The 72,089-nt window shown below is 39.1% G+C and overlaps 1 pseudogene; it reads left to right on the forward strand.

The window, feature by feature from the left end:
* Nucleotides 1-36,896: 36,896 nt before the first annotated feature.
* Nucleotides 36,897-38,213, forward strand: Eef1g-ps9 (eukaryotic translation elongation factor 1 gamma, pseudogene 9; annotated as a pseudogene).
* The last annotated feature ends 33,876 nt before the right edge of the window (nt 38,214-72,089 follow it).

Here is a 72,089-nt window from a genome sequence, read left to right on the forward strand (position 1 = left end):
TGTATTTCTTTTTTAATTAATTATTATTAATTATTTTTAAATTAATTACATCTCAAATAATATTCTACTTCCCATTTACCTCCTCCACCGGCCCCCTATCCCATGATATCCCACTTCCCAGTTAAACCTCCAGCAGCCCCCTCCCATCCCTCAATCGCCCTCCCCCCTTTGCCGTATGAGAGTGCTCCCCTATCCACCCACACTTTCCTACCCTACTGCTCCAGCATCCCCCTACACTCGGGTATTAAGCCTCCCAGGGCCAAGTGCCTCTCTGCTGTCAGGCAAGGCCGTCCTCTGTGACATATACAGCTGGAGCCATGGATCCCTCCAGGTACACTCCTTGGTTGGTGGTTCTGACTCTGGGAGAATTGGGTGGCCAGGCCAGCCTATATTCTTCTAATGTGGTTGCGATCTCCTTCTGCCCTTCCAGACCTTCTGCCAGTTCCCTGACAAAGTTCCCTGAGATCCATCTGATGGATGGATCTAAGCATCCACATCTGCATTGGTCAGTTGCTGGCCAAACTTCCTCAGGACCTCATACTGGGTTCCTGTCAGCAAGCACCTGTTGACCATGGCAAAAGTGTTGAGTTTGGTGTCTGCAGACATGATGCATCCCTGGGTGGAGCAGTCCCTGGTCGGCCCTTCCTTCAGTCCTTGTTTCATTTTTGTCCCTGTTCTTCCTTTGTACAGGAACATTTCTGGTTTAAAAACTTTGAGAAGTGTGGGTATCCCCATCCCTCAACCAGAGGCCGTGCCTATCTGCTGGAGGAGGTCTGTACAGTATCTACCCTCTTCTCTACAGATTTCTGCTAAAGTCATCCTAGTTGGGTCCTGGGAGCCTCACATTTCCCTGGTGTCTGGGACCCTCTGGTGGCTATTCCCAGTGCCTCATCCCTCTACACCTATTTTTGTTCAATTTCCTGACCCTCTGAACCTCTCCTACATCTCCAGATCTTGATGCTGCCACCTTTATTTCCTCCCCTTCTTTTCCCCTCCCTAGTCCCCCTTTCCCTCCACCTCCCACAATCATCCTGTTCCCCCCTTCAGCGCAGGACTGAAGCATCCACCCTCTGGTCTTCCTTCTCTATATTCTCTGTGGGTCGTACTGTGGGCATTGTGGGATTTGGGGTTAATATCCACTTATTAGTGAGTGCATGCCTTGTGTGTTCTTTTGTGTCTGGGTTACCTCAGTCAGGATGATATTTTCTAGTTCCATCCATTTGCCTGAGAATTTCGTGAAGTCATTAAAACTAATTTATTTCAGTTGAATTTTCCCTTTAATATGTTTTGGAGAGAACAAAGTATGCTTCTCAACTCCTTCTGGCAGAATGTCAAAAATGCTTCCTATCATAAATGAATCAAAAGAACAGTTTTAACATTGCTGTACAAGTGATAGTGGCAAATGAAATGTACACATTTTCCTCTGGATTTCATCCCTGCCTGAAGCTTCAGATTTACACAGCATATAGGAATTGAGAGTGGAAGCAAGTGCGTTCGAGGTGACTTAATTGTTTCTCCTGTGCAATGGGTTCATCTGCTGCTACAGGATGTTACCAACTGCAGTTCTGCTGCCGGGCTTTGCGTGAACTAGATTAGCTGCCAAAAAATAAAGCATTTATTTTGGCCTCTGGTCCATTTGTTGTCTTAAAATAGCATATTTAGCATTTTTCCATGATAAGAGGTCATTCTTTGCTGTTTACTGTTGTAGCTATTCTTCTGAATTAAAAAAAAAAAAAGAATAACGTTGGATAGGTAAACGTGAAAAAGTCTTCATTAGCCACCTGGCTAAGAAAAGGTCAACTCTACCAAGAATTCATACTGTTTTACTTAACAGTATCCCAGAAAATAAGAATAAAGGCTGAATTTTCACTTGAGAAGAGGGGATCTCAGTTAAGGGAATGCTCCCGTCCGAAACTTCTGTTTTGTTTTGTTTAATGATTGATGTGGGAGAGCCCAGCCCTTCCTGAGCAGTTCCAGCCCTGGGTAGGTGGTCAGGAGTTATATCAGAAAGCAGGCTGAGCAAGCCGCCCATAACCAGGGAGCAGCAGTCATGTGTGGTCATGATGTTTATTAAAGAAACCAAACCAAAATAAAGAAAAACAAGAACAACAGCACAACCCAAATTTAGCAGCTTTAGGAGCCAAATGGTTCTGTTTCTCAGAAAGAAAATATCAGCTAGCATAATGTCAGCTACGACTACAACATTGTTTTAGGTTCATTATGCTGGCCATTTTGTGGTGACCAAGTTTCTCCAAAACTTATCTTCATATAAATTACTTTGAAAAGTATATAACATTCAGGCCAATGATGATTAAGAGCTCAACTGAACACAGAAAAATTTTTCAAGAACTTTTCCTTTCTACATCTTGCTCTTTCTTCACTGTGGAGTGATGGGAAATCTAGCATCCTTCCACACAGGCAAAACCTAGTTATTTGTCCATTCTTCTCTTTATTAATTTATCAAATAGTTTTCATCTCTCCAGGAAACCTATAGGCAGTGGAAATAAAGTAGCAAACAATGATGGGAACGGAATTTTTGAATTTGACAATCAAAGCAGGACGAATATGAGTAAGCACATGGTTGCCATCCACAGCTGAGTGGAACTCAAGGAGGGAAGACCTCCTTTACCTGATGTATCAGAATAGAACAGTCCTCTGGAAGAAATGACATTTTGAGTGACAAGAACCAGAGAAGTAGACATTGCATTAAGTAGAGAAAACACAGGGAGCAAAACCTAGATGATATAGAGCAGGCAACTGATTCTCATGGAACCTAAATATCTCCCCACTACATGGTGTTCAAGACCTGTGGAAATGTAGGGCCTGCTAAAGACAGCATATTACAGGAGGAAGTTAAAGGGAGTTTTAAAAAGTTATTTCAGTTTCAATGATATGCTAAAATGACAATGATGCGATGGTTGGGGAAAATCTCATACGTGCATCATAAATGTGTTCAGACATATTTTCTCAGTAGTCACACAGAATCTCTAGTCGATGTTTCTGATTGGCTATTAAAATGGTATTTCAAGACTCTTTATGTCCCCAAGACTTAAAATGCAAGCCTATGTGACACAGCAAATGAGTAAAAACATTCATGACATCAACACACTCAAAGCTTTAAGGAACAGTAGTGATTCTGGCAAAACAAGTCACACATGTCCATCTCAGAGTCATACTAGTTTCAATTCAAAAATGCAATATTGAAATGTAACAGCATTACACCATAGGAAGAACAACAGTATCAACCAATCAGACCCCACCAGAGCTCCCAGGGACTAAACCACAAACGAGTATACATGGTGGGACCCATGACTCCAGCCACTTATGTAGCAGAGGATGGCATTGATCAGCATCATTAGGAGGAAAAGCTCTTGATCCTGTGAAGGCTCGTTTTCCCAATGTAGGGGAATGCCAGGGCGTTGAGGTGGGAGTGGGTGGGTGTGAGAGAGAGCATCCTCATAGAAGCAGGGGGAGGTGGGAGGAGGTATGGGAGAGGGGAAAAAGGGGATAACATTTGAAATGTAAATATATAAAACATCCAAGAAAAATAAAATTAAAAAATAAATAAATAAAAAGAATAATTCCCCCAAAAGAATGACTTCTCCAATAATAGTGTGTTCTGTCCATTATATTTTAGAAATGTATAGATATTTCATGTACATGTAGAATGAAATGTTCTTAAAATACAATCATTAATATCTACTGCTAAAAAAATTCAAATGAAACTATCTGGATTTTGAGTTGGTCACCTAGAAATATAAGACATATTATTTCAAGTCATATTAAAGCCCACAGATATTTTTTGCAACTTACATGTAGCAGAGGATGGCCTTGTTGTGCACCAATGGAAGGAAAAGCCCTTGGTCCTGCCAAGGTTGGACCCCAATGTAAGGGAATGTGGGGGTGGGTAACGGGGTGGATGGGGAGGGGAACACCCTTGTAGAAGAAAGGGAGGGGAAGGGGATAGGGGCCTATGGACAGGAAACTGGGAAAGGGAATAACATTTGAAATGTAAATAAAGAAATATCCAATAAAAAAAGGTATTCTTGTCAAATAATAACAACGACAAAAACAACAAAAAGAACTGTAACAGCATTGGGCTTACAATGTGGTATTCTATTTAGACTCATCTGTAAATCCCAACCAAAGAAACAAAACACCCCGTTACCCTCCCCCACATTCCCTTACATTGGGGGTCCAACCTTGGCAGGACCAAGGGCTTCTCCTTCCATTGGTTCCCAACAAGGCCATCCTCTGCTACAAACAAATGAAAAAGACAGAAGCTGTGTTCTCCAGTCGTTCAATTATGATCTCTTACCCTTTAGAAAATCCGTCGACAAAGAAAACAGCAACAATATTTCCATTTGCCCAGGAAAATAAAAACTGGACAGATTTTCTTTCTTCAAAACTCTTCAACATAATAATCGAAATGGTTCGATCAAAGTCCAGATGCCTAGTGAAATTCATGGTAAAACATAGACACTGATACCCTTATTGTATATATTTATACATGTGCCTGCTCCTGAAGAAACTCAAATGATCAGGGGTAATGATAAAAAAAAAATCATCGGAGGAGGCTGATAGTGAAACGAGGAAGTAATTACTCTCTGATCATCTAATATATGTAATGCTGCACTTAGGGTGATTTATTAGTTGCTTGAAATCCAAAAGCTTTTTATAATGCTTTCATAAAAACCAACATTAAAATTTCATTTTTGTTGTAATTTTGAGTGTTAACATGGTATTTCTCGAGTACTTTATGACTTATAAAAACTTTGTTGTTCAGTAGGATGTGGTCAAAGTGAGCTAGAATAGAGGGCAGATGTTCCGGGGTGTACTACAGTTCCAGTAATGAAACTCATATATGTAAACTAAACGCAGTCCTGAAACTTATGGGACCCGGTCGCCTCCTCAACTGGTAAGTGTGTCTCCTTGACCAAGTCCTCAAAGGATCTGTCTGAGCTTTCAGTTTTTACCCGAAGTAAAAGAAATTGATGAAGTTTCGTTTGCATAAAGGAAAAATATTTTAAAGTTAAAAATAAAAGAAATCGGGGGCAGTCTGTTCTTTCAGTATCATCCCGGGGCTGTTTGAGAATTATAGCTATTAGTTATGTGGTTACGTTAAGTATAAAGTATTGGAAATATATAACAAGCAACTGTGGGGACCTGGAAAATCTCTTTGGCTCTGTTTTGATAGATGGACTGCTTAGTAATATAATTCTTTCTCATAATGTTTGCAAGCATGCATTGAATTTGACTAACTTTTCAGGCCGACACATCAGTTTTCCTCAGTAAGAAACATGAAACTCTGGTAAAGAAAAAAATATATATATTTCAATAAAACTCAAGGAAAACCACCAAGGGCCTTTGTTTTTTTATAAACAATATACACAGCTGTAGCAGTGTTGGCAAAGACATGTGCCAGAGAATTACATAGTTGCTACTACAAACTGTTCTGCTCTCCCTTTATCCAGCAACAGCTGGTAAAATGGTATTTAAGGACGGTTTGATTTAATCTAATGAGAAACTAGGCTACATTGCATGATACTGTCTGCGAAAATAATTGTATAAACATTGATTTTTTATGTTGCTATAATAGTTACATTTTCAATAAATAGGAATTTATATGCATACTTATTTGGCAGCATTCCTCTCTGCACGAAAGCTAGAGATTGGTCTCTCTCTCACACACACACGCAGATACCCAAACATTCAAACAAAAAAAAAACACATCAATTAACATGGAAAGTATACAGATCCTACAGTTATGCCTATAGGTAGCTATAGCTGTCAACATGAGTAATGGAGGGAAACTTTCCTAACCCCCAACATTGTCCCACAGTAGACAGTAACGAGTCATAACCTGTCAAATGTTTAGGAATAACAACTGCCGATGTGGTATAGTGGTACCCAGGTCAGTCATAGATGGAATAGAATATATATGGGACACAAGATAACACAGCAGGAGTCTAAAGGCTTCACAAATGGAAGAGGGGAGGGGTTACACTTATGTCTCTGAAATAAAACAATCGTTTCCGGAGGGAGGCGTGATACTCATGAAGTACCTTGCATTCATAAAAGTTACAGGAGTCAGGAAGCTCATACGGCTTGCATTAGTCACATAGCTTCCCAAGGTTTGCCCCATACGAAGCTTCACAGGAAGAGGAATTGTTCCGGTGGAGCTGCCTACACACGGGGTAAGAAGCTTCAGAGTTGCGACTTTTGTGAGCTTATCCCCTGGATTTGGACAAGCTTCGCAGCGATCTAGCTGCCTTTGAGTCATTCATGTTAATGTAAAGAACTCCAATAAACTCCAATGGACATATATGTATACATACATACATATACATATATGAAACAAAAATCTTACTGCGTTTGTTGTCAGATTAATATTCTAGCTATAATTCCAATTTAGACTGTACGGCCATTTTAGAAGAGTTTTAAACAGTTCACTCTGCCAACTTTGAGTACAAAAAGCAGAACAGTGCTTTTGAGCGTGGAGATAGCGTACAGTCAGTAGCACCAGAGTGAATGAACAGAAGGTCTTTCTTGATCCCTTCTACTTCTTGCCTGGGAACTGCAGCCAACTTCTCCGAAAGAATGGGCGTTATGACACTGCTAATGGAATAGATTTTTTTTTTCATACATCTTCTCAATTCCAAATTCTGAAAGTTGTAGAACAGCACCAACAAATTATCCACTGGACATGTTGTGGAAATTTTTTGAAACCACAGATATACTATAGAGAATTAGATTCAGCGTTGTTAATTATCACACACAGGTCAAATGGTTTCTACAAACAACCATTCTTTAAATAGTATCCAAAATACATCTTCGAGGAAACTATGCATTAACTTGTAAAGTGTTTCATGCTTATACAACTATTTCACAGAGCCTTTAATCTTGTATTTCAGTTTTGAATGCAGTTTTTATGATAAGATACAATACACAAATAGGAACAAGTTTATAAGCCCTATGTAAGATGTTAGGAAGTGTATTCCATTATTTTGAATAATTTCTAACAAAGAGAAAGTATACAAGTTACTGTCATGACTTTGCTGAAAGAAATGTTCAAATCTTTATATGGGAACCAGAAATTTATGATTCGTTGGACTTTTCGTCTTCCTGTCTGAAAGAAATTCAGGGATGGAAATGGAGAAGAGCCTGAGGAAAAGAAGGTCCAGTGACAGGCCCAAAGGGGGTCCAGCTCAAGGAGAGGCCCCAAGGCCTGACACTATTATTGAGACTATGGAACGTTCACAAAAAGTGACCTATCATGACTGCCCTCCAAAAGACCCAACAAGCAGCTGAAAGAATCAGATGCAGATATGTGCACCAAACCAATGATCAGAAGCTGCTGACCCCTGTGGTTGAATTAGGGAACAGTTGGAGGAAGCTGATGAGGAGGGCAACCCTGTAGGAGGACCAGCAGTCTCAACTAACCTGGACACCCCCAAGATCTCTCAGTCACTGAAACACCAAACAAGCAGCACACAGCAGCTGATATGTGGCCCCCAGCACATATACAGCAGAGGACTGCTGGGTCTGGGTTCAGTCAGAGAAGATGCACCTCATGAGACTGGAGGACCCAGGACTAGAGAGGTCTAGTGGGGTGGGGAGTTGGGGTCGGGACATCCTAGTGGAGATGGGGGGGGAGGTATGGTATGTGGAACAGTCAGAAGGTGGACCAGGAGGAGGATAAAATCTGGTATGTAAAAAAAATTAAATAATTAAAAGAAAGAAATAAAATATCAAAAAATACACAAGATTAGCAGCTGTTGTAATATACCTTAGTAGAAATGTCAATGATCTTGAAAACGGAACAGAAATTATCCAAACTCAGTCTGAGAGATGGGAGAAAGACTGTAAATAAAAACCGAACCCAGATGCCCTTCAACAGAGGAATGGATACAGAAAATGTGGTACATCTACACAATGGAATATTACTCAGCTATCAAAAACAACGAGTTTATGAAATTCGTAGGCAAATGGTTGGAACTGGAAAACATCATCCTGAGTGAGCTAACCCAATCACAGAAAGACATACATGGTATGCACTCATTGATAAGTGGCTATTAGCCCAAATGCTTGAATTACCCTAGATGCCTAGAACAAATGAAACTCAAGACGGATGATCAAAATGTGAATGCTTCACTCCTTCTTTAAAAGGGGAACAAGAATATCCTTGGCAGGGAAGAGAGAGGCAAAGATTAAAACAGAGACAGAAGGAACACCCATTCAGAGCCTGCCCCACATGTGGCCCATACATATACAGCCACCCAATTAGACAAGATGGATGAAGCAAAGAAGTGCAGACCGACAGGAGCCGGATGTAGATAGCTCCTGAGAGACACAGCCAGAATACAGCAAATACAGAGGCGAATGCCAGCAGCAAACCACTGAACTGAGAATAGGACCCCCGTTGAAGGAATCAGAGAAAGAACTGGAAGAGCTTGAAGGGGCTCGAGACCCCAAAAGTACAACAATGTCAAGCAACCAGAGCTTCCAGGGACTAAGCCACTACCTAAAGACTATATATGGACTGACCCTGGACTCTGACCCCATAGGTAGCAATGAATATCCTAGTAAGAGCACCAGTGGAAGGAGAAGCCCTGGGTCCTGCTAAGACTGAACCCCCAGTGAACTAGACTGGTGGGGGGAGGGCGGCAATGGGGGGAGGGTCGGGAGGGGAACACCCATAAGGAAGGGGAGGGGGGAGGGGGATGTTTGCCCGGATACCGGGAAAGGGAATAACACTCGAAATGTATATAAGAAATACTCAAGTTAATAAAAAAAAAAAAAAAGAATAGCTCTTCAGTCACTTGTGACGTCATACTAATCATGCAGTGTCTGTGTAACTGAAACCAATAAGGAAGGACAAGGAATATTAAAATGTTAAAGTCCATTTTCTCCCCCAAATTATTATTCCCAAGCAGTATAAATACAAATAAAACTATACAAGTCAGATCCTAAATAAAAGAAAGATTAAAATACCAAGACAGAAAAGTTACGTACCATAGAGGAAAAAGAAGTCATCATATGGAGAGGTACTTATACAAGATTATCCCTGGCTCATCCATCATTTGAAATTATGACCCAGAAAATGATGGAACAGTGCCTTTAAACTCAGAAAGAAGAAGGTCCAGGAGTTGAACTCTCCATGTGAAAGAGTAGAATTCTACATGTAAAAACGAATTCATTCCAACTTCACAGTCAATGGTTCATTTAACCCAACTCTTACTGAGCTGTAGATTACAGCCCTTTGCCAAACCACTGTCTCCCAAAATACTATATTACAGTTCATGACAGTAGCGAAAATTACAATTAAGAAGGATCAACAAAAATAATTTTATGGTTGGGGCTCACCACTGCAGGAGGAACTACATTAAAGGGTTGTAGCATCATGAAGGTTGAGAACCACTAATCAAACCACTGTAAAATCAATATGTAGTCCAACATTCAAATGTGTTCCTAAAGAAAACTGGTCTGTAGTCTTTCAGACCACAAAGACCAGAAAAGGATAAGAGCATGTAACTGTTACGTGTGACAAGGTAGCCTGGATTGGATTCTGCAGCAAAGAGAAAGTGGAGAAAAGTTGGATTAAATGCAAACAAGAGTTCTGTTACAATTATTAGATTTTTGCATAATATCATAGCTTTGACAACGGCGTCACAAAAGTATAAGATGTTTGCAGAGTAGAAAATAGAATAAAGGGTATATACAGGAGCTCCCAATATTGTCTTCCTAACTTTTCTGTGAGTCTAAATTTTTCCAAAATACAAATTTTGTATCAATAGATGGTGGTGTCCCGGAGAAATGGCTCATCGTGACAAACGTGTACTGCCACAGCGGAGGACACAAGGTTGGTTTCCAGCTCTCCGACAGGCAGTTCACAACTTCCTGCAACTTTAGTTCAAGGGTCTGTGAAGCCACTGGCCTGCAAGGGTACCTGTACCTATGAACGCACACACAAATAACTTTAAAAATTAAAAATATTTTAAATGGGTACTTTATATATAAGCTGTTTATCAATAAATTTGGTTCTTCAATACTGAGGACATGAACAACCCATACACCATAATCCATCACTAAAAAGATATTTTGAAGGAAGAAAAAGATGAAGCATGAGGAAAAGACCAAACATGGCTACTTAAGTTTGATCTGTGGAAACTTGAAAAAAAAGATGAAACAGAAATAATGTAATAAATCCCTATTATTTTAATGAAAGGGGGGTCTGAAATATATATATTCCTATGTAAATGTTTATAAAAATTTCAGGGTTCCCTTTAGGTTCTGGGAAATTTTCACCCCAAAGACTGTGTCTATAGAAATGCTTCTGGAAACCCAAAACACATGCAGATATCCTGACTCGGAGAAAACTATCACTGTAACTCCTGAATTCACAGAACGGGCTACCACTGAATGTCGCTTGTGCTGATGAGTTCGTTTTCCCGGAATTGATAATTCATGCATGGATTAAAGCAATTTGCAAGATTGAACATATATATACACCCAGGAGGGAAAATCCTCAGTGTGAAGCAATCAAAAAAAAAAACTGCATGTGCCAACCCTGTTCAGTCATGATCTATAAAAAATAATGATGACTACTGTTTTATTCACGTGTAGCCTTAATTTCCACACCTTCACAACAAAATAGCACGTCAGAATCGTCCCTCACTTTAGGGAGAAAAAGTTAAAAGTGGGAAAATCAGCAAAGAACACTGTGAAGAGTGCGTCCTATTTACCAATGATCTCTTTGCCACGAAGAACTGAGTCAGGATTAAATCCCCCAGGTTGATTGCCTTTTCTCACGGAGCCTAAGATTAAAGTTGACCTTTTCCAGAAAACTTCATCAGAAGCCCCTGGCAGAGTTAATCACTCTCATTTGTATCCCCAAAATATGCTGTGCACAGTTTTATTAATTAACTTTTACCATTTTTATGCCTAAGTCTTTTTAGTAGAACCAGCTCCATAAAGGTAGGTATTAGTTCTCCGTGATTCACTGTGGTCTTTGTAGGTAGCAGGGTCTGGTCCATTTATTGTGGACAATAAATGGCGTTTTAAATAAGGAATTACAAAAAGATATACACAGCTGAGCATTGAGGACAGTGGAATGCAAGTGCATTTGCAGTATGCAAAACGATACCAAAGGAAAGGAAATTTAAAACTATTAGGAAACAAATATACACTACACGAGTCATAGAGACAGAACCATAGTCAGCAAAGTTTCAGAATTAATTCACAGCAATAGAATGTTTTAATCTTACAAGGATATACCTCCATAACCTTTTGCCATTCGATGAAGAGGTTTTTTTTTTTTTTTTTTTTAAGATGCTGAGGAGAGTAATCTGAAATGGAAGTCGTTGGGAGACTGACATCTTCATGCTGGAATAGATCTTGATGTAAACATTGCATTTCAACAAAGTACTTAAAATAAGAAATCTACCTATAGATAAGCTGTTTCTTTATTTTTTATATCAAAGGAGGATGGAGTCCAGGGGCACTCAATTATGTATATAGTAATGTATAGGCTTCAGTGGGAGTTCCAGCCGTGGCTGAGTTACACTTACTGGTCTTGTAAACAGAGACATGAAAAGATAAATGACAGATTTTGAGTCTGTATCGCAAACATTAAGGTCTTTGCTGCCTAGTAGAAGAGTCCCTTCACCACTCAGTTCTTCCTAGATCAGGGGGAATTTTACAATTGTACAAGATATCTGTTCCCAGCAAGAAGTAACCCTGCTCAACTCCAGGGGTGGAGATCAGAGTCCTGGTAAGAAGAACCTGTACCCAAGAGCATTTTGAAGGGGGAGGTATCAGGTGGGTACAGATGTCATGTGAGAGTTGAGTATACAGAGAACCTGTTGCAATCAGGACAGTTTGGACACACGCAGGGAACCTCTCCTGAGAGTTACAGTCTAGAAGTTTCTGTGTAATCAGTTTAGTGCAGACAGCAAGTGTTTAGACATGCTGGTAAGCCATCATCTCTGAAGCTCCAGCCTTGGCTGTGTATAAACATAAGTAATTTACTAACAACTCTACCTCACGCTGGGAAAGAAAACCCTGCTAGAGAAGTAGGGTCACATTCTGGAGGAAGACCCACTCTAAAGCCACATACCAATCTTAAACCTAGACTGTAACTTGTCCCATAGTATAATTATAGCTGAACCCTAGCTTGTGAAATAAACTAGAAATCTGAGTCTTCCACGAGTTCACTCACAGAAGCAAAGTTTAAAGTAAAGCTAACATAAGACCAAACAGAGCAAGCAGATAGGAATTGAATTGTCTGGTGGATAAGTCAAACATTCCCATGTACAGTAGGAGGCATCCAGGATTGTGTCTGGATACCTGTCATCCACTACTGCAAGTGAATAAAAAAAATTACTAGACTCCATAAGACATGCCTAATCCTCAAGAGACTTGGGACTCCAGGGAGTGGGGAGGTCTGGTGGGATGGGAGGGGGACATCCTCTTGAAGACAGGGGGGAAGGAGGTGTGGGGTGTGGAACAGTCAGAGGGTGGACCAGGAGGGGCATAAAGTCTGGACTGTAAAGAAAAGATTAAAGAATTTGAAAAACTACTAGATACGAGTGCACAAGGAACACTGGGTGTTGAAATTGAAACAATATTTTAGAAATTTATTTGAGATTGGGCATAGGTTACACTCAGTAGCCAATTATTTTAAAGAAGTATTATGGTTTGGATCTAAAATAAATTCCAAATGTCATGTCCTAAAGCCTTGATTTCCAGCTGACAGATTTGGGGAACTGATATAAACCACAGAGATGATCTAATCAATGGATTGATTAACTTAATAGGCTATTGGAGGATAGAAAAAGCCCTCATTGAATGAAGTACATCTTTAAAAACTGTATCTCATCCCAACCCTTTCTCCCTCTTTTTCCCCTTCCAGACTGCCACTAGATAAGCAAATTCACTTTGTCATAGGTTTCCGCCATGATGCTGTCCCTCAACCTACTTTTATTAAAGATTAATAAAAACAAATCTCTGAAACTGTGGACCAAAACAAAACTTTCTTTTAGACCATTGCTCAAGTATTTTGTCACAGTAGTAGAAAGTTGTCTAACAAACAATTGTTACCCATGCGTTTAAAATATTAAAGTAAGAAAACTGAAATGGATGATCAATCCTGGATCTCAGGAGAAACAAGTTATTCTTTTAAAAATCTAGAAATTCTAGACTGAGCTAAAACATTCGTTGCCTAGGAGTAATTCAATACAAGTAGCCGAAAAAGTAATCCATGAACACTAAGTCAGACTATGAAGTTGTCCCGTATAAAGATAAGCAATGAAAATTACTATCTTTTTTAAAACATGGTCTTACACAGTATAAATGAGTAGTAGCATTAGAAAAATTAAATTCTGAAAAGAAAAATTATAAAATTGCATCAAATAAATACTTAAAAAAATAATGGCTGATGTCTTTGGATTATGCAAATGCTGATCTAGTTCAGTAAATAGTTACAGTCCCCAAAAGGACTAAAATCAGCACTTTTTCCTCATGCCACTAGGTCACAAACCTGCAGTGTGGTGGTTACAGAAAACCTGTAAGAACAGCACAAGCGAAAACCGAGAACACCAAAGGAACATGTCTGAAGCACTAAGAGGAAACATCGCCCTGTCAAACCAGATTCCCACGCCAACAATATTGTATATTCCTCAGAAACGTGGGGAAATAATAACATCTTAAAGACCCGAAGCACGGAGTACTTGCTGATAATGACACTGTAGTATAAAAACAGTTAGAAGATTCTGGAAGCTCAAAGTAAATGACACCAAATTAAAGGTTCAGAAGAGGGAAATGAGGAGCAGAGAGATGGGGAACAGAATTTACATCAGAAATCTTGCCATTCTGGTTCTCATGTAACGGATATCGTGCTTAGCAGGAAGGATGCAGAACGATTGGCATCAGATGATTTTTGTTGTTTTTATTTTTTGTTTTTTGCTTAAGTACAATGAATTTCCTTTGGATTCTCAGATTAACAATCTTAATTTCATTATTTCATTATTTAATTGTTTCATTATTTATTTATTAAATGCAGACCACAGTTTCCCCTCCCTTCCATTCCCTTTCCTCCCCCACCCCATCTACTCTTCTCTTGTTTCTCTTCAGAAAAGGGCAGGCATCCTTTGGATATCAATCATCCATGGCATATCAAATTTCAGTAAGACTAGGTGTGTGCCTGTGTATGTGCGTGTGTGTGTGTGTGTGCGTGGTGTGTGTGTGTGTGTGTGTGTGTGTGTGTGTTGTACTTGTTAGTGTTAACGTTCACATGGGTGCACATGAAGCCTAGGGTTGGCATCTCCTCATGACATGATTAATATGAGATGACACACTGCTGGTATCTTTCATCCAGCACTCTTCACCTTTATATTTTGAGACATCATCTCTCACTAAAGTTGAAGGTCGTTGACTGGGCTACCATGGCTGGTCAAATTGCTTAATGGATCTGTCTGCCTCTGTACCCCACTCTCTACTCCCACTCCTACCTCTAGTGCTGGGGCTACAAGAATGCCCTGCAACCCCTGGGGTTTTCATAAAGAGTGACAGGCAAATTCAAGCTCTCTGCTTAGAGGCAGAGTCTACCAAATGAGCCATCATCCAGCCCTTTGTGAATTTTGCTTTTACGATGACATCGTACCTATATTTTCTTCTATTATGTACTCCAGGACTCTGTAAAATAAGTTTACACTTAATGGATGATGTGCCTTATGCTTGTTTTCCTAGTAATAGCAGGTTGTTTTATATGCTAATTATCAAGATGAAACATTCTTGATGCCGTGAGCTTTTCTTATAGAAAGGATTGAGATTTTATTCTTCTGAATCAAAAAAAAAAAAAGATAAGCTTGAAATTTTATAGATAGCATTTAATACCAACCTGAATGACTAATTCAACAATCTAATATAAATATAAATAAATATCAGTAAATATGACTGATGAATACATATTGCTATGTACTGCTGTAGGGTATAAACATTAGAATTGCTCTAGAAGATAACTGCATATATATATATATATGAATGAATTATATGTATACATACACACAAACATATATATGTATACAGAGAGAATATATATAATGTATATAGAGAAAGTATATATACATACACACATATATACATATATAAAATATAGATATAGAAGGAGAACATATATGTATATAATTTCTATGTTGTAACCTAGCAACTTTATTCTTGGCTACTTAATAAAATTAAACTGAGAAATGTCTTCGAAAGCTATGGATTATTAACATTGTTAGGAATTTACTTAATACTGCCAACCTAAAATGAACCCAAATGTCCAGCAATAAAAAAATGGGTAAACAAATTATACTATATGGGTACCATTGAATGCTATCTGATGATTAAATACACGATCAGCAAATCATTGGTATCTATAACAATCACAAAAACCCTAATAATACTATGCTTATCTGGAAAAGCCAGACTGTGAACACCATGTATTACAGTGATTGGCAATCCCTGGGTTGTTCTATGGATGCCTGGAACACAAAGTGTGCCTTAACTCTGAGCTTGAACCTCCAAGTTGTATTGTTGCACTGTATATTCCTTTTACCTAGAAAAACATTCAGGAGGATGAGCTAAATATTATTTACACAAGATCCTCACACGTTCATGAAGACAAGTTTGTTCTTGTGTTAAGCAGCTGTGTTAGCTGCAAACTGATAGAGTTTGGAAAGAGCAATGCAGTAACAAAATTACAGAGAGTTTAAGATAAAGTATGAAATGATGACTGGAGCCTTGCCTGCCTCCTTTTCTTGTCTTTTTTTGTTTCTGAAAACCTATTACTCATCTATTTTCTGTGCAGTTCTCTTCCAATCTGTGAGTGGTTTGGGTTTAAATCTATAATCTGGCTTGTAACCTATGCTGCGTTGGGACTGCTGTATAAGGAAATATGAACACTACCTGGATTCTCTGAGTTACAGATGGAAAAATCGGTTTGTTTTCTCTTAAAAATAAATAAAATATGACAAGTGGGCAACTGTGTCTCTACTTTTAGCATTAACATTAAGGATGTTGCAATTTTAATCACTTTCACTTTACAAAATAGCAGCAGAAAACAAAAACAACAACAGCAAACAAATTCATGAACAAAATGGGTGACTGAAAATAACCCTCTAATATCCCTATAATTGCTTAAATTGTTTAAAGACCAACTTGAAAATTACAGCTGTAAAGCGACACGGTCAATGCAAGGAGGCATTTAATTGCACTGTGCTTATAGTGTCAAAGGGCGAGGCCACGACCATGGTGGTAGGGGAGCATGGTGGCAGGCAGAAACCATTCTAGATCGTGTACTAAGATCTTACATCTTCTATCCAAGTTAGAGGCAGAGGGAAAATGGCTGGGCCTGGCATAGGGTTCTGAAATTTGAAAGCCCACTTTCAAGGATACATACCTTCCAACAAGGCCATACCTCCTAATTCTTCCCAAATAGATCCACTAACCGAAATCCAAGCATCTAAATTTTTGCATTTATGATGGCCATGATCATTCAAACCACCACAATCCCCATACAGTATGACTGTAAAACCTGCTGATTCAAAAGAGTTCCAGTTTTTGCATTCTTAATAATTCATGAATTAAGCTAGTAAGATGGTGCTTAGGGGCACTTTGCATCCCTGAAACAAATGCCCGAGAAGCAACCTAAAGGAAATGTTTGTTTTGAATCATTGTTTAAGCTTACGTTAACTCATTCCTTTTAGACTGGTAGCAAATATCTTGGAGGAAGAACATAATTAAGGAAAGGTGCTCACTTCACGACAGCCAGGAAGTAGAGGGCAGTAACAGGAAGAGCTGTCCAAGCTATATTCATCAAAGGCATGTCTCCAGCCACCTATTTCCTTCAACAAGTCCCCACCTTCCAGTGTTTCACCACTTTTCAAATTTTTCTATTCAAATTAGGAATCTATCAATGAAATACTGCACGATAAAGGCAAAGCTCTTATTATCTGATGATTTCAGGAGGCGCAAATCCCTAAAAGCATACTAATACTGTTGTATCTTTTGAGCCAATCAAGCAATGATCATGGAGGACTTCCATTAATGAAAGTCATTTGTAGTGGGTATTAAACCAGAGCGTCTGCCCTAGAGGGCAGCCTGACACAGGTGTCACAGCACAGATCCAGCGAAGACACCTGTGAAGAAGGGAAATGGCTCTCTCTGGCACACCTCCAGTTGATTAGTTTGAATGGTGACAGTAGCCCTCAAATGATTTTCCTTTAACAAACAGGGAATAGTCTTGAAGTTATTAAACCCTGTAGTATTAGAATTTTTTATTATTACTTTTATTTTTTTATAGTCAAGCCATTACCTGCCTCCTGATCCACCCTCCCACAGTTCCTCATCCCATTCCTCCTCCGCCCTATCTCCTAGATGATGTCCCCATCACCACCAACCACCACCCCACCAGACATACTGCGAATTTAATTTTAATATTCTTTTAATCTCACTAATTTCTCATGCATATAAATTTGGTTTTACTCCGGTATTTATTAAAAAAATGGTTCTCCAATATGTTGCTTAGATGCCATTTCCAAGAAGCTTTCCTTCTCTGTCATGTCATCAACTCCTGTATTATCAAACAAAAGTAATAAAATTAGTAAAAACAAACTACTTCCTAAAGGATGGTGGGTTGATTAAGAAAAAAACATAAACTTCCCGGTAAAATCCACAGTGCGTTATGCTATATCTGGGTGCCTTAGAGCATGCTTTTCGCTTCTTTGTCCACCCTTATGCTTCCTGCAAACACGATCTCCATCTGAACCTTAAGTAGGGCATTGCTCATTAGTCCTGAAAAGAGAGGGAAGTTTTCTTTTGGTTTGGTTTAGGCTTTTTGTTTATACCTTTAATTGCAAAGTGGCCATCACAGTTCCTAAGAGACACAGTAAACATGAAAGTCAATGTTTTGATTTATAACAGAGGAGCCTTGGATGTTTCAAAGAACAAACTCCCAGAGGTCTCTTAGTCTCTAAAGATCACACTTTAAATATCAGATTTGATGGAATGGAGAAAGATGTAAACTTAGTTTATTTTAGTGTTGTAGTTTTTCAGAAACTTTGGGAGGCAGTTGAAAGAGTGAAACTTCAAATCCATCCTTGTTCTGTCTTTAAAGTTTGTTCTTTAGTGAACAAAATGTGGAGACAAGATGGCTGTCTTGAGTTATATTAAGAGACTTCTAAAAAACTTCAGTCTGAGTTTGTCTGTGCACATCCGGGCCGGGCCTTTGAGCAGTGGCTCAGCTCATGTCAGAGTACGAACTAGGGACACCCTGGGATTGCCACTATCTCCTGGGGAGCAGGAAGATTCATGAGCAGTGTCTTTTAAAATATAGGAAGAATTTTGATTATCCAGGTTCTTCAAAGATGTTTTAAAAAACCCTTAAAGAAGCTTCAAATTATATAGTTTGCCAATAATAAATAACTTGACATTGGAGGAACTTTTTACTTTTGGATATTAACATCTTCACTACTGTAGCTAAAAACACACAGAGGAACGTTGTATATGAGATAGAATTTAGGATTGATTCTCAAAAAAGTCTCAGAGAACATGGGAGAGAATGTAAGATGTTTTCACTGTACAACTAAATATACCCTAAAATGCCACAATGAATGGGCTGTGCCTAAAAGCCAGGATATTACACAGGATTTCAAACTGGCCCCCTAATATATTTAACTCTAATTATTAGAATTGTAAAAATAATGAGATGCTATGGCCAGAATAATTTTACCTTGCATAGTAAAGGACTTTTTACTAATGTGAATATAGTTACGTGTGTGTGTGTGTGTGTGTGTGTGTGTGTGTGCGTGTGTGTGTGTGTGTGAGCACGCGCGCACGTGCATGTGCACACGTGTGCAGGTATATGTACATGAACACATTTGTGTATGTATGCATATGAAGATATTCATGTGTTGTATCAGTGAGTGTATGCCTGTACACATGCATGTGGATGTTACACATCGATCTCAGATGTAGTTTGTCACAAACTATGAACCTTGTCTTTGAGATAGGGTCCTTTCTATTGCCTAGGGTTTGCTGAAAAGGTTAGGATAGCACGCCAGTAAACCCTATGGATCTAACCACTTCCAATTTCCCAAAACTTAGATGACCACCACCATACCTGACTTTTATAAGCATATATATTTATTCTATTATTTTTGCCTATGCATATGTATGTAGGTGTGACCGCAGAAGTGCAATGCATTAGAGTCCAGAAGACAGCATCAGATCTTCCCAGTTGGAGTTACAGACAGCTGTAAGGCACCTGATAGTTGTTGATGGAGACCACAGAAAGAGCTCTGAACCGCTGACCTATCCTCCAGCACTGTGGTCTGGCATTTCCTGTTGATGATGGAGATTGAACTCCAGACTTCCTATTGCACATGACAAGCATTTTTTCTACTGGTATCTCACTACCCCCAACGATTCAATCTACTCTGAGGTAATAAAGATAATATGATCTAATCAATAGTGAATCTTTATAAACAAGAGTTTTCTTCAACTAGTAGCATAGATTAGTACATCAGAGAAATTGGAAACAAGCAATCCATCTTGGCTGGCCTGAATGCAGGTGGATAAAGCTGCGCTCATTCAAGGCTTTGACAGAGACGATAGAAAAATGCACTTATCCTACTTCCTCAGATGGAAGGAACTAGATTCTGTACCCAATCCTAATGACCTTGGAAATAAATTCTGCTCCAGAAACCCAGATGTAATCTCAACTTTACTGATATATTTATCTGGGCTTTGTGAGACACTAAAAAGATAATCTAGTTGAACTCAGTTTGATATTTAATCTATAAAATTTTGAGATGAAAATTAAGTGTTGTTTAAGAGAATTAAGTTGACAGTAATTTGTACTGTAACAATACACACCTTCTATAGACACTTTGGCAAATGCTTTCTATACAAATGAAGAATGTGCACACATGATGACTACATCACATGAACCTTTGTCACTTCAGTGCAAATGTGAAAAAAGAAAGAGATTCAGGAGAATTCCAGAGTTACAACATGATACAAAATAAGAAACAAATAAAACCAGAATATATTGTGTTGTTAGATTTGACTAAGTTAATGTTTCTAACATAAAGCAGAATAGAGGTGGAGAAGAGAGTTGACCACCCAGGAGTACAGACAACCTGAGACCGCAGGACAGACTGCCACTTCTGCACAGCTCTGTCCACATCCCTGGTCCAAGGGGAAACTGCATGGTGCCTCTGGACACAGGGATATAGGAACAGATAGCCACCAGTACCCACAGTTCTGATCTGTGCCCAGGACCAAACTGAATCGGTTAAACAGCTCCCTGCACCCAATTCCTTGGGGAAGAGACCTGGACACTCTGAGAAGTCAGAGGAGACTACCCTCTGCCCACAATCTAGACCCAAGAGGGATTTGCCTAGTGCCAACTGTGCCTGCTGGGTGCAAGGACCTATGAGCAATCAGGGGCAGGACCCTTTGATTCCTACCCATGCCTAGAGCTGGAAGACAGTCTCCAGGAGTGATGCCACAACTGAAATCAGAACACCTGTTCTTAAGAAAGGCTGAAAGAAAACAAAAAAAAAAAACAGTTCTACAGGAGTGCTGACACAGAGGCCTATAGCAGGGTCAAGTCACTCTCAGAAACATCAAGACAAGCAAACACCAGAGACAACCCAATGGCTAGAGGCAAGCTTAGGAACCTAAGCAACAGAAACCAAGACTTCTTGGCATCATCAGAGCCCAGTTCTCCCACCAAAGGAAATACTGGATATCCAAACACACCAGAAAAGCAAGATTTAGATTTAAAATGATATTTTTTTGATGATGGAGGACTTTAAGAAAGATATAGAGAACTCCCTTATAGGAATGCAGGAAATCATAGGTAAACAAGTAGAAGCCCTTAGAGAGGGAACACAAAAATCCCTGAAAGAATTACAGGAAAACACAACCAAACAGGTGAATGAATTGAAAATGGAAATAGAAACAATAAAGAAAGCACAAAGGGAGACAACCCTGGATATAGAAAACCCAAGGAAGCAACAAAGAGCTGTAGATACAAGCATCACCAACAGAATACAAGAGATAGAAGAGAGAATGTCAGGACCGGAAGATACCATAGAAAACATTGACACAACTGTCAAAGATAATGTAAAACACAAAAAGCTCATAGCACAAAACATACAGAAAATCCAGGACACAATGAGAAGATCAAACCTAAGGATAATAGAGAAGAAAGATAAGACTCCCAACTTAAAGGGCCAGTAAATATCTTCAACAAAATTATAGAAGAAAACTTCCCTAACCCAAAGAAAGAGATGCCCATAAACATACAAGAAGCTTACAGAACTCCTAATACATTGGACCAGAAGTGAAATTCCACCAGTCACATAATACTTAAAAAACCAAATGCACAATACAAAGAAAGAATATTAAAAGCAGTAAGGGGAAAAGGTCAAGTGACATATTGAGGCAGACCTATAAGAATTACACCAGACTTCTCACCAGAGACAATGAGAAGCAGAAGATCCTGGATAGATGTCATACAGACCCTAAGAAAACACAAATGCCAGCCCAGGTTACTGTATCCAGCAAAACTCTCAATTAACATAAATGGAGAAACCAAGATATTCCATGACAAAATCAAATTTACATGTTATTTTTCTACAAATCCACCATACAAAGGATAATAAAGTGTAAAGCCCAACACAAGGAGGCAAGCTACACCCTAGAAAAAGTGAGAAACTAATCATTTTGCAACAAACCAAAGAGAATTCAAGTACAAAAACATAATCTTACCTCCAAATACGAAGATAACAGGAAACAACAATCACTATTCCTTAATATTGCTCAACATCAACGGACTCAATTCCCCAATAAAAAGACGCAGATTAACAAGCTGGATAAGTAATGAGGACCCAGCATTTTGCTGCCTACAGGAAACACACCTCAGAGACAAAGACAGACACTACCTCAGAGTAAAAGATTGAAAACAACTTTCCAAGCAAATGGTCCAAAGAAGCAAGCTGGACTCGCCATTCTAATATAGAATAAAATCTATTTTCAACCAAAAGTCATCAAAAAAGATAAAGAAGGACACTTCATATTTATCAAAGGAAAAATCCACCAAGATGAACTCTCAATCCTAAATATCTATGCTCCAAATACAAGGGCACCTACATACATAAAAGAAATCTTACTAAAGCTCAAAGCACACATTGCACCTCATACAATAATAGTAGGAGATTTCAACACCCCACTCTCATCAATGGACAGATCACGGAAACAGAAATTAAACAGAGACATAGATAGACTAAGAGAAGTCATGAACCAAATGGACTTAACAAATATTTATAGAACATTCTATCCTAAAACAAAAGGATATACCTTCTTCTCACCACATCATGGTACTTTCTCCGAAATTGACCATATAATCAGTCACAAAAACAGGCCTCAACAGATACAGAAAGATAGAAATAATCCTATGCATCCTATCAGACCACCATGGGCTAAAGCTGGCCTTCAATAACAATAAGGAAAGAACAGAACGCCCACATATACATGGAAGTTGAACAATGCTCTACTGAATGATAACCTGGTCAAGGAAGAAATAAAGAAAGAAATTAAAGACTTCTTAGAATTTAATGAAAATGAAGGTAAAACATACCCAAACTTATGGGACACAATGAAAGTTGTGCTAAGAGGAAAACTCATAGCTCTGAGTGCCTGCAGAAAGAAATAGGAGAGAGCATATATCAGCAGCTTGACAGCACACCTAAAAGCAAAAAGAAACAAATACACCCAGGAGGAGTAGAAGGCAGGAAATAATCAAACTCAGAGCTGAAATCAATGACAGAACCCCTGTGAAGGAATCAGAGAAAGGACTGGAAGAGCTTGAAGGGGCTCGAGACCCCATATGTACAACAATGCCAAGCAACCAGAGCTTCCAGGGACTAAGCCACTACCTAAAGACTATACATGGACTGACCCTGGGCTCCAACCTCATAGGTAGCAATGAATAGCCTAGTAAGAGCACCAGTGGAAGGGGAAGCCCTTGGTCCTGCTCAGACTGAACCCCCAGTGAATGGGATTCTTGGGGGGAGGGAGGTAATGGGGGAGGATTGGGAGGGGAACACCCATATAGAATGGGAAGGGGAGGAGTTAGGGGGATGTTGGCATGGAAACCGGGAAAGGGAATAACATTTTAAATGTAAATAAGAAATACCCAATTTAATAAAGATGGGAAAAAAAAGAAAATATGTTTTCCCATTACGTTTAGAAAGAGCACAGATTGGAGATATCCATTGAGTACCTCCCCTTGGAGCTCAGGGAACCCTGTAGAAGAGGGGAAGTAAGAACTCTAAGAGCCTGGAGGTAGGGGGGGTCAAGGATGTCAGAATACTAAGAAGAATCTAACCCGATCTCTCTCTCTCCCTCTCTTAAAAAAAAATCTAACTCGAACTCTTAGGGGCTCACAGAAACTGTATATATGTTGTGGTTCTTCGTCTGGTGTTTTGTGGAACTCCTATTGGTTTGAGTGGGGGACGTCTCTGATTCTTTTTCCCACTCTTGGGAACTTTTTCCTTCTACTGGGTTAGCTGTCTTGCCCAAGCCTGACTTGAAGATTTGTGCCTAGTCTATAGCCCGTTTTGCCAGTAGAAAAAAAAATCTATCTCCTTTATATTTGTAGATTTTAAATTTTCTATATTTACATATGTTCCAAAGGTTAAATGGAACTTGTATTACAGGCCTTGGGGGTCAGTGTTGAAATCCTACTCCTTGGAGGATTTATTTAATCAGTCTGGCATTTAAAAAATTAAAATTGTGGCTGGAGAGATAGCTAAACAATTGAGAGGTCTGGTTGTTCCTCCAGAGGACCTAAACTCAATCCCCAGCACCTTCTTACTAGTTTACAACTCTCTGTAGCTCCATTGGGAGGAGGGCTGTGACCCTCTTCTGTCTGTGACGGCAAAAGACACATGTATGTGGTACATGGATGGGATAGTGTCTATACTCCTAACGTTTTAAAAACTAAACAAATAAAAAGGGAGACTTAGAGTTAATCCAAAGTGCAGCTGCTTTCAGTATTCATAGCAAGTGGCTTGAATAAAGTAGATATTTAATGCACTGCTACATTGAATGATACCATATTACTGAGAGTCATTGGGGTACAACGTAACCTTGAAAACTACTCAGGTCTTCTTGGCTTAAGGATTCATCCCAGCCAATGGGTGGTATGGCTCTTTGTTTTGTTTTATTTTCTTTATCCCCATAAGTGTGTAAGTAGACTTTTATCTTGGAAAGGCTGAACAGATAATGGATAGAGCTTATTTCCTTTTTGCATCATTAAGCCCATTTCTGTACTGCTGTGACTCAGTGAACAGCTATGCTCTCCACGTCCATCGAATGGGTTATCCAGTATAGGCCATCGGTTGCCACAATGCAGTCTATTAGCGCTTCCATTTTTTTCAGTACCATTGTGCTTAATTCTATAATTATTCCATATGAGAAACACACACTGAAGTCAATGGGTGTCTCAGAATAAATTTGATTACAAGATTTGGTCCATTGAGTAAATGAATGAAATTTGGCTTTTATTAATTTGGAATTTTTCAATTAGGACCTCAACTTCCCAAGCAATTTGTATATATGTTTCTAATGGCGCCTATTTGTACTCAAAATGACAAGAAGAGGGTTTTTTTTCCCTCCTTCCTATGTAGTGTATTTTGCTTCCCAAGTATTTACAAAAAAAAAAGTTTTCTGAAATGTTAATTGGAACTAAATTCTTAGACAAGAAAAAGGAATAAAATGACATTATTTTTCCATTTCATATTAGTAATAGAAAACAGTGTACACCTGCAAAGCCTGTTGTGGGCTGCTGCTGAAGCTTGTGATTATATTTTTTCAGGTTTGGTTTGAAAAGCTAAGACATCTGTTTATCCAGTGCATACCGAATAACTCTCATGTCTCCTCATCTCTGAAGATTTCAAAGGCTTTCACTCCGGTTTAAATCCTTTGAAGAAGCAGTAATCAAAGACAAAAATTATCAGAGGTACATTTTTGTTTCCCAAACAATGAAAATAACAACACTCATCCTCCACGGACTTTGGGTACGAGCATAAAGCTTCAGAATTGGAGATTTGCCATTTAAATAAAAAAAAGCGGTATGGAAAAATATCTGCCAAAAAAATTTTTAAAGGCATACTGAACGTGCATATTCTCTACTTCGTTCTATTGCATAAATTTAAATTCAATATGTGAATAATTTAAAAATACTATGAAGAGCAACATCAAACAGCATATCCTAGCATGCTGTGACAGAATACATCTGGCTACTGCGTGGGTTCAGAAAAAAAAATATTAGTTTGAGCACTAAGACTTTTACCTCCGTGCACTTTGCAAGCTGCTTTGATTAAAATAATGATGGGGAGAACCCAAGAATGCTAAGAGAGCAAGCTGGACCACACAAATAAAGCAGAAACACTCATAGAAAGCAGTGCTTAAGGGATGGAGTAGCAGATCTTAGTATCCAGGCTCTCTGGACCTTCATTAGCTTTGGAACATGTCATTTGACCTTCAGTGCGAGTAAATTCATGCAGGCTTTAAAGAGCCACATAATAATTCATTTATCATCCCCTTTTCAAAGATGATGATATAAGAATAATACCTATTGCCTTTTTGACCTTTTTTCATTAAGAGTAAAGATTTTGAGCTCTAACCTCCTTCTGCATTAGGAAAATTGAAAATAGACCTTTAGGATAAGTGGCTGGTGTGAGCTCCACCTGGGGCAGAAGTGGCAGCCATCTTGTTTCCAAGACAAGACAAAGGAAACTGAGAGCTTATTAAGAACAGTTGGAGGCAGCCAGGCTTTCTCCCAAGGTTGTTACCTACTCCAAGAAAGAGAATAGTTTTGCATCAAATGAATGCAAACCTCTGGATGGGAGATAAGTTTTAGTCATGGAGGTAGCCATTAGGTTTTTTTCCTGAGTCCATAGGAAGGCATGGCCTCAAAAGAAACATGCAGTATGCAGAGCTCTTGGTGAGTTTGGAGAAGGGGCTGAAACCAGGCTAGAGCCAAGTTTGTTGAGGTTGTAGATGAGTGGTGTAGAAGTGATTCTCAACATCCAGCCAGCCAAGATGCTCTCCCAGCTCCCACGCTGTGTCTCAGACCAATTAAATCATGGCACTGGTCGTATGACAGTGACATCAGATATTTTGTCAAAGATTTATTTCGTTTCTCAATCATGTGTATTGAGTATATGGGCTAGAATGGGCACATAAGTGCTAGACCTCTCAGAGGTGTGGGTGGGTGTCAATGCCCTGACTCTGGAGTTACAGGAAGTTATCATCTGCGTGACACGAGTTCTGGGGTCAAAGCATCAGTCACCCAAGTAGGAGCAAATGTTGACAACATGATTTGAATGCCCTACATACAAATAACACCTTTGTTATTTTGTTTTGTTTTGTCCAAAGACTATTTTGATGAACTTTACCCCTGATTAGTAAATAAGAAATCATGTCTTTAAACTGTAGTCTGATTTTCAGTGTTTTGCCTGATATTTAATTTTTCCTTAGATTTTCACAGTGAGAGAAGGCTCATCAAGGTACTAATGTGTTCTCTAACTTTTTGTTTGCATGTATATTTCTTAATTCTTAATTTTATGAGCAAAAGATGGCCTCTATGTCTTTAAATGTTTTGAAGATGACCCAAACAAGCACAGCCCATCTCACTAATGCTGCAGGTTTAATTTTTTTTTCAGAATTACAAACTGTTCACCAAATGTATCAGTTTATAAACCCTGTATATCAGGTTCCTATTTACACTCTAGCTCTCTGCTGGCCTTGAGCTAACCCTGCAGTGCGGTGCACCCTCTAGCTAAACATTCGTCATTTCCCTTCTGTGCTTTCTGAGGTATCTACCATAGCCCATATGGTACAGGGTCATTTCCCAGTCTCTGCACTACTGGAAGTTGGTAGAGACTTTAGGAACTATCGAAAGAACCAGTCATTGGGAGCATACCCATATGTCATCAAAGGGAGGCCCCATCTTGAGACCTCTCTCCCCATATAGCCCTATTCTTGGCTTGTCTGACAACACAAAGTGGGTGGATTTCTTTACCCTATGCTCCGTCACATGCTTGAAACAAAGCCACCCAAGTTGCTGTGGACTGACACTACCAAAAGTGTGAGTGTGAGCTCTAACCTTTTTCTGCATTAGGAAAATTGAAAATAGATAAACAGCTGGTGTGAGTTCCACCTGGGGCAGAAGTGGCAGGCATCTTGTTTCCTACTCCTTTTCTTTATTTCTGATATTGGTGAGGATTAGAGAAGCCAAGCTTCAGGCTATTGTGAGTATTAGGAGTAGTCTTCTTTTATTATCAGTGACCACGTGAAAGAAAACAGCGAAGGAAAGAGAAACCAAATACAGAAAACTTAAAATGTACACATTTCTTTTGTCAGCTTTACTGTCAGCCAAATATCCATATATAACTGTGTCTATATTTGTCTGTTTCTACGTTGCCAATTCTATTGCATATCTTAACATGTCTTTACAACAAATTCAATACCTCATGATGGCTTTTCAAACTTGGCTAAGTTAGCCTTTTTTGCTGTGATACTACTTGACTTCTGTTTCATGTTATATTGAGTCATAGTAGACATTTGTGATATGGTAATGAGAAAGAGAATTAAAGCTCACGCTAATTCTATGGTTCTAGGGCCCAGACAGGCTTTTTAGCCACACTCCTAGTTTTGGCTCACATTGGTGTTGGACAGTAACTAAAGATTCCATTGATCCTCAGGTCCCTCCCTGGCCACCAGCAGGCCTAGTACCAGCATAAAGGGTTCCACCTTCTCTCAGTGTTCACACTTTATTTACATTGACATGACAGATAATTCAGTCTCTCATGAATTTTCAGTTTTTCCTTCTGGCTTCAACATGGTTGAAATTTCACTCATCTCAAGGTCAGGAGGCAATAAAGAGTAAGGAAGGGATGGGCTTCCTCTGCTGGCTTCCAATGCATTCCCATAAAGATCTCTCACGAGGTTCTGCTTCATAAATTCCTCAATTCCTCCAATAGCATAACTGTCTGGGGATCAAGCCTTTAAGACATGGACGTTTAGAGGATGCTTAGAATCCAAACGAAAGAATAGAACCACAAAACTTTATGCAAGAAAAATTAAGAATGTAAAGAATATAGTGTTATACCTGTTTTCTCTCTCTCTCTCTCTCTCTCACACACACACACACACACACACACACACACACACACACACACACACACACTTGGAAAAGAGTTTAGGAATCTGAAATTCTCTAAAGTCCCTGAGTATGTCCAAGTGACTGTCAGTGAAACACACACTGGGTGGCAAGGGTCTAGACACAAATGTTATTCTGTTGAAATTCTTTAACAATATTTATAGTTTCCTGCAGAAAGGTCTTATGCAATTTTGTCCACAGATGTTTGAAAGTTTATAAATTATATCTGTTTTAAATTTTATATTCCATTTATTGTTGATTTATAGCAATTCAATTGGCCATAATATTACTTTATCTGGCTAAATCCACTTATGAACCTAATAATTTTTGCCTATATTCTTTTGAATTTCCTACAAATATAATCATTTTATCTGAATAGTGACAATTTTATGTCCTTCCCTCAACATCATTTACATTTTATTTCTGTTCCTAGCTTAACTTCCCTGATCAAAACCTCTTGGATCAAGAGCGATGGTAACAGACAACTTTTTGTGCCATTGCCCATATTTCAAACAGAAATGTCTCCATTTTTGATCACTGAATGCAATGGCTTAGGGTTGCTCTTGTTTTAAGCCAACACGTTCACTTTTTGGTTTTGTTCTTTGGATTGATTTTTTTTGGAGGGGCGGAGAGCGTTGAACAAAGGGATTCACTCATGCTAAAAAGATGCTCTGCCCTCATGCTATGCTCTCAGCCACACTCTAAGGCTAGCTTGCTTGCTTGCCTCCTTCCTTCCTTCCTTCCTTCCTTCCTTCCTTCCTTCCTTCCTTCCTTCCTTCCTTCCTTCCTCTTGCTTGGTTCCTCTGACTGGTCCACATCCCATACCTCCTCCTCACCTCCCTACCATGTAAAGCCCTGGCTGTCCTTGAACTTGCTCTATAGACCAGGGTGATGTCAACTCCACATATCTCCATCTACCTCGACCTCCCAAATCCAAAGGCATGCACCACCATGCCCTCAAATCTATGGCTTTTATTGCTTAATTTTCATCAAGTTAGGAAACAGGCAATCTAGGGAGAGGAGGTAGGGATCCTCCAGAAAGTACCAGAGACTTGGGAGGTGAGAGACTCTCAGGACTCAAAGGATGAAATGCCCTATAGTGGGGAGAGGGAATTTGTAGTGCTCACCTCCAGCAGAAAGGCAGGGCATCAAGTGAGGATGGGGTTGCCATTCCACAGTCAAAAACTCTGACCCATAATTGTTCCTGTCTGAAAGAACTACAGGGACAAATATGGAGAAGAGCCGGAGGAAAAGGAGGTCCAGCAAGAGGCCCAACTGAGGAATCCAGTTCAAGGGGAGGCCACAGGGCCTGACACTATTACTGATGCTATGGTGTGCTTACAAACAGGGGCCTATCAGGACTGCCCTCCAAAAGGCCCAGCAAGCACCTGAAACAGTCAGATGCAGATATTTGCAATCAACCAATAGACAGAAGCTGATGACCCCTGTGACTGAATTAAAGAAAAGCTGGAAGAAGCTGAGGAGGAGGGCAACCTTATAGGAAGACCAGCAGTTTCAACTAACCAGGACCCCTGAGATCTCTCAGACACTGGATCACCAACCAGGCAGCACACACCAGCTGATATGAGGCCCCCAACACATATACAGCAGAGGACTGCCGGGTCTGGGTTCAGTCAGAGAAGATGCTCCTAACCCTCAAGGGACTAGAGGTTCCAGGGAGTAGAGAGGTCTGTTGGTGTGTGTAGGGGGAGGGGCACTGGCGACATCCTTGTGAAGAAAAGGGTAAGGGGGTGAGGAGGAGGTATGGGATGTGGACCAGTCAGAGTGTGGACCAGAAGGGGGATAAAATTTGGAGTGTAAAAAAAATTTAAATAAAATATTAAAAAAAAACCCTTTCACTCTCCCTTAATTTTGTCAAACATGTTTCTCCATTTACTGAGACAAAACAATGACCACACTCTCTATTTTGGCCATTCAAGCATAATTCACCTTCACAGGTTAAAGTAGACTCTTCGGTTTTGGTTTTGGAAGTCTTCTCTATGTTTCCGGGTCTGGCCTTCTTTGTGCCATGGGTCACTTTTTCTCAGAAGCTTCTGGAGCTCTTCTGCAATTCTGTTCTGAGTTCCTGTGGAGGAATGGCTTCCTTGACGTCCTTCTTAACTCCTACTTGAATATTTTCTATTGTTGACATCAAGGCATCATCAAATGTTTTATTCAACATGAACCCATCTAGATCTAAAATTTCTTGTGGAGATAGAGAGATTTCAAGCTTCCAATTATGCTCATTTGGACAAATTGTGCTTTTTTGTGCGGTGTGGCATGAGCCTCAGACCTTGCACACACTAGCATGCCATCTACTACTAAACTATATCTCCAGTCAAGTTGACTTCCTCTACAAAGAATTTGAGCATTTCATTAAAATTTTCAATTTCTCTCAGAATAATGTTAAAAGTTCATTTACTTATATCTTTTTTTAAATCTTTATTAACTTGAGTATTTCTTATTTACATTTCAATTGTTATTCCCCTTCCCGGTTTCATGGCCAACATCCCCTTAATCCCTCCCCCTCCCCTTCCTTATGGGTGTTCCCCTCCCCACCCTCCCCCCATTGCCGCCGTCCCCCCAACAGTCTAGTTCACTGGGGGTTCAGTCTTAGCAGGACCCAGGGCTTCCCCTTCCACTGGTGCTCTTACTAGGATATTCATTGCTACCTATGGGGTCAGAGTCCAGGGTCAGTCCATGTATAGTCTTTAGGTAGTGGCTTAGTCCCTGGAAGCTCTGGTTGCTTGGCATTGTTATACATATGGGGTCTCGAGCCCCTTCAAGCTCTTCCAGTTCTTTCTCTGATTCCTTCAACGGGGGTCCTGTTCTCAGTTCAGTGGTTTGCTGCTGGCATTCGCCTCTGTATTTGCTGTATTCTGGCTGTGTCTCTCAGGAGCGATCTACATCCGGTTCCTGTCGGCCTGCACTTCTTTGCTTCATCCATCTTATCTAGTTTGGTGGCTGTATATGTATGGGCCACATGTGGGGCAGGCTTACTTATATCTTTATTACATACTTAATCTTTTATTCATTTTTAATATGAATATTTAAAGTATATCTTTGGATTTTCACCACGCCATCCATTATTTCAGAGTTGGTCCCATCTCTTAATTTGTAGATAATATCTTTATTGAATCCATGACATTCTATGTAACTTTTTAACAATTTGTGAACATGTGAGATAATCTAGTTAACCCTTGGTAATTAATTATATAGAATGTAAACCAACTGTACTCAAAGGAAAAAATGATATTTGCTGAGATTCACAATATGATCAATTTTAAAAAAGAAAAAACAAAAACAAAATGTCCCATGTGCCTCAAAACACTGTAGTATTTGAGATTCTCCTTAGGTAACCTTTTAAGTTAGATTGGTAAACATTATTATCTAAATTGTTCAAATATTTTTATTTTTACTGCTTTTTTATTAAATGAGTTGCTGAGATAATTTTATTAAAAGTCGCTCATGATTTTGGATTTACCCGTACTTCATGGCTATGTTACTGCATTCCTAAATGACAGCTTTTTATTCCTAATGGTTTGAATGTCTTTTTGCCATTATGCCAGGTGGTTTATCAAATTTTTAAAACCCAGCTTTGATATTAACTGGTTCAGCCTTCATGTGGATTCTGCACCTTGCACCATTCTGTATTTGTTTCCATCTTTTCTTTTGTTCTTTCATTTCAAATCTATCTTTGTAAACAGTACACAGTTGGCTTTCATTTTTTATCCTCGATTGCTGTTATCTTTAGTGTGAGGTTTTAGATCATGCATGCTTAATGTAATTATTGATATGACTGAATAACTAGGTAGCTGATAATTCCTAATTTTTATCCATATTTTTTCTTTTTTTCTTTTGAAATAACTATGTTTCGTAGTTTTGATCATCAACCATATCCAGTTGGATGAGAGTTACAAAATTTTTACTATTATTGTACTGATTTTATTATAATTTACAGCATTCAACTTATGAAATGAAAAATCTAAATTTATTCATAATTATTTTCTTCTCATAGACAAACTGTTAAGTTTGTTTATCCATATCTTAAACTATATACATTTTTATATGTTGTCTTTATATATTTTAAAATCTATAAGAATTTAATGGGGAGTGGGAACTTATAGAGTTTACCTCCAGTAGATAGACAGGGCATCAAGTGGACGGATGAAGTTGCCACCCCACAGCCAAAAACTCTGACTCAGAATTGTCTAAAAGAAATGCAGGAACAAAAATTGAGAAGAGCCTGAGGAAAAGGAGTTCCAGTGACAGGTCCAAATTGAGATCATACTCAAGGGAAAGCCCCAAGGCCTAACACTATTACTGATGCTATGGTGTTCTTACAACCAGGAGCCTAGCATGACTGCCCTCCAAAAAGCCCAACAAGCACCTAAAAGTCAGATGCAGATATTTACACCCAACCAATGGACAAAAGTTGGTGATCACTGTGATTGAATTAGAGAAACGCTAGAAGAAGCTGACAAGGTGGTAGACCCTATAAGAGGATCAATAGTCTCAAATAACCTGAACCCTGAGATTGCGCAGACATTGAGTCACTAACCAGGCAGCATGCACCAGCTGATATACATATACATATAAAGCAGAGGTCTACCAGGTCTGGGTTCAGTCAGAGAAGATGAACCTACACCTCAAGAGACTTGAGGCCTCAGGGAGTGGGGAGGTCTGGTAGGGTAGGGGTGGAGGTGTTGGGACATCCTTTTGGAAATGGGGGAAGGAGGTGTGGGATGTGGAACAGTCAGAGTGTGGACTGGGAGGGGGATAAAGTCTGGACTGTAAAAAAAAAGATTGAAGAATAAATAATTTAATAAGGAATTTAGATATCACAGTGTTCATTTGGATATGAAGTATCAATCAAAATGCTCCTGATATAAAGGCTTGGTTTCTAGCTGGCAAATTCAGTATTGAAATATGCATGGATTGTATATGATTTAACCTATTCTATACATAAATTTACTGAAGTCCTAGTTCTTTGTTAATGGAGAAACATTCACAATGAGCTGGTGGAGGGGGCACAACTGGACAAAGTCAGTCAGTGGGATATACCTTGAAAAGGTGTCTTCAATCCTCAAACTCTTCCTTTCTCCCTCTGTGCTTCCTGGTTGCCATGGATGAGCTGTCCTAAAACATTTCACTATGATGTTCTGCTTTGCCTCAGATTAAAAGGAATAGAGGTTGATGACCACAGAAGTAACCTCTGAAACCATGAACCAAAATAAAAAATTTTACTCATGAAACTGTTGACAAATATATATCTGACAAGTAGAAAATACTGTCACTAATACTGAAAAACACTAATACTGAGAGTAAGATCATTGACATGGTGACCTGAGCATATGATTCAGAAGGGTGGTTCTAGTTTGTGGAAGGAAGTTAGGACAGTTTGGAAATGCCAGCTAGAAAGTCCCTACATGTGTAGAGCTTAATACTAGTTCTTGTATAAGTTCAGAACCACTAGGATAATTATAAAAATGCACACAGTATATAAGTGTTCCTAAGGTTTTAGAGGCAATAAGGACCCAATATTAGATTTGAAATTATATATTTTACACTCTAGACAAGAACTTACTGCTTTTTGTTCTTTCCTAGGGCTTTGTGTGAATGCAAGCTTAAAATTGAAAGAATGACTTAATGTTGTGGAAGAATTTTCAAGGCAACCCACCAAGCAGCTTGTTTAAAGTCACTACTAGCGGCTTTTGACCACATTTATAGTGAGAATCAGAAGAAAAGGCAGAGCAGAGATATCTGAAAAATGTGGCCTTCCTGTAGAAGAACCCGCCTTTGAGGGTTCTGAATAAGGACGATGTAGCAGTTAAAGTGATAATACCATTAACATAAAAGCAAATTACTTCGTGTCATTGTAATAAGAACAATGGCTTGACTTTATATTGAGAATCATTCATATACCACATGCCAGGCTTAAGTAGTAAAAGCATAAACTTATTTGAAAGCCTTTAAAAAAAAGATAGAGCAAGTCTTTGACACCTTGGTTGGTAGATAATTTCCTTCAGACTAATTTTTCCTTGATAAGCTGCCTAGGTAATCAGGGATACCTGCATCAGAGATCTAAAGATGGCCAAGTACTTCTTGAACTGACATCAGATATGTCCATCATTCATATAGTGTTGTTTCTGCAGACAAATAATGTGAGTAAAGTGGGGGTCATGGAACTTCCATTCATGTTTCAAAGGAACATCTGGAAAGTGAGAAACTGCAGACAGCCCCTGAGGAGTTGATGCATAAATCTATGTGAGTAGAGTGGGATGTGCTCAAGAAAGAGAGACTAAGAACATGAAATACATGTCAAGGAAAGCTTCAACAACTGACAGAAACATACAAGAATAGACCTTTGGAAGCAGAGATGGCAAGGCTATCTGTTCAGTGCTTATCTGAAATGTGCTAGTCCGTGAGTTCAATCCCAGCATTGCTGAACTAGTTATTATGTGCTGGAAATGTGTTTCATCACTTTAAAATATGATCCCATTGATTTTCTGAATCCAGGGAATCATTAAGGCATTCTTGACACAGAGTAACATCCTCATCTCTGAGAGCTTTTTTTCTTAATTCTATATTTTTAAAGTTTCTTCACTTTGCATTGATAAAAATTTTACTTTGACAATCTTAGTGTGAATTTATAAGAATATGTATGTCTTTTATTGTTTTCAATTTGTGCAGGTACTGTCTTCTTCTGAGTAAATTTTAATTGTTATATATTTATTACACATAGTACCAAATGTCATAAAAACAAATGATTTTAATTATACCATGTGTTTTGACATTTTTCTGCCCCACTTCTTTTCATTTTCCTTCCTGTCCTACCTAACCCACTCTATTCTCCTCTCTTCTCACTTTCTTTCTGTTTCAATATCATATGTCAGTACTTGTCTGTCTGTCTATGTATTCATGTGGTTTTAAGCATTTACTAAAAATCAAGGATTAAATTAAATTAAATTAAAACTAAAGAAAGCATGCAATAGGGCAATGTTTGTAATTTTGAGTCCTGCTTATTTCCTTAATGTGTTAATCTGCAGTTGCACACACCCATTTTTCTAGCAAATGAAGATTGTGTTTCATGAACTTAGATGCTGGGATAACCCCAGCATTGTTCTTCTTGCTCACGATTTCTTTGCCTATTTGAGATATTTTGTGCTTCTGTGACTTTTTTTTATGATCTTTTCTATTTCTATAAAGAGTAAGGCTGGAATTTTGATGGGAACTTTGTTGACTCTGCAGATCACTTTTAGCAACATTATTAATTAATTATTTTATTTATTTACATCCCAAATGTCAATCCTCTCCCTAGCTCTCCTTGCAGAGTTCTTTCGTCCCCTTTGCCTCTGAGAGAGTGCCCTCACCCCAGCATCACTACTCCTTAGGGCATCAAGTCTCTACAGGTTAGGCACATTCTCTCCAAGGATTTTATCTGAATACTTCAAGATTTAGAAACAATAATTTTTTATCCTGTTGGTTCTAACTTATAATAAATTGATTCCTTGAGTATTTGGGGTTTTTTTAATTCTATGAAAACTGTCATATACAGTCATACTCTAAAGTCCTGGAACATTCTTCAGAGAATACTTTTGCTTTACTCAGTAAAGAACATATGACACCTAGTTATTTGGATCTTTTATGACAGTTCTTAAAATAAAATAATTTGAAGTTGAGTTATATCCCATTGTTAGGGTACTAAGAAGGAATCTTTAAGATTTTCAATTCAGTATGATGAGGGTTTATCTGCATTGTTATTGACAGGCTTACTAAACACTTCTTGAATAAGCATGTCACTGAATGTCAAGCCCTCTATCACCCTCTCTCTGTCTCCTGAGAGGTTCTCCATGACAAATACAGAGGCGAATGTTAGCAGCAAAACACTGAACTGAGAACAGAGTCCCGGTTGGAGGATTTAGAGAAAGGACTGAAGGAGCTGAAGGGGCTTGCAACCCCATAAGAACAACAATACCAACCAACCAGAGCTCCCAGGAACTAAACCAGTACCCAAAGAGTACACATGGACAGACCCATGGCTCCAGTTTCACATGTAGCAGAGGATAGCCTTGTTAGGCACCAATGGAAGGAGAAGCCCTTGGTCCTGCCAAGGCTGGATTCCCCAGTGTAGTAGACTGTCAGGGTGGGAAGAGGGGGGTGGTGGTTAGGGAGAGAGAACACTCTCATAGAAGAAGGAGGAAGGGGGATGGGATAGAGGCCTTATGGACAGGAAACCAGGAAAGAGGATAACATTTAAAAAATAATAAAAATAAAATTTTTTTAAAAAGAGGATATATGTCATTAAGTTGATTTATCAATGAAAACAAATGCCACAAAATGATCCTCATTATTAGGTGTCCTCAGTTAGGAGGGACCCTCTCCACATAATTCTTCATTTGTGTTTATGATTCTATTCATGGCCCATCTCTTTTATTCTTTGTTGTCTGGAGTATTTCATCACATAGTCAAGCTATAGCCAGAATATACATCCTTGCAGAATAAACATATGCATCTTAAGGTAAGAAAAAAATTAATCCACAGACTAGTATCTACCCCAAAACTCAAATTAAATAAGTTTAAATGTAAAAGTCATGTTTAGAAATAAGACACTAGCCCTTTCTCTACAGAATCACCATGGCGGCTGGGACCCTGTACACATACCCTGAAAACTGGAGGGCTCTCATCGCTGCTCAGTACAGCGGGACTCAGGTCCGCATGCTCTCCGCACCACCCCACTTCCACTTCGGCCAAACCAACCGCACCCCCGAATTTCTCAGAAAATTTCCTGCCGGCAAGGTTCCAGCCTGTGAGGGCGATAACGGATTCTGTGTATTTGAGAGCAATGCCATCGCCTATTACGTAAGCAACGAGGAGCTGCAGGGAAGTACGCCAGAGGCAGCAGCAAAGGTGATGCAGTGGGTGAGCTTTGCTGACAGTGACATCATCTCTCCAGCCAGCACCTGGGTGTTCCCCACCTTAGGCATTATGCACCACAACAAGCAGGCCACTGAAAATGCCAAAGAGGAGGTGAAGCGAATCTTGGGGCTGCTGGACACTCATCTGAAGACACGGACTTTTCTGGTTGGTGAGAGAGTGACACTGGCTGACATCACAGTTGTCTGTACCCTGTTGTGGCTCTATAAACAGGTCTTAGAGCCTTCTTTTCACCAGGCCTTCCCCAATACCAACCGATGGTCCCTTACCTGCATTAACCAGTCACAGTTCAGGGCCATCTTGGGGGAGGAGAAGCTGTGCGAAAAGATGGCTCAGTTTGATGCTAAGTTCGCAGAGAGCCAGTCAAAAAAGGATACCCCAAGAAAGAAAAGGGCTCACGAGAAGAGAAGCAGAAGACCCAGACTGAGCTGAAAGAGGGAAAAAAAGACAGCTGCCCCAGCCCCTGAGGAAGAGATGGATGAGTGTGAGTAGGCATTGGCTGCTGAGCCCAAGGCCAAGGACCCTTTCGCTCACCTGCCCAAGAGCACCTTTGTGTTGGGTGAGTTTAAGTATAACTACTCCAATGAGGACACCCTCTCTGTGGCGCTGCCATATTTTTGGTAGCATTTTGATAAGGATGGCTGGTCCCTGTGGTATGCTGAGTACCGCTTCCCTGAAGAGCTCACCCAGACCTTCATGAGTTGTAACCTCATCACTGGGATGTTCCAGCGATTGGACAAACTGAGGAAGAATGCCTTTGCTAGTGTTTGGAACCAACAACACTAGCTCCATTTCTGGCATTTGGGTCTTCTGAGGCCAAGAGCTTGCCTTTCCGCTGAGTCCAGATTGGCAGGTGGACTATGAGTCATATACATGGCGGAAACTAGATCCTGGTAGTGAGGACACCAAGACCCTGGTTCGAGAGTACTTTTCCTGGGAGGGGGCCTTCTAGCACGTGGGCAAAGCCGTCAATCAAAGCAAGCTCTTCAAGTGAACATGTCTTGCCAGTCGCCTAGCTGCCTGCACCTACCCTTCAAGGGAGATGGGGGTCATTAAAGGAAACTGAACACTGAAAAAAAAAGGAAGGAAGGAAGGAAGGAAGGAAGGAAGGAAGGAAGGAAGGAAGGAAGGAAGGAAGGAAGGAAGGAAGGAAGAAGGAAGGAAGGAAGGAAAGAGAGAGAGAGAGAGAAAGGAAGGAAGGAAGAAAGAAAGAAAGAAAGAAAGAAAGAAAGAAAGAAAGAAAGAAAGAAAGAAAGAAAGGAAGGAAGGAAGGAGACACTAGAAAGTTTTGGTTAAAAGTGAGAAACTTAAGTTTAAAGGCAGCATCAATGGCCTGAATGAGTACAGTTACCTGGATACATTTCACCTTTTTAATTTGTGGGCTTATTTCCAATTGGTTGCTTTCACTTGTGAACATCTTTTTGAGCAAGTCTTAGTAAAAGGTAAGACCTTTCCTTTCACCTCTTCTTAAGAAAGCTTGAGGAGAATCTCTAGTCTCTACTGGAAACTCTGAGGAAAAAAAGTCACCCCATCAAACATTCCCTCTCTCTGCCTCAGAACTTGGATCTATGTCTACAAGAATGATAGTGTAACTGTGGTAACTAGTAAGTCTCAGTACTAAAGCCATAATGTTCAAAACCTGATCATAGGAGATGTGTGTAGTGTTGAACATTCCACACAACAAGTGATTCAACAATGATCAGAGCCTGAACACATCAAATGTATGTAGTATTGAATAGCAATATCCCAGATTATTCAACAGCAGTGTCCAGTGATCCACTGAGTACCGTAGATTGCTTCATGCAGTCAATACCCTTTCAAGCTTCCTGCATTCCTCATATTACAGAACTTAGTTATTCATATTTCCATGTGATATCCTACCAAGTAAATGAGTTTATCTTGAATTATCCAGCATTACTTCTATCACATGGGCATTAGTGAAGTGGAGATCGATTAACAAAATTTTTACTGAAGGACATAAAATAACTCAGTATTAGCTATAATGAATATATTTAATTTAATAAGATATATATAACCTAAATTATATTAACATTCTTCAGTAATTCTTTTCTTCTGATTTAAAAGCACTACATGACTACTTAAGAAGATGTTTTTCACATATTTTAAAAGATTCTTATTTATGGATCTTGACAAATTAAAATTGAGTTAGGAGACACATAACCATTCATTAAAATAATTTCCCCAGTGATGTGGCTTATTAACAATTGAAGATCTAGATTCAATAGAAGCAATTAAGATGTGTTAAGTTCTATTTCTTTAAATTTACTGCAAAAATCTCATTTTGCACAAATCTTTACGTGCAGTTCAAGCTTCAGGAATTTGACGTTTAGCTGATTGAAAGCTGTCGATAAAGGCCTAAAATGCTACCACAGTTCACCTTATAAGTCATTGACACCTGAGCAATGATATATGATATTCCTTTCAGTAGAAAAGCAAGATGTGCAGTGTAAATGACATTGATGAAGCATCAGACATGCCAGTACCTCAAATGCTACATGATGCCACAGAGAAGATGTTGATCAACCAGTGAGACTACTGGGAACCCAGAACAAAATCCAGTGTTTAGGACTTTGACTTCCATTTATGGTATTTCAATCAATATATTGGGAGTATGTGGTGAGGATTATTCCTTGTAGAATACAAGTGGAGTGAGGCTAGAAAGAAAAGATCACAACTATATCATTGGGAATATCTTGTTTAGCTTTCTTCATCATGTTCTTATCCAAGGATGGGCTGTGATCGTACTAGACAGAAGCGATGGGACATTTAGATGAATGGGATTCTCACTTACCTTGAGGATTCTGATGTTTCAGTGAGCATTGCCAGCATGGAACACTTTCCACTCTGGCCTCTGGAGAAATACCACAGAGGCCTGGTGACCAACACTAGCTGCCTCCCATGCATATCTCCATTTGACTCTTTAATCTATGAGAATCTTTGTCTTAGAGCCAAGGATTACAGTAGAGGGAAAGAGCCAAAAACTTTTAGAAAAACCATCACGTCCCTTCCATTTTTCTTGTTCTTTGAGATATACTAGATAAAAGCATAAAATTAGTTAGCTGAAAAGATCAGGTAAGTTGAACTAAAACCCAATGACTCTAGGAGAGGTGCCATATATCTTCTAAGCATGCAGTTAGTGGCAAGTGTTATAAAGGGTTTATTGGGTAGACTCCAGCCATTGCAATTAATCTGCATCTAACTCTCTTACCATCTCAGAGTGATAAGGCTGACAGCTTACAGGAGTTTTATCTACATAAATTCCTAAAACAACAGAAATTAATGCGGAAGGCATTATCAGAAATCATAGGGTGGGTATTAAACAGCTCTGATCATTGCAAATGAGGTTTCAAATAGTCCTGGGAGCACTTTACGTTCTTTAGAAGTGTATTCTGCATCAGCCAATCTTTCTTCTAAAAGCCTCTCTATGTATTAACATGGATCTTGACCAAGGGTAGTCTGTCGCTTCCCAAGAAAGTCCTTTTCTCACTAGATCGTGTTAAGTACCCCAGCATGCAGTGTTTCTCTAATGCGTTTTATTTATTTTAATTAATAATATACAACTAATTTTAAAGAAAACTTACTTATATGTGTCTGAATATGTTTTCATCTAGTATATCTCAAAGAACATGGGCCAAAGCACACTTACTCTAGAGTTAATAAGAACATGAATCTTTCATAAAGAACTCATATCTGGAAAAATCATTTAGGACTAGTTTAAATTCTAAGGTTTCCTTAACTGACCCCCATATAACTTCCAATGAAGTTACATGAACATAGAAATTTGTTCGGTAATTCAGATGATTTCATTAACGTAAAACTCCCGGAATTCTCATTTTTCAAAGATCAGTTTTCATTATAATATATGGTATTGATTTTTGTTTTTATTTTAGTGTGCGTGCGTGTGTGTGTGTGTGTGTGTGTGTGTGTGTGTGTGTGTTTACAGGTATGTGCATGCAAGTAGAGGTCCTGGGGAGGTCAGGGTGTTAGTTCTGGAAGTTAGAGCTACAAGACATTGGGAGCTGCCAAGCATGACTAATATGAGCTCAGTCCAGGTGTTCTGCAAGAGAAATGCATGCTTTCAAATGCTGAACCAGCTCTCCAGCCTTCCATTTGCGATTTTGAGACAGTCTTACTACATAGCTCAGGCTTGTCTTGTAGTAGTTCTGCTTCTATTTATTGATGCTGGAATTATACACATGTGACACCATACTTGATGATTATAAAACAGATAAATAAAAATGTGAATATCAACCATTATTCAATTATTTCATTAAGCAATGCTGAACTGTTTCAAATATGTTGCCCTTCTTCCTCAAATAATGTTATGAATCAGTTGTTACTCTAAAAAATATAGTTTTAATGTATGATGCAATATCCACGATTTATATCCTCCTTCATGTTGCTATGAGGTGCTATAAAAATTTAGCATGAATCAACATTTTCAAATTTCACAATACTATACACATTATCGTCATCTAGATCTCATGAAGATAAAAAAATATGTCTGATAAGACTTAAAAAAAAACTTACCCATAGAGTTTTAAATTGAGGGAATTGGGGGTAAATTCTGTCATAAAAATTTTTACTTTCTAATTGTTTCTTTAATTTTTTAAAATTAAAATATAATTAAATTATTTCCCCTTCCCTTTCTACCTCCAAACTCTCTGATATAGTCCTCCTTGTTCTCTTTCAAATCCATGGCCTCTTTTTTTATTAATTGCATATGTGTAGGTGGAGATGCACATATATTTTTACATACAAGCTCCTCAGTCCGTGTCTTCCTCATATGTGTGCTCTTGTTCTTCAGGTTCGAAGCATTTATAATACCTTGTCTATGTTCTAGCCAACAATACCTCCACCTTATTGTTCAACAGACTGAAAATGCCTGATGATTTAATGAACTTTTATATTTCAGATTATTTTTCTGATAGTAGATTTCCAAGAGACCCACGAAATCAAAGAATTAGAGTGTTTCTTTTTCATGTTTGGAATTTTAAATTATTTAAGGTAAAGGAAAAAGCAAAATAAATAAATAAACACATATATTTAAGGTATACTTACTAATATTTTTCTTTTGTGACTTTTCCTATTTTTATTTACTTCTAAATCATAAGCAACATAAAACAGAATATTACAGATAGTGCAGGACATGTGTAAGCATAGAAATAGTTCATGATACAATGTATCAATCAATACATCATTGCATGTGTGATTACGCAATTGGGTATGGAACTTCACAGCAAAGGAGAATTGCCAACTTATATAAATTACATTATATAGGCCATGGCTAGAAGTGAGCTTGAAACTTCTTGACTCCTGAGACAGCTACAATGTCTTTTGTGTCAATCTTTGTATCAACTTCTGTTGAATGGGGTACTCTTCTCAATACTCATCCCCACTTACGGGTTTAGCACATCTGTGGACCTTGAAGGAGGCTTGACAATGCTAAAAATTAATGAGACTATTTTTTCTCTGTCAGAATTCCTCTGTTTCATTGAATAGAGAAAGAAGAACGGGACTTTATTGAACGGGTTTTATGTAGTTTTTTTATGACTAAAAGAAAAGATGAACAAATAAAAGTGAAAATTAGAAGGAATTAGACCGGCGGGCTTGGGAAGTCTAGGCAAGAACTCAAGGATACTGTCTTTTATCATCTGATAATGTAATAAATTTGAACATCTGTGACTTCATTACAGATTCAGATTCTTAGGAAAGAAAACCTGATTGACTTATCCTGTAACTGAGCCTGGGAGAAGAAAAGATTGAGCTAAATAGTCCCAGGACTACTCTCCGACTTTTGCAAAAAAAAAAAAAAAAAAAAGAAAGAAAGAAAGAAAGAAAGAAAGAAAGAAAGAAAGAAAGAAAGAAAGAAAGAAAAAGCGAGCAGGGAAGTGCAACAGATGCCAAGTTCTATTTTTATCTTAATATGGTAACAGGAGTTCAAAAAGTGATCATGTTGCTTCAAATGCCATAAAATGTCTTTTAATTCCTAAAGTAAGATGTGTTGTGAAATCCACCTATCCTGTAGGTAAAAGAGGCACATATACTCCTATCTCAAAACTTCCGGCCAACCCCTTTGGAAAACTTTTAAGACTTTCTCCCCTTACTGTACTGGGACAATGCTTAAAGCTGTTTACATGGTTTACAATTCCTGTTATTAAATGAACTGTTAGAGGAGATATCTACTTATTTCCCGTGTGTAAATATCTGAATGCCCTAGTTTGTTCCATTCAATGACCTATAAACATACTCTCAAAGTGATGTCCTACTCAAGAAAGCTGCATAACCCAAGCATCCGCTGAGCATACAAATAATGAGAAAAAAAAGTAGTGAAGAACAGAGTTTGTTAAATTCTTATGAAAAGCTAGGATCTGTAAAAAATCAAATTAAATATTAGAAATACAGAATATAAAGTCAAAGTTACTTGATTTTGCCAATAATGCTGAGATGACTGACGTCCTTTATACTTAGAAATGCAATATTTTCTTCCCTCTTGGGTCATAGGAACAACGTAAGAAGTAACCAACACGGGCACCAAACTAATGTTACAAGGAAGTTTGACCTAGAGTTAATTCTTTACCTTTTCATTTACTCTTCCATTATTTAATTTAGTATTCCTTCCTACCACAATTTCCCTTCCCTCACCCCTTCCTTATTTTCCTAGATCCACTCCTCCTCTCTTCCTTTCACAAAAGGGCAAGCCTGCCAGGGATATCATCCAAACACTTATAGTAAGACAAAATGCAGTCTTCCTAAGAAGGCTGGATAAAACAACCCAGTAGGAGTAAAGGGGTCTCAAAAGCAAGCAAAAGATTCAGAGACAGGCCCTGCTCCCACAATTAGGACTTCCTCAGGAGCACCAGAGAAACGCAAAGTAATTCCTTTAAAGTCAGGAACAAAAAAAGGCTGTCCATCCTGTCCATAGCTATTCAGTACAAAGCTGGACGTTGTACCTAGAGCAATAAGACAACTGAAGGAAATCAAGAGGATACAGATTGGAAAGGAAAGAGTCAAAGCCTTGCTGTTTGCCTGTGGTGTGGTAAGGGTCCACAGAATTTCTTTTTTTTTTTTTTTGTCTTTTATTTTTTTTTAACTTGAGTATTTCTTATATACATTTCAAGTGTTATTCCCTTTCCCGGTTTCCAGGCAAACATCCCCCTCCCCCCTCCCCTTCCTTATGAGTGTTCCCCTCCCAACCCTCCCCCCATTGCCGCCCTCCCCCCATAGTCTAGTTCACTGGGGGTTCAGTCTTAGCAGGACCCAGGGCTTCCCCCTCCACTGGTGCTCCCACTAGGATATTCATTGCTACCTATGAAGTCAGAGTCCAGGGTCAGTCCATGTATAGTCTTTAGGTAGTGGCTTAGTCCCTGGAAGCTCTGGTTGCTTGACATTGTTGTACTTTTTGGGTCTCGAGCCCCTTCAAGCTCTTCCAGTTCTTTCTCTGATTCCTTCAACGGGGGACCTATTCTCAGTTCAGTGGTTTGCTGCTGGCATTCGCCTCTGTATTTGCTGTATTCTGGCTGTGTCTCTCAGGAGCGATCTACATCCGGCTCCTGTCAGTCTGCACTTCTTTGCTTCATCCATCTTGTCTAATTGGGTGGCTGTATATGTATGGGCCACATGTGGGGCAGGCTCTGAATGGGTGTTCCTTCAGTCTCTGTTTTAATCTTTGCCTCTCCCTTCCCTGCCAAGGGTATTCTTTTTCCTCATTTAAAGAAGGAGTGAAGCATTCACATTTTGATCATCCGTCTTGAGTTTCGTTTGTTCTAGGGATCTAGGGTAATTCAAGCATTTGGGCTAATAGCCACTTATCAATGAGTGCATACCATGTATGTCTTTCTGTGATTGGGTTAGCTCACTCAGGATGATATTTTCCAGTTCCAACCATTTGCCTACGAATTTCATAAACTCATTGTTTTTGATAGCTGAGTAATATTCCATTGTGTAGATGTACCACATTTTCTGTATCCATTCCTCTGTTGAAGGGCATCTGGGTTCTTTCCATTTTCTGGCTATTATAAATAAGGCTGCGATGAACATAGTGGAGCACGTGTCTCTTTTATATGTTGAGGCATCTTTTGGGTATATGCCCAAGAGAGGTATAGCTGGATCCTCAGGCAGTTCAATGTCCAATTTTCTGAGGAACCTCCAGACTGATTTCCAGAATGGTTTTACCAGTCTGCAATCCCACCAACAATGGAGGAGTGTTCCTCTTTCTCCACATCCTCGCCAGCATCTGCTGTCACCTGAGTTTTTGATCTTAGCCATTCTCACTGGTGTGAGGTGAAATCTCAGGGTTGTTTTGATTTGCATTTCCCTTATGACTAAAGATGTTGAACATTTCTTTAGGTGTTTCTCAGCCATTCGGCATTCCTCAGCTGTGAATTCTTTGTTTAGCTCTGAACCCCAATTTTAATAGGGTTATTTGTTTCCCTGCGGTCTAACTTCTTGAGTTCTTTGTATATTTTGGATATAAGGCCTCTATCTGTTGTAGGATTGGTAAAGATCTTTTCCCAATCTGTTGGTTGCCGTTTTGTCCTAACCACAATGTCCTTTGCCTTACAGAACCTTTGCAGTTTTATGAGATCCCATTTGTCGATTCTTGATCTTAGAGCATAAGCCATTGGTGTTTTGTTCAGGAAATTTTTTCCAGTGCCCATGTGTTCCAGATGCTTCCCTAGTTTTTCTTCTATTAGTTTGAGTGTGTCTGGTTTGATGTGGAGGTCCTTGATCCACTTGGACTTAAGCTTTGTACAGGGTGATAAGGATGGATCGATCTGCATTCTTCTACATGTTGCCCTCCAGTTGAACCAGCACCATGTGCTGAAAAAGCTATCTTTTTTCCATTGGATGGTTTTGGCTCCTTTGTCAAAAATCAAGTGACCATAGGTGTGTGGGTTCATTTCTGGGTCTTCAATTCTGTTCCATTGGTCTATCTGTCTGTCTCTGTACCAATACCATGCAGTTTTTATCACTATTGCTCTGTAATACTGCTTGAGTTCAGGGATAGTGATTCCCCCTGAAGTCCTTTTATTGTTGAGGATAGCTTTAGCTATCCTGGGTTTTTTGTTATTCCAGATGAATTTGCAAATTGTTCTGTCTAACTCTTTGAAGAATTGGATTGGTATTTTGATGGGGATTGCTTTGAATCTGTAGATTGCTTTTGGTAAAATGGCCATTTTTACTATATTAATCCTGCCAATCCATGAGCATGGGAGATCTTTCCATCTTCTGAGGTCTTCTTCAATTTCTTTCCTCAGTGTCTTGAAGTTCTTATTGTACAGATCTTTTACTTGCTTGGTTAACGTCACACCAAGGTACTTTATATTATTTGGGTCTATTATGAAGGGTGTCGTTTCCCTAATATCTTTCTCGGCTTGTTTCTCTTTTGTATAGAGGAAGGCAACTGATTTATTTGAGTTAATTTTATACCCAGCCACTTTGCTGAAGTTGTTTATCAGCTTTAATAGTTCTCTGGTGGAACTTTTGGGATCACTTAAATATACTATCATGTCATCTGCAAATAGTGATATTTTGACCTCTTCTTTTCTCATCTGTATCCCCTTGATCTCCTTTTGTTGTCTGATTGCTCTGGATAGAACTTCAAGAACTATATTGAATAAGTAGGGAGAGAGTGGGCAGCCTTGTCTAGTCCCTGATTTTAGTGGGATTGCTTCAAGTTTCTCTCCATTTAGTTTAATGTTAGCAACTGGTTTGCTGTATATGGCTTTTACTATGTTTAGGTATGGGCCTTGAATTCCTATTCTTTCCAGGACTTTTATCATGAAGGGGTGTTGAATTTTGTCAAATGCTTTCTCAGCATCTAATGAAATGATCATGTGGTTCTGTTCTTTCAGTTTGTTTATATAATGGATCACGTTGATGGTTTTCCGTATATTAAACCATCCCTGCATGCCTGGGATGAAGCCTACTTGATCATGGTGGATGATTGTTTTGATGTGCTCTTGAATTCGGTTTGCCAGAATTTTATTGAGTATTTTTGCGTCGATATTCATAAGGGAAATTGGTCTGAAGTTCTCTTTCTTTGTTGTGTCTTTGTGTGGTTTAGGTATAAGAGTAATTATGGCTTCGTAGAAGGAATTCGGTAGGGCTCCATCTGTTTCAATTTTGTGGAATAGTTTGGATAATATTGGTATGAGGTCTTCTATGAAGGTTTGATAAAATTCTGCACTAAACCCGTCTGGACCTGGGCTCTTTTTGGTTGGGAGACCTTTAATGACTGCTTCTATTTCCTTAGGAGTTATGGGGTTGTTTAACTGGTTTATCTGTTCCTGATTTAACTTCGATACCTGGTATCTGTCTAGGAAATTGTCCATTTCCTGTAGATTTTCAAGTTTTGTTGAATATAGGCTTTTATAGTAAGATCTGATGATTTTTTGAATTTCCTCTGAATCTGTAGTTATGTCTCCCTTTTCATTTCTGATTTTGTTAATTTGGACACACTCTCTGGGTCCTCTCGTTAGTCTGGCTAAGGGTTTATCTATCTTGTTGATTTTCTCAAGGAACCAACTTTTGGTTCTGTTGATTCTTTCTATGGTCCTTTTTGTTTCTACTTGGTTGATTTCAGCTCTGAGTTTGATTATTTCCTGCCTTCTACTCCTCCTGGGTGTATTTGCTTCTTTTTGTTCTAGAGCTTTTAGGTGTGCTGTCAAGCTGCTGACATATGCTCTTTCCTGTTTCTTTCTGCAGGCACTCAGCCTTCATTTTCATTAAATTCTAAAAAGTTTTTAATTTCTTTCTTTATTTCTTCCTTGACCAGGTTATCATTGAGTAGAGCATTGTTCAATTTCCACGTATATGTGGGCATTCTTCCCTTATTGTTATTGAAGACCAGTTTTAGGCCGTGGTGGTCCGATAGCACGCATGGGATTATTTCTATCTTTCTGTACCTGTTGAGGCCCGTTTTTTGACCAATTATATGGTCAATTTTGGAGAAAGTACCATGAGGAGCTGAGAAGAAGGTATATCCTTTTGCTTTAGGATAGAATGTTCTATAAATATCCGTTAAGTCCATTTGGCTCATGACTTCTCTTAGTCTGTCGACATCACTGTTTAATTTCTGTTTCCATGATCTGTCCATTGATGAGAGTGGGGTGTTGAAATCTCCCACTATTATTGTGTGAGGTGCAATGTGTGTTTTGAGCTTTAGTAAGGTTTCTTTTACGTATGTAGGTGCCCTTGTATTTGGGGCACATATATTTAGGATTGAGAGTTCATCTTGGTGGATTTTTCCTTTGATGAATATGAAGTGTCCTTCCTTATCTTTTTTGATGACTTTTAGTTGGAAATTGATTTTATTTGATATTAGAATGGCTACTCCAGCTTGCTTCTTCTGACCATTTTCTTGGAAAGTTGTTTTCAAGCCTTTCACTCTGAGGTAGTGTCTGTCTTTGTCTCTGAGGTGTGTTTCCTGTAGGCAGCAGAATGCAGGGTCCTCGTTGCGTATCCAGTTTGTTAATCTATGTCATTTTATTGGGGAGTTGAGGCCATTGATATTGAGAGATATTAAGGAATAGTGATTATTGCTTCCCGTTATATTCATATTTGGATGTGAGGTTATGTTTGTGTGCTTTCATTCTCTTTGTTTTGTTGCCAAGACGATTAGTTTCTTGCTTCTTCTAGGGTATAGCTTGCCTCCTTATGTTGGGCTTTACCATTTATTATCCTTTGTAGTGCTGGATTTGTAGAAAGATATTGTGTAAATTTGGTTTTGTCATGGAATATCTTGGTTTCTCCATCAATGTTAATTGAGAGTTTTGCTGGATACAGTAAATTGGGTTGGCATTTGTGTTCTCTTAGGGTCTGTATGAGATCAGTCCAGGATCTTCTGGCCTTCATAGTTTCTGGCGAGAAGTCTGGTGTGATTCTGATAGGTCTGCCTTTATATGTTACTTGACCTTTTTCCCTTACTGCTTTTAATATTCTTTCTTTATTTTGTGCATTTGGTGTTTTGACAATTATGTGACGGGAGGTGTTTCTTTTCTGGTCCAATCTATCTGGAGTTCTGTAGGCTTCTTGTATGTCTATGGGTATCTCTTTTTTTAGGTTAGGGAAGTTTTCTTCTATGATTTTGTTGAAGATATTTACTGGTCCTTTGAGCTGGGAGTCTTCACTCTCTTCTATACCTATTATCCTTAGGTTTGATCTTCTCATTGAGTCCTGGATTTCCTGTATGTTTTGGACCAGTAGCTTTTTCCGCTTTACATTATCTTTGACAGTTGAGTCAATGATTTCTATGGAGTCTTCTGCTCCTGAGATTCTCTCTTCCATCTCTTGTATTCTGTTGGTGAAGCTTGTATCTACAGCTCCTTGTCTCTTCTTTTGGTTTTCTATATCCAGAGTTGTTTCCATGTGTTCTTTCTTGATTGCTTCTATTTCCATTTTTAATTCCTTCAACTGTTTGATTGTGTTTTCCTGGAATTCTTTCAGGGATTTTTGTGTCTCCTCTCTATTGGCTTCTACTTGTTTATTTATGTTTTCCTGGAATTCTTTCAGGGATTTTTGTGTCTCCTCTCTATGGGCTTCTACTTGTTTATTTATGTTTTCCTGGAATTCTTTCAGGCATTTTTGCGATTCCTCTCTGTAGGCTACTACTTGTTCTCTAAGGGAGTTCTTCACGTCTTTCTTGAAGTCCTCCAGCATCATGATCAAATATGATTTTGAAACTAGATCTTGCTTTTCTGGTGTGTTTGGATATTCCATGTTTGTTTTGGTGGGAGAATTGGGCTCCGATGATGCCATGTAGTCTTGGTTTCTGTTGCTTGGGTTCCTGTGCTTGCCTTTCGCCATCAGATTATCTCTAGTGTTACTTTGTTCTGCTATTTCTGACATGGCTAGACGGTCCTATAAGCCTGTGTGTCAGGAGTGCTGTAGACCTGTTTTCCTCTCTTTCAGTCAGTTATGGGGATAGAGTGTTCTGCTTTCGGGTGTGTAGTTTTTCCTCTCTTCAGGTCTTCAGCTCTTCCTGTGGGCCTGTGTCTTGAGTTCACCAGGCAGCTTTCTTGCAGCAGAAAAGTTGGTCTTACCTGTGGTCCCGAGGCTCAAGTTCGCTCGTGGGGTGCTGCCCACGGGCTCTCTGCAGCGGCAGCAACCAGGAAGACCTGTGCCGCCCCTTCCGGGAGCATCAGTGCACCAGGGTTCCAGATGGCCTTTGGTGTTTTCCTCTGGCGTCTGAGATGTGTGTGCAGGGAGCAGTCTCTTCTGGTTTCCCAGGCTTGTCTGCCTCTCTGAAGGTTTAGCTCTCCCTCCCACGGGATTTGGGTGCAGAGAACTGTTTATCCGGTCTGTTTCCTTCAGGTTCCGGCGGTGTCTCAGGCAGGTGTCCTGCCGCTCCTGGGCCCTCCCCCACGGGAGCCCAGAGGCCTTATACAGTTTCCTCTTGGGCCAGGGATGTGGGCAGGGGTGAGCAGTGTTGGTGGTCTCTTCCGCTCTGCAGCCTCAGGAGTGCCCACCTGACCAGGCGGTTGGGTCTCTCTCTCACGGGGTCTGGGAGCAGAGAGCTGCTGCGGGCCGGGATCCGCGGGTGTGGGACTTCCGGTAAACACAGAACGTGCCCAGTCCTAGAGGAATTCTGCTTCCGTGTGTCCCAAGCTCACCAGGCAGCTTTCTTGCAGCAGAAAAGTTGGTCTTACCTGTGGTCCCGAGGCTCAAGTTCGCTCGTGGGGTGCTGCCCACGGGCTCTCTGCAGCGGTAGCAACCAGGAAGACCGGGTCCACAGAATTTCTACTAGGGAACTCCTAGAGCTGGGAAACATCTTCAGCAAAATGACTGGATACAGGAATATATATGTTCAGGAGCCCTCTTATATACAAATGACAAATGGGCCGAGGGAGAAATCAGGGAAACAGCACCCTTCACAACAGCCGCAAACAAGATAAAATATCTTGGGGAAACTCTAACCAAACAAGTGAAAGATCTGTATAACAAGAACTTCATGTCTTTGAAGAAAGAAACCGCAGAAGACATCAGAAGATGGAAAGCTCTCTCCTGCTCATGGATCTGTAGTATTAACATAGTAAAAGGACAAATAGCCATCTTAACAAAAGCAATCCATGGATTCAACACAATCCCTGTCAAGATTCCAACACAATTTTTTAAAGTCCTTAAAAGAACAATACTCAACTTCATATGGAAAAGCACAAAAACCCAGGACAGGAAAAAAGAATTCTGAATAATAGAAGAATTAAATCTAAAACTAGAGAAAGAGTCGGAGAAGAGGTAGGGAGGGGAAAGGGTCATGATGATGATGAAATAAAGCTTCAAAGGTAACATTAGAAACATTAGGAAACTAAATTTTCTTTTAAAAAAGCATCCAGGAATAAAAGGACTTGATGCAACAGTGTTTTGAGTCATAGGGCTATGAAAATGGTAAAGTAATAACAAATTAGCCGAAAAGGCCTGGAATATCAGACAGCAGATCTGCCCTGTCTGAAGCTTTTCTCTGTGAGGTGCAGAGGATAGATAGAAAAACAGGAGTGGAAAGACCTGGCTCCTGTCTGGTGTATAGACATGCCTTTACCTGCCCCACACACGTCACTGAGGGAAGACTCCTGAAGATGCCCCAGTTGTGTATCTCTGCACTGCTCACGAAGATAACTTATCAGTGCAACTCTGAATCAAGTGCTAAGAATATTATAGCATGAAGGCTGTCTTATATACTTATTTTGGTGCAAGCCGAAAGAGATGAGACTCCACACAATAGCGTATGGGGGACTGGAATTCCTCTTGGGCTATGTAGAAAAATATCATTCTGGCAATGCTCAAGGGACTCTTCTTACTAATTATCTCCACAAGAATCTAGCACTGCAAATCAGGAATTGGAAATTAACAGAGACTCAAAATAGTCCCCCAAGAATTTGGAGTTTTGCCTTAAATTGGCTTTGAAAAAAAAAAATTCAATTTGTATGGGAGACTGATCTTTGGCAGGTGAAAGATAAGGTTGGATTTCTCAAGAGTAGACATGTTACTGCTGGGAAAGAGAGCAAGTTATACTGGTATTTTGGGTCCTAGGTTTGATAATTGTGGGCTAAAAACCCTGTAATTTGGGAAAGTAATTGTGATAATGACGCTTGTATTTCCTCTAATCATTTTCCTTTTGTTCCTAGTTAGTGTATCATAAACTTCTTAAGAAATCAGAGTATCTCAGTGTTGCAAAAGAGAACCAAAGATCTCATGGGCTTCTTTTTCATCAAAGTTGGCTAGCTTCACGAGAGGATAAAGTATAATATTGTGAACATTACCACAAGAAAGCAGAACTCAAGAGTCTCAAAAAGTCAGAACCTTTTAAAAATGAATATTCCATTACAAAGCAGACACGGGAGCACAAGTCGATAATGCCAGCATTCGGGAGACTAAGGCAGAATAGTCAAGAATTCAAATCCATCCTGGGATCTAGAGTGAGACCCTATCTTTAAGCAAACAAAGAAAATAAGGTATCTATGGCTTGTCCCCATCACCCTGACTCCAACATCACACAAAAGGCCAATGGGAAGCTGCCCTATGAATATAAATGACTTCACTGTTAGTAATATTGTTTGTATTCTCAGAAATGTTTATCCTACCTTTTGGCCCTGAGAGAGCCATGCTAAGGGATACACATCTGAATATAAAAGTTCAAGACATATTTGTAGGGTAAAGTTGTTTAAATATATAAGATGACAGAAAAGACTGGGTTCAGATGAATTGTATTTTTCAAGGTGGGCACCTGCACCCTTAGAAATTACCCAAGGTGTGTAAGTGTTAGAGGCAAGAATAGATTTGGTAGCGATTGGATAATTATCTTAGCTGTGAAAATAAAAGTTCTCCTTTATTGAACATATACTTTTTTCCGGGAAATGTTGTTGATGCTTTCAATGGATTGATTTTAATACAAAATTAAGTGTGCATTTCCTTTGAGAACATTTAGAGGACATACTAAGATTCGGGGAGTAAAAAAGGTCACAGTGACATATTTACAATTGAGCTTTGAGTGTATGTTGATGCATTGATGAAACTGTGAGAACTGATACTGTTAAAAATGGACACGCAAAATAAAATAGATAGCTGAGAACAATCAGCATCTGACCATTGTTTGCTGGGGGCAAGGATAACCACCTAGGCTCCAAAAAGCCTGTTTCAGGCTGTGCTATACTAATGAGCTCTTGAGCATTTGCTCTAGGTGGGCGAGAAGTTACTCGCGAATTTCCCCTGCCCTATGCTTTTATAACTAGAACACTAGTCATTACAATACCATCGAACTAGGATCCTTATGGAATGTTGGTCTAGATGCTTGGGTGATTCCTTGTGAGTTAGCATAAAGCGACCTGACTTCAGAGGTTTTCCTTTAAGGCAATGATAATAAAAGAGCAAATAAAAACCTGGACATAATTGGGAGTAAGATGGTTTGTCAAAAAAAAAGGTGTGAGGGATGTTTTTGTCAAACGTGAAAATCTCATAGAAAATGTGTATAGAACACAGAGGAGAAATGAGAGGCAGCAGATGTGGAAAGGAACTAAAGTTATCCAAAAACACAGTCAAATCCCTGGAGTGGTAGCAGGTTTGTGCTATCATATATATGCTGATGGGTGGGACAGACAGCTTTTAGCAGGAATCAAAAATGGATAACACCAGACTATTTGCTTTCTTCTCTCTGGCCTGCACTGTGCGTGTGTGCACAACACACATAAATGCACACACACAAATACACTTGCCTTACAAATACAAAACCACGGATCTGGCATGTCAAAGTGTGTGGGAATTTAAGAGGAAGAACCCTTCATTACTTCAACCAGTCATTAGGAGGCAGCTGCATGCAAATCTCAAAAACATGAGTTTCCCTCTAAGACAGCCTGTGTACACTAGTTAATGACTTTGTTTTTATTGTCAACTTGACACAATCTTCAGTCACCTGGGAAGAGGAGAGCTCACTTGAACATTTGCCTCTGTCAGATTGCCCTGTGGCCATGTCTGTGAGAAATTGAATGACCAATGATTGTTGTGAGTAAATGATGTGTACTGTGAAAGGGTCCAGACCATGGCGGGAAGAACCATTCCCTAGTCACACTGTACAGGAAGATTAACTAAGAACAAGCCACTAAGCAGTATTTCTTTATGGGTTCTCCTTTAGGTCCTGCTTAATTTTCTGCCCTGACTTCCCTGAGTGACTTAGTAGTACATAAGACAGAAGGAGAAGGAGGAGGAGGAAGAGAAGGAAGAGGAGGAAAGGAAGGGTTTGAGGTAAGGAAGAAGGGAGGGAGGGAGGGAAGGAGGGAGGGAGGGAGGGAGGGAAAGAAGGAAGGAAGGAAGGAAGGAAAGAAGGTAGGAAGGAAGGAAGGCAGGAAAAAAGGGGGTGAGGTAAAATAAATTTCATTTAGTATTGCTGTTCATCATAGAAAGAAAAAGCAAATTAGGATAGCTGGATTCGTACAAAATATTACTTTAATACTCATAAACAGTTGGCCAACTTATAAGTACATTCTTCTTACCGTATGCTTTCCAAAGTTTCTTCAAGTTCATTTTGACTGTGAATATATAATAGCTAATACTTGTTTTCAAACTACATTAAAATAGTACTATTTTATTTACATCAAAATTTATATTTTACTTTCAGTATCATACTTGAGTTTTAGTGTAGCACAAAAGGCTCCATTTTATAATTTATCTGCAAATGTTTCATTTATAAAATTTTTTTTGGTCTTTTTTTCGGAGCTGGGGACCGAACCCAGGGCCTTGTGCTTCCTAGGCAAGCGCTCTACCACTGAGCTAAATCCCCAGCCCCACATTTATAAAATTTTTAAAGCACCATTATGTAGCTATCAAAAGATTTTTGTCCCATATTATAGATTTTAGTTTTAGAGAGTTACACCTAAAATGTTAGCTTTTTCTTGTATATAATAATATGGCGCGTTTTATAATTCTTTGTTAGGACCAGCTACAGTGGTCCTGAATAAACTCAGTGATGAAGGCAATCTTCAAATGTGTTATCTAAGAAATATTCAAAAGCAAGGCTTTACAACAGATTGACCATAGCTCATCAATCTGAGTGCTAATGGCATTGGCGTTTTTCTTATTCTATTTGCGAGATTGGACAATGACAGAGCTGATGACAAAATATCCTGGATGTTCAACTTTCTTGTGCAATAGAGTGAAATAACTTGTTATGTTTGGTGGCTGTGTATGCATATGTGTGTGAGATTACACACATACATGACCCACAGGTGTAAAAATACCAGCATCCTATGTCTTTGCTACCTTGCTTTGCATAGGAAATTGTTGCTTCAAAAGGAACTGGCATCAATTTAGTACATGGATCATGAAAACAGAGTGAATCAAATACTACTGCCCATGTCCAAGAAAGTGGCATTTGAAATAGAGGTTCCGTTTGGCTCTGAGGCAGAATCTGTTACCAGTTATTTAGCTTTCTGGACCAAGAACTGTTTTCTGTTTTGAGTATTAGCTAACCAAATTCTTAGACTATTCATTATCCAAATAATTCTGATCTGGAATTTGAGATATTTGTTATCTGTGTAGATTGCTGTCTAGAGCCTGTGATTGGACAGAGAAAAAAGAAGGCAGGCTGAGAATTTTAGAGATGACTACAGAGGGACAGAGGGACAGAGCAACAGAGGAACAGATGGAGAAGAGGAGACAAGATGAAATCTAGAGGAGAGGAAGAGGAGCGAGAACCACACAGTCCTGGGAGCCATAAGTATCAGGGATTTCTCAGACAGATGATTAAACAATAGGTAGGGTGTGTTTGCCCCATCTAGGAGTGTAGCTTGTGTTTATATCAATTGAGTTTTGAGTTCATTGTGCAGGCATTTTGTGGGTTGAGAATTTACTAATATAAATCTGACTAATAAATTACAAGCCCCTAGAGTTTTGATTTTACTGGGTTACAGGGATTTGTGACAGCTAACCACAGGGGACAGATGGCTGGGAAAATGAGCAAGATCTGCAGCATGAGAACCACCGGGGCCAGAGAGTAGCCTGAATAGCATGGGATGGTGTTTTTTTTTAATATTTCCTGCAACAAATAACATCCAACATGGCAGACACAAATCCAGTAGAAATTTAAGATTCTTAGCCTGAGAGTTAGAGACTTAGTTCTCAGCAAAGAGAAGGGAGAGGTGGTTTCTCCTTTTTTTTTTTTCCTCCGGAGCTGGGGACCGAACCCAGGGCCTTGCGCTTGCTAGGCAAGCGCTCTACCACTGAGCTAAATCCCCAACCCCAGGAACCTTGAAACAAAGAAAGAGGGTTCAGAGGGCTCCTGCTGTACAAAGAGATAAGTTGGCTGCTCTGAGTCAAAGAGCTGGAGAATGTAAGCTGCCTGCTTCCTTAGCAGATGTTGATTGGAGTATGATTCGCTTCAAAGGCTAGTTTGTTTGCTTTTAGGATAGATTTACATACAGATTTTGTCCAAATCACAGGGGGAATTTCGCCCTTCAGTTCAGAGCTAGGATAGAGAAAATTACTGATCTTAAGTCAAGAGCAGTGATAATTGCCTGCTATGAACAGGTACTGATGGATGACTGGCTCCAGGTAGAGAGCATAACTGATAGATGGTATATTAAAGTCTACAGGAAACTCATGTTCTTTGAATGTGGGCTCCATGGGAATTTGAGGTTAAAATCCTGTTTTGACTAGCTGCCTGCTTCTTATTAGCAGGTATTAATAAACGTGTGATAAAATTGTTTTTATAGTTAAAACGAGAGAATACAGATTTTCAAAATGAGTATGATTATGAGGATTTTGGTTGTTTTATTATTCCTCTGGGAAAGAAGGCAGAATACAAGCGTTCCTGGTTGCCTACTGATTTGGGAGAAAGGTTTTGTCTTTGTGTTTTTGGAAAAGGCGATTCGTGTCTATACATCTTCCAGAAAGTTATATGGATCAGATATGATGAAAAAAGACTACCTGAAAAAGTAGATTCCAGAGAATCAAACAAAAAATTATCTTGATGATACTAAAATTTTGTTTTGAGATTTATATATTATAGAATGTACAACTTTGTTGAGTCCCATCATCAGACACACTGAACTGACCTGCTTGGACTCCTGATCTCAGGGACTTTAGCCTGATTCAGTCGGACACAGATGCCAGAGACTACAACAATCGTTGGTATGGCCTTCTTAAGGTCAAATAACTCCCCATTTTCCCTACCCTCCCCCTTTCAAAGATATCTCAACGCCCATATTCAGCTGGAAGTAGTTATGAAGATTTGTCACTCTGGTTCCCGGACTTGGGGGTCTGGAGGTGGTTATTCTAAGTTGTCTCTCTGGGGAATTTAGAAATGGTCATGATTTGAACAGGGAGGAAATAGCTAGAATTGATTGCCTAGCCATAACCTCATTTGGTAGAAATCTTTATAACAGTTACTCAGTTGAAGTCATTGCCTTGGTACAGAATTTATTTTGATACAAATTTAAGGTTTTCATTGGTACAAATTTCTTACTGATATAAAATTGGGATTAATATTCTTACTCTCATATAGACATTGTGCTCTGACTTCATAAGACCCCATTTGCCTCTGTCACTTCTCCTTAAAGAGTTCCCTACTATTCTATACCTTGGCTATGTTGTCACTCTTGGATTCCTAAGTGCAGTTGGAGTCACCCTGTCACCAAATGAGCTCACATGTTGAGGTTTTTGGGCAAAGAGGCATTTTCAAGGGGAATGGTACTCAACTCACTCAGTGAAGATAACAATGTAAGATGTACATCAACCATTTCAGTGTAAGTTTATCCTAGGAAAATTGATGAGGAACAAATCAAAGAAAAGAGGAGTTCTCCATGCAGAGTATATTTTGAAAGATTCAAAACCATGAACAAAGAGTGTTTGCTACCAAGTAACTTTAGTAGAGGGTTCATGGTACGGGGTCACATGGAAAGAGAATGATGAAACAAAATGGGAGGTTATAGATTAAGAAGATGCCAGTTCATAAAGCTCTGTAGAATTTTGTTTTCTCGTGATAAGCACACATTATTTGCAAGGCTTCTCATGGGACATCACAGTTCTGCTTATATTCTGTTCTAAAAAAATTTCACTTGGGATTTATGCAGAATGGAAAGGAGGAAGGTACAAGTGGCAACCATGGGAATTAGGCCATAATGTACGATACCTCCTAGTTTGATCCTACTCACCATAGATTCATGCTTTAGAGTGTGGTTCATTAAATTGGCCAAGAGTTGGTTGAATCCATAGTTTAAGCTAGGCCAACATTTTATTCTCTTGGACTCTTACCCTTGCTATAAGTAGTAAAGAACTGCAAACTTTTGCTATTTTCTGAAATCAACAATGATGCCATTCTTTGTTTATGTGGTTCAGTATCCATTTCTGTCTTTTTTTTAAGCCGTATTATTTAAGTCATCCTGAAAGCCACCTTAGATGCCTTCCAGAGTCATGTCTTTTCAGTCCCAGGCCTGAAAAGATGGCTCTGTGGTACAGAGAGTATACCGTCCCTGCAGAGGACTTGAGCTTGGTTCCCAGCACACAGTGAATGCTTTTTAACTCTATCCAGTGACTCCAGAAGATTCAAAGCTCTTTTCCGGCCTCTGTGGGCAACTATATTCATGTTCGCACCCTCACACACAACCAGATACTCATGTGTTTAATTTAAAACAATAAAATAAAATCAAGTTCAGTTATTCTGACACCCAACAAACCTCCCTCATTTAAATAATGGATGACAGTGACATAAACTAAAGTGGGTGGCTACGGAAATATGAATGGACCTGAGCAGTGCTCAGGAACAACAAGGGATTGGCCAAACACTAGACGAGGGTAGGTAGGGCATGATGTTAAGAATATTAAAGTCTGTCACTGATGGTCCACGTAAAAGCAGAACCATTAACCAGATAAAATCAGGAGAAAGGGAGGAGACATTGTACTCAGATTCAGACAGATAATTCCCTGGTCCCTGCAAGGCACCCAATTGAAGGTGACCAAGAATGTATGAATTTAAGTGAGAAACTCAAGTGTGAGAAGATAGACTATGGGTGTGACTGTTACTGACCCACAAGTGCTCATACAGAAGACTAGGCTGGTAGCATTGCAATCACAACAGCACAATCCAGCCCAGCAGGCTAACCTGTCCCTTTCAAGTTGGTCATCTCATCTATTGAGTTTTCTATCTCTCATTTTAACTCAGTCATTTCTTTTTCATGAGTGCTTTGTAAAGACCTCACAGTATTTCCTGGAAAGTTATAGCCACAGAATACACACTATGAATACAGATTGCAAACTCTTATCTCTCTTTGGGCCAACACAAATTTCCTCTAAGAATATAGGTCTGTTTTCCAGATAGAATGCTTGGACATGATTTTCTATATTATATTAACTCTTAATTACATTTCCAGTCTAAAAGTTGGGGGTCTAGATAGAACCTAGATAGAACCTGAACATCCAATGGTTATCCTCAGGTTTATTGATGACACTGCTAATGTGATGATGTTTCCAAGTAAAAATGACACCAAAGAAACACACAATATGATTCAAATTTTCTAAGACTGTAATTATAATTACAAAATATAAAGAAGGACTGAAAAGAGACGCCAAACAAATGCGATTAGCGGACCGTTTTTCTCTCTTTGTAAATATTTTTTCACGCACAATTATACTTACACCTGCATGTACTAAATTCATTTCCTCATATTGAAGGACATGGAAGAATGGATGTAATATGTGAAAGATGCTGCCTTTGCAAGCTGAAGAGATGGATGCTACCCAGTTCAGAACAGCAGAGAGAAGCGACAGAGAGTGTGGTAAGTTTTCTCTCTACTTTTGCTTTAGATCTCAATTGCGTGAAATTTTTTCTAGTGTCAGAATGAAACTATATGTATTAAACATACCATTTCTCTTCATTCAAAACCAGTTTAATTTTTCTAATATTTCTGCCTGTGCTTAGGTTGATGATTTCCAACTTAGCACATAAGTCATTTTTCTTCAACTTCAAGGAGCATAATAAACATTAAATAATTATTCTCCACAATGCCTCTTCAAGGTAGGTATTTTTGTTTCAATCCCATTTTATAGACCTGAAAACTGAGGGATGGTAGCCAAACCAGGTATCCTCTGATCCTGAGAGATTAAAAAAAATATATAATAACAACCTTTCACATCTCAACCATCTTTTCTCTTTCTACTTTTGTTCTTTCTAAGGACTTTAAGATATAAGAAAGAGATTAGGGGAAGAAATTAACTCTGTGATGTTTTCAAAGGAAAGAAAAAATTTCACACCTTTTAAACTGCCATTCAGCTGCAGGTAAAGAATTTAACAGCTTGCGGAGTGCTAATTAGAGCCCATTATAACTTGATTGGCCTGCCTTGGCAGCAGCACTGCCTCAGACCTTGCAAGAGGGAGATTTCCCTGCTCTATACAGTTCTGAGTCAGGTAACTTGTGTCCCTGACTATGGAAGCAGAGATAATTTCAGAGGCAGCCATCAGAACCGAGCTGTGTCAATCAATATTTAAAATGGAATTTTACTTTTGCATGCTTAGGGAATAATAAACGCTGAGTTCTGTTCAATACTTCCAATGGCCCCAGTGTTATCACCTTCAATTGCATGAAGAAACAGAAAATTGAGGTTCATTATCTGCCTTTAACTTCTTAATTAACAATGTTCAAAGAATATCTAAGAAACATAGTATCTGTATTTGGCCTTTGAGGCATTTGGTATTTACTATGTGCAGAGGAAATCAAGTATGTGTATTTACAGGGTAAATTCTTCCCACTCAAGTGGCAAAATGAGCTTTTCTGAATGAGTACATATTTGGTCCAAAAGTGTTTTCTCTTTGCTATGTTTGATTATTTTCTTGATGACCTAAGGGGATTTCTTCTGTCTCTGATAATTAAGTTTAATGATGTTCTGTTCATCTAGTCACTCAGTCCTCCTCTTGGACCCTGCTTCTATTTGCTGATTGCGTAGAAAGCTTCTGTGTGGAAAGACCTTCTCAGTGCACCCACTCTCTCCCGTCTCAGATCGAATGCCCTTGTTTTCTTCATTTCTTTTCTTTTTCTTGATATTGCTTTAATATTTTTAATTGGTTATTTTATTTACTTACATTCCAAATGTTCTCCTTCCTGGTTTCCCCTCCACAAATTCCCTATCCCATCCTCTACCCTCACTTCTATGAGGGTGCTCCCCTACCCACCTACCCACTCCCACCTCATAGCCCTAGCAGTCTCCTACACTGGGGCATCAAGCCTCGGAAGGACCAAGGTCGCTCTTCCCATTGATGCCGGGATAAGGCCATCCTCTACTACATAAGCAGGTTGGAGCCATGGGTTTACTCTTTGTTGGTGGTTTAGTCCTTGGGAGCTCTGGGGGTTCAGGTTAGTTGATATTGTTTTCCTTCTTATGGAGTTACAATTCCCTTTATCTTCTTCAGTCCTTCCCCTAAGTCTTCCACTGGGGCCCTGTGCTCAATCCGATGGTTGGCTACAAGCATCTGTATCTGTATTGTACAGACTCTGGCAAAGCCTCTCAGGGGATGACTATATCAGACTCTTGTCAGCAAGCACTTCTTGGCATCACCAATAGTGTCTGGGTTTGGTGCCTGCAAATGGGATGGATCCCTAGGTGGGACAGTCTCTGGATGGCCTTTTCTTTGGTCTCTGCTCCACTCTTTGTCCTGCATTTTCTTTAGACAAGAACAATATTGGGTAAAATTTTTGAGATGGGTGGGTAGCCCCATCATTCAACTGAGGGGCGTGCCTATGCACGGAATATGGTGAGTGAGGTAACCCAGTCACAAAAGAACACACATGGCATGTACTCACTTGTAGGTTGATGTCATTATGCAGGTGGAGGCAGCAGAGTTGGACAAGAAGGAAGGATGGGCAATACAAAAGTTTCAGAGAGCAAGAGGATGCTTGAGCGAGAGGAGGCAGCTGAGAGAACATAGCAGCAGCCGTTAAGATTCTCCTCTGCACACATTACAGGTTGGTATGACTATTCTTAAGGGATGGGTGTGTACAGGATTTTGTGTTGTCTAGATGGGCAAATTATACCTTATCAACTGGAACAGAGGATATTATATGATATGCTTTTTCATATAGTAACTTAATCGAGTTCAACAGAGTGTATGGTGGCAGGAAGCACCTGGCCCGCCATGAAATTGGGATGTGTATGCCTGGTGTGGTGGAAACCAGCCAAGAGAGCTGTGAGTGAGGGTGGGCAGCCTGACAGGGTGTTGCGTTGGAACTGCTCGAAGACTGCAGGTCAGAAAGTACTTGGGGGCAGTGTGGAGCTGCTGAGATAAATTAGCACCAGTTCCAATGGCCATCTGGAGCTGGAACTAGTGACCGCCAGGGTACTGAACTTTCAGCCCTCTTTTATTTTTACCACAACACTCACTGATAAGTGGATATTAGCCCAAAAGCTTGGGATACCCATGATACAACTCACAGACCATATGAAGCTCAAGAAGAAGGAAGACCAAAGTGTGGGAGCTTCAGTTCTACTTAGAAGAGGGAACAAAATAGAGGGAGGGAGGGACCTGAGAGGGAGACAGGAGGAGGAGGGAAAGAAAGGGTCAGGATCAGGTGTGAGAGGAGTGGGAGAAGTTTAGTGGGTCAGGAAATTTAATAAAGTTGTGTAGCGATGGGGAGTGAGGAACTGGAGGTAGCCACTAGAAAGTCCCAGGTGCCAAGGACCCAAGAGCTTCCCAGGACCCAAAAGGGAGGACATTAGGCCTAAATAACCAACAAAGGGGAGATAGACCCTGTAGGGACCATATCCAGTGGATAGGTCTTCTTCATTTCTAGCATTTTCTTTGTCTTTAGGTTGAATATTTGAACAAATATTAAGAATGAACCCTGCAAAACCTTAAGGGACTGTTTTCATCTTTTTCTCTTGTTTTTAAAAAAATATTTCTTTTATGGTCTGAGATCATAACATAATTTCCTTTTTCCCTTTACAAATATATGTATGAGTACTTGCATATATATTCCTAAACACTTGAATACACCTGCTTAGTCTACATACTCTTACTTTTTTTTAGAGCATCTTTTTAGAGCTGACTGTACAGTTCGATGGCTTTCCATGCATTCACACTGTTGGACAACCACACCCATCTTCAGAGATATTTTCAACTTGTAGAAGTGAAGCTTGGTACCTCCTCACTTAGTGGCTTCCTCATCACTTTCCTTCCGGACCCCAATAGCCACCATAGCAGTGGTTCTCAACCTACCAGATTCCGTGACGTCTTAATACAGTTCTTTATGTCATGGTGACCCCCCCCAACCATAAAATTATTTCATTGCTACTATAGCTTTGCTACTGTTATGAATCCTAATATAGACACCTGCTATGCAGGTATCTGATATACGAGACCCATAGGACCCACGTTTGAGAACCACTGCTCCAAAGAGTCTGCATTGATGCAACATCATACAGTATTTGCCTTTCACTTACAACTGTATCTTCAGTTTTTACATACATGACCTGTGTTAAAGCTTCCTTTTTAAGGATGATGATACTGTGTTGTAGGCATATAGGTCATTTAGCTCAATGGGTTTTTGTTGTTGTTGTTGTTTTGTTTTGTTAGTGGAAGGGTGGGTTGTTACGTTTGTAGTTGTAAACAATGTTGCTGTCAATAGGGAAAGAAAATATCTCTAGGAGACCTTGCTTTCAGTGTCTGCCACTATATAATGTTAAAACTCAGAAGAGGCCACCTCAATGGGATGTGCATTTGAGAAAGCCAAAGCTGCAGAACGTCACACCCCACCATTCTGTCTTGAAGGAGATAAAATAATTCTCTGCTCCTCCTCTAATGTATATAGTATCATTATCATTCTAGAGGGTTTCTGCCTCCAGCCAGGGAGAAGGAATGAAAACAAACACAGACATGGACTTGAATAAGAGCCCATATCTGTTTCATTCTAAATCATCACAAATGACTCCTGTACTTTGGTCAGTCTGTGTCCAGATAACTGTCTTCTTACTAAAGAAGGCTGGGGGAGAGCTGGTGTTAGTTCTATTTAAGTGCGATACAAGTGAAGGCATGGTGGCATACACCTTTAATCCCAGACAGGCAGGCAGGCAAGCAGATCTCATTCGAGGCCAACCTGGCCTACAAAGTGACTTCCAGGACAGCCAGAGAAATACACAAAGAAATACTGTCTTGGAGAAAAAAGAAAAACAATTTTCTCACATTTTTTAAACTAGTGACTCAATCTTTTTAAAAGTTATTTACTCTGTGTGTGTGTGTGTGTGTGTGTCTGTGTCTGTGTGTGTGTGTGCGCAAATATACATGATATGTGTGGGTGCTTATGGATGTCAAAGGACAACTGAGTGTGGTTGGGTCACTAAGCCCATGTCTACATGTGACTCAGGATCAAACTTAGGTCTACAGAATTAAACAGCAAGCAACTTTATGCACCAGCTGAGCCATTCGGTGCCCCAAATAATTTTCTTACTACTTATAAGTCATTTAAGATAGTGGTATTTCTTAGTGATTTCGTATCCGAAGGTTTTGCCAGTTTTATCTAAGCTATCGAATGTGTTGCCACATAGCCGTATCTTAGTCTCTCTCTCATGAACCTTTATTTCTATGGATTTGGTAGCAATGTCTTCTCTCTCCCTCTCTCTCTCTCTCTCTCTCTCTCTCTCTCTCTCTCTCTCCCTCCCTCCCTCTCTCTCTCTCTGCCCCTCTTTCTCTCTCTCTCTCTCTCTCTTTCTATTTTAGCAATTTGGGCCTCTTTTAAAATTTCATTTAAGTCAAATTTTGCTGATTCTGTTGAGCTTCTCAAAGAACTATCTTTTGTTGAATTTCTTTTCTATTTCTATTATTTTTCTCTCTCATTTCCTGCTGCAATCTTTATTATTTCCATCCCTTTTTTAACACCTCTGAATTTAATTTGTTTTTCTCTTATGAGTCAATTGATTTGTAAACTTGTCACTGAGTTTAAGTCCTTTTTGTGTTATGACATGTTTATAGATATAAATATCCCCCTTAGCTCTGCTTCTGTTGCCTGATATATTTTGATATTTCAGGTGTAAATTTTCATTCATCTCTAACTCTTTCCCAATTTCTCTTATTTTCATTTTAATGCATGACTGTGTGAGAACATGCTGTTTACTTACTGACGTGGTGACACGTGACTGCATTCCAATCAGGGACTGAAGCAAGTAGATGGCAATTTCCAAGACAGCCTGGGTCACACAGTGACTTCGAGGTCATTTGAGCTTGACAGCAAAACTCTCGCTAAAATCAAGTTGGAAAAAATTTTAAAATACTGATGTTTAATGTCTACAAATTCATGAACTTTCTCACTTTCCTTATGCTATGGATTTACTTCATCCCAATGTGATCTGAGAAGTTACACTGTTGATACGTAGTTTAATTTCTACTGATAATTCTTGCCCAGCTTACCATCTTTCCTTGAAAGACAGGAAGCAAACACACATTCCATTGCTATTAAATAAGAACATTTACTGTACGGTGTTTATCTGCTTTCTGGTTATTTTATTCATTTTAAAAGTTTTGAAACTTCTTGTTTCGACCGTAGAACCCCATGGTCTAGTTGGTTCGATCTTGCCTTATACACTTGATAGACTGTCATTAAATGCATGAACATTGATGACTGTTCCATACACCTACATACTGAGATGTCATTTGCTATACACTGCCCTACATCCCCTAACCTCCTATTTAAACGCTATTTGGATTGATAAGATTGTTTCATGGAGTATCCTTGTCTATGCTTTCATGTCCAATGGATTTGCATCTCACAAAGTGAATCAGCTGTAGAAAGAGCACAGTTTCTTAAGGTTTTGCAAATCCATCCTGCTACTCTGTCTCTTAATAGAAGACTTTAATCCATTTGCATTTAAAATAATTACAAGTAAGGGGTGACTTCTGTCACTTTCTTGTTTTCCATGTTATAATCTCTTACATTACACTCTTTTATTTAATCCTTAAATGGAACACTTAATCTATCTTTTTATCTATGCCTTATCTATATTCTTTAAGGATATCACAGATATTATGAAATCCTAAATCTATAGCATTCTAATTTGAATTTATGCAAGTGTAGCGTCAATAGCACAAAGAGCTTTTCTCCTTTAACAGCTACATCCCAGCTCCTTTGCCTTGCAGTTTTTACAAAATTACATCTACATATGTTATGTCCAAAATATAAGCAATTACCTTAAAAGCATTCATCTTTTAATATTTATAGAAAACAAAAGGTGATTTACACATCATTATAATTTATACCAGTGTTTATAATTACCCATGCGTTTGCATTTCCTGAAACATTTATGTCTCTCTCATCCACAAGTACAGTGCACTTTTCTTTTCCACTCTCAGAACTCCCCTTAATATCCCCTGCATGGCCTAACTAGTGGCAGTGAAGTTCTTCTGTTTCTATTTGACTGGGCATACCTTACCAGTTCTTTCTCTCTTAAAAGAATGGCTTTGCTAAATATAGGATTCTTCCAACACCGGCATGAGTTGTTTTCTGGCTTTGTTTACAGCTCTTAGTCCACTGACTCCGTGTCTTAGAGATTTCTGATGAGAAATTCTTTGGCGGTCTGATCAAAGATCCCTTGTTTGCGGTAAGTCACCCCTTTGCTTGTTTCAAAAAGCTTTTAACAACATAATTATAAAGTGCTGTGGTGTAGGTCGCTTGTAATTCATCCCATTGAAGTTGGTTGAGTTTTGCAACAATGATAATAAAGTATTCAAATTTGGAAAGTTTTAAGTCACTTTAAAAAGTACTCTTTCTATCCTTCCTTTTTGCTTTCCTCTGTTATCCAAAATGTCTATGATGGTTCCTCAGAGGTCCTATAGTTACAGCAGACTCCATTTATATTTAAACAGGTTTTTGTTTGTTTGTTTGTTTGTTTGCTTTCTGTCCCTCAAACCCAATGGTTTCCATTGTCTCATTTTCATATAAGCTGACTCCCACTCCTCTGGTTAGGAAACTGTCTTTGAATCCTTGTTTCCTTCAGTGATATTAATTTTTTGCATTAGTAAACCAAGGTTTCAGCATGTAATTTGTCAGCAAAGTTTGGTGTTTGTCATTTCCTCACCCACCTCCTGCCCCTCCCTTATATCTGCTTCCCCTCCCACTTGTTTCTTTTCCATTTTTATGTTACCTGCATTCTTACCCACTCCTCACTTCCTCCACTTTACTTTCCTCCCTTTCCTGTTCTAAGTGGGAGAGCCCCACGCACTGTGCAGGCTGTTTGCTCTGCTAATACTGTTCTTTGTTGTGCGGAAGCCTTGTAACTTCCTGTTGAGAAGGCTAGGCTGATTCCATGACAGGCTTCAAATCTGCCGTTGAGTAGACTAGGCCTAAATCTCTGTCGCCAAGAACTGGGCAATTCCTGGCAAGTCCAGCTGCCCCACCACCTGGCCTGAGGCAAGAACAATGGGTCAGCAGCAGTTTCCAGACTTCCTCAGCTACTTCCTCAGCAAGTTTCCAGACCTCCCCAGCAAGTTTCCAGCTCCCACACCCCCACTATTGAAATGTCCATAGAGATGGACCCAACAGATTAATATAGAGGTCACCTACCCTGGAATTCCCTAATGTCTTTTAAATCAGGTCTGCAAGCTCACTCTGTTGTCCCTCTATTCTGGCAATGTGAGACCCCAGCGTGCTGTACTTCTAGAGAATTAAACACTCTTTGTATTTACATATTATTTGAATCCAGGGTAACATTCTTTGGTGAGTCATGGACCCTTACACTGTAATTCATATTTGTCAATTTTGGGGAATATTTATTTCTTAATTCAGAGTTAAATCAACTGTTTTTTCTTTCCTTCTTTTGATTTGTACTTATTCATTGATAGTTCAGTTTTGTTTCCTTTTTTAAATTTATATTGTTTATTGATAGTTCAGTTTTGTTTGTAGATAATTTCTATAACCTTTTGCTAATTATATTTAAGGTGATATTTTTAATACCTGTTTAATAAACTAACTATCAAAACTGATTCTCACAAATCCACATCCCAAGGAGATCTTGGTTTTTCAGTATGTCATTTTTTTTTCTGACTATGTTCTCCCAATTCCCAGGGATTGGAGAGGAAGGTGACTCATTGATTTTGAAGGACTTGGTGATTTGCCTGATCCAGACCAGGATTATGCATATATGGGAGACCTTGGATGTTCATCAAAGGAGACATGTGTAAACCTTCTCTGTCCAAGACAATCATTAATATTACTTCATTGACTAAGTCACTTTGTTTCTTTGTAGGCTGTTATCAAAGTCTTCATACCTTGGTTCCTTCTATTGTTAATCTTATCCTTGATTACTTCAAGATTTATTTTTAAGTCTGTTTTTGTTATTGTTTTTTGGTTTTGTTTCTGTTTTGGATTTGGTTTTGGTTTTGGTTTTGGATTGTTGGGTTTTGGGTTTTGGGTTTTGGGTTTTGGGTTTTGTTTTTTGAAGACAGAGTTTTTCAGTGTAACAGAACCCAGGCTATCCTAAGACTCCCTTTGTAGACCAGGCTGGCCTCTCACACACAGAGATCCACCTGCCTCTGCATCCCAAGTGATGGGGTTAAAAGTGTATAGCATCATGCCCAGTTTTAAGTTTGTTTCTAAGTATGAGTCATAAGAGTGTGCTATATTTTGAACATTTCCAAAAACAGCTAAAAAATTTACACATCTCAATGAGAACTAGTTTTGATCTCACTCATCTAAATTTAAAAATATATTTAATCCCATTTTAAAAATTAGTTTTAAAGCTTAATGCATTCATAAAATACTTGACTTACATCATATAAAGAGAAAATTGAATTTGATGAGACAATCAAAAGTTAGTTTGAGCCTTGAGTCATATTTATTTTAGTTTTAAAAATTTCCCTGCAAAAATAACAAAAATATTCTCTTTCAGAGCAAAGAGTACCTAAGGGAAAATATGAAAAAGCTATATGACATGAAAATTCATTATAGCAGGGGAAAAGCTTTGAACCTTGACTCTTTGGAGGAAAACAACTCTGAGTATGCATGCACATGTGTGCTGTGTATACAAAATCACTATTTTGTAATTATACCTGCATGCAATGTACTCTGCTCACTTGTGACACCTGATTGATATGTTTGTTCATTTTCCATGCATCTTGTTAACGTCTTGAATAAGCAAATATTTTATTATGATTTCATCTTTAAATTTTCTTTATTTTATTTTTATTTACTCTTCTCTCATACAACATAAATGAACTAGAAGCCATATTAAGGAAAGTTCTAGGACTCAAGAGAAGGTCTTCAATTTATTTCGACATTTATCACTGCAGGCAAGGAAGCCAAACAAGACAGGAATAGTATAGGAAAACAAAAGTTTAAAAGACAAATTCTGACATATGCTGCCAAAATTTCTAATCAGAGAAAGATATAATGGACGGTCTGACTTTTTGTTGACTTAACATCAGATGGTTAGGTATTTTAATTGCAGTTACCAAGTGCTTTCATGAAAACATATAGATTGATCTATAGATTACGATGTAGAAGAGGTACGTATGCATGCCATGTGTGGCTGCCTCCCTCTCATCTTCAACCTTTTCTGAATGTCCTGCTTGAGGCTGGACAGTATCTTGCTGTTCTTGTAGATGACCAGGATTCAGTTCCCAGCACCACATGGCACTTAGAACTATCTGTAACTATAATTCCACTTTTTGCCTCCAAAGATACTTGGCACACAGCATACATTCAGTACACATGCAAACATTCAGCAAGAATGCTAGTGCAAATAAAATAAAATAAATAAATCTTTTGAAAAATGATCTTGTTAGCTCAGCCTAACTAGAAACCCACCAGAGAACACTACATGAACACTACATGGCCTAGCCCAAGTAGACATATGTATTACATGTGGTCAGCTATGGGAAGAGGAGTTAGCCAGACACAGCTTTGCAGCTGAGAGTATTTGCTATAACAATTACCTCTAAAAGTAAAGTACAGATAAAGTGTGATGAAAAATTACCATTTCTAATTATATCTAATAATTACTGAAGAAGTACTTATCCTATGCCAGTTACTGATTTACACACCTTATATATTAACACATTATTAACCACCTTATAAGCTAAGACACTATAAATAACTCTATTTTCTACAGGAGACACTGAGATACAGAAAGGTTAAGTAACTGCCTTAAATTAACAGAGCTTGTTTTCACAGAGAGAAGCTAGCTTCAGAATCTATGGGCATCATGACTGCGATGATTGTGAACTACTTAGGTATTGAAGGTCTTCAAATTTTGTCCCAGAACGATTTTAAATATCCCTGCTCAGTTCTAACTCTCTGCACTTTAATTCTTGTTAAATTTGTTTGCTGTGAGTTGTTTTTCTGTTTCGTTTTTTTTGTTTTTAATTTGTTTTATCTAGTAAGCTATCGTTTATTTCAGGAAAAGAACTCAGCATTACTTTCCCACTACGTCTCTTTCCAAGTTGTTATATCTTGTAATATCTTGTTCTGTACCTGGGCAGAGATCACTCAATGAAAAAGAACCAGCAAATGTTTGTGACATTCCCAGTCTCCAAGAAGAAGCCTGGCCCACTCTCCTTTGAGATCTTGCAGGGTGTATTTTTGTATGATGTGTGATACTGTCCATTCTGATAAAGCCAGATGCAAATGTGCAGTGGAGGATGAAGGAGACATCAATAAGCTGAAGGATTTTAGTGTAACCACTTAGTGTAAGTGTGAACGACGAGGATGAAGAGGCTGACAATACAAAAAGAACTGAACAATCACCAGCTCCCACTGTCTTATATCACCCACACTGATGTGATTCCTGCAAATGAGAGCACTGGGGAGGCCAAGGATTTCCTTCAGTAGGGCTTGTGCTATTAAGAGATTGAAAAATAGGGGTGTCATTAAGCAGAAACCTAAAGGGGGAGGCCAGTTCAATCACCTTCTATCACATTACAAAGATTACTCCAGTCGTTAGCACATTAATTAACAACCCACCTGTCTTTCCTTTCTCAGTATTTTTTTTCTCCTGGAAGCGATACACAGAGTTGATGTCTGAGTTCTTAGACAGTAAAATGGTTGCCATAAAACAGGAGATGTGAGGGGCTTCTTATGGAATAATGGAAAAATGGAAATTACTGTCAAAATGATGTCATGGCTTCAAAACATTGTTGGTACAAGTCCCTGACAGGCATCCTTGACACAATCTGTAATGACATAGTAAGCAAGCAAAAATAATGTGACAATGGCTTTCTCTCTAGGACTTTTGAAGAATTACTGGGTGGGTGCTGCTGCACTCCACATGCTGCTCTCTAGTAGAAGATGCAATTCCTCCCAGAGACATCAATATTTATGAGATTTATTGATTATCTTGTCATGCTTAAAATATGTGCTTAACAGTATATTTTAGGGTCAATTGGAGTCACAGGGACACATATGAGAGAACAGCAGCAGCTACTAACAAAACAGGACAATGTAACCTATTTTGTTAGTTCTTTTAGCTTATATGATATACCTCCCTCTCTAAATAAAGGTATCAGTACCAAATTAAGATAATTCTCTCAAATTACCCAAAATACCAAAAACAATAACAACCACCACCACCACCACACACACAATAAAGATACTGACCAAACAAGCAGATGTTATTGAATTAACTTAGAAATATTAAAAAAATCCAACAATACTATAATCTTATGCATTGTCTTTAAAGGAATCATCACTGTATTACTAGGAACACCCTGGCTTTTTAATCACTGTCTAAATCATAAGATCACATCACTTTTGGCCCAGTAGACCTTTAGGAATTATCTAACTCAACCCTTAGAGACAAAGGGTGTGCTCAAGGCAGAGTTAGGTAATGTTACAAGTGATTAAATCAACCGCAAGTACATTTGGCAAGCAGAACACATGCCACAGACTCTAGC

This window comes from Rattus norvegicus, chromosome 15 (genome assembly GCF_021556685.1).
Source record: "Rattus norvegicus strain SHRSP/BbbUtx chromosome 15, alternate assembly SHRSP_T2T, whole genome shotgun sequence".
NCBI classification, from domain to species: domain Eukaryota; kingdom Metazoa; phylum Chordata; class Mammalia; order Rodentia; family Muridae; genus Rattus; species Rattus norvegicus.